The following is a 72,089-nucleotide window of genomic DNA, read 5'->3' on the forward strand; positions in this document are numbered from 1 at the left end:
CATGGCGCGTCGCTGCCGGCTTTCTCCCTCCGAGACAGAGAGTTCTTTGGTTCGTTCCGCTTGTTCAGGCGCAAGTTTCGTTGCCGCGCCGAACGCTGCGTTGCTCGGCGCTCACCGCGTGATTCGTGAGTGCAAAGTCCGACGCGGGGCGCCTCATCAGTGATTGCTGCGCCGTAGCGCATTGTCTTACACTCCTTGGCAGGTCGATGGGTGTTGTATTGCAGGGCCTTGCGCGCTCGCTCTTGAGACGCGTGTGATGGAAGCGGCGCCGCCTACCAGTGCCGGTAGCGCTGGGCGGTGCGAACGAGGTGCAGTAACGCTATCGCGTTCCACTCTTGAAGGCGAAGCTTAAGCGTCCTCCAATTTTCTTATACTCCGTTTCATACATCAAGTGCAACACTACCAAAGCTACAGCTCTTGTTTGCGCTCTCCGCATCCGCGATAAAAAATAGTGCCTGCTCTTGACGAGAGAAATTAATAGTTGCTTTGTCTGCAAGCTCAATACATTTTACATTTGCCATCAACTTCATAAAAAGCACCTCTTTTAGGGAGAAAAGGTCGGATTCGGCTAATTTGTATGTTTTTTTTTATGTCGTTTTTGTTCGTGCCGCGTTTTGCTGCCCCGCAACCTTGCCAGCTGTGCCACCAGATAGCGCTGGCTGTGCCCTCCGCGCTGCGCATCTCTTTATGAGAAAATGGTTCTTTGGTGCGCATTTTTTCTATAAGATCCGCTCTGTGAAGATGTCTAAGCATGCGAAGCATATTACTGCAAACGTGTATGCTCGGAATAGAGCCCGTTTCGGCAGGAACCACTCGCCTACAGAACGAGCGCGTAGTGATACGCCTCCTGTTTTTTTTTTTCTTGCGGACTATTTGCGTAGCTTTCGCTGCGTTGCACCTGATGTATGAAACGGAGTATAGTGTGGTCGAAATTACAGCGCAGCCCTCCACTATGGCATCCCCCTCTCTCTCCCACCTTTCCTTACATAGGCACAGGAGGTCACCTGGCGAAAATTACAAAATGGGATCAATATGCCCTAGCAAAACGGATTGCATCCAGGATAGGATACATACATCCTGTGCAAAATTAAAAATAAATGCTTGCACCACCTTATTTTTGTAATGTTCCGGTGAAGTGGCAATTGGGGTGTACATGAGATGTGCTATAGTTGATAGAACAGCATTATCCCTTTGCCTGTACCGCGCACAGAAAGATATTGCGTTCTTCGTTTGTTAGCACACAGCGCCTCCGAGAGACCGCTTTATCATTCTTTTTCCTACACAAGCAATATCACGCCAAAGAGAACACGGTATATGTCGATGCAGCCGACTGCAATGACCGCAGTGCCTTCACGGGTTGTCGCTGCAAATTACTATGGCCAGCAGCTCACGGCCGACTCGGTCGTTACCAATGGCGCGGTGGAAGCGGCAATCGTCCTCGCGATATAGGCTCAACCTAAACTCTAAATATGATTACCGACTCCAAAAACGCAGTAAAGAACTACAGCAAAGGCAGAACTACCGCTTGCCTCTCAAACGACAAACGGTCACAGCTAATCTGGGCACCGGCAAATCCCTTCCTTTATCGAAATGAGGCTGCCGACAATTTTGCCCGAGGACTCATCAGCCGGGCGATAGGACAACGAGGCATGAGGTCGGTGAAGGACCGCATGGTTTCCTATCAAGAAATCACACTCCACTACTGTCAAAAACATAACCTATTCCCCCAGGAAAGAAATAACTCAGTGCCACGGGATGAAATCATTGCGGAACTAGCCCTCCACTATGGCGTCGTTTTTTTTCTTTTACTCATATCTTCCTACTTTCGCACACAGTGCGCTCCGAGAAGCAAGACGGTTGCTGTGCATTTTACTTTTTTTTAAAACGAATTCTTACGAGGAAAGAAAGAACTTGTCCACCTTTCGAATCAGTGGGTGCACTTCAATCTTCTTGCAAGTTGAATTCCAGCACATTTCTACGAGTAATAGCACACACGAGGCAAACACAATTGTCCGACGCCATGCATTATCAGCCAAGAATGTTGAAGAGATTAGATTTCCGGTGCAAGAGACTACATGCTTCCAAGGTCTGACTGACTCACTTCACCACACTGGCTAGACCCAGCTGTGTGTACTTGGGCAAACACGTGCTTGTGGGGGTTCTTGCTTGTCAGTTCTAAGATGTCTGCTCTGAATAAATTTTGATGCAATATCCTTCCAAGCTGTATGCTAAACTTGTTACCTGCGAACACAGAAAGCACTGATGCAGCAATTAATTGGTGCACAGAGGTAGCACAAATACATTGCATCATGCAATGCACTTGCCCTGCTACTTGAGATTTTGCCTGTACTTATTGCACTGGATGGGGCCATATGACTTGGGTCTCTGTTTGAACAAATTTTAACAAAGTACCACAGCAGCCGTTTTGCAAACCTCTGCTGAGTAAAAAAAAAAGATTTTATTCACACACTTTGTAGTCTTCTATACAGGTCTCCCGAGCCAGGATACTAAATAACTTAGACAATAACAGGTTCAGCTGGCAGGTACTCCCTTTTGGATATGTAGATCCTCTGATTTGAGAGTGTCACAACGTAGTAGTATTTTCCAAGGTAAACTGGAAAAAAAAAAAATGTCCACTATCAGAGCTCACCCACGGCATGGACACCCCTCTTTCATATTAAATATTGGGCAGTTAAAAATGTGCAAGAACTATCTTATTAAGGCTGAAGGCATGGAGGTCATTACAGAAGCCCTAATTCCCATCTTCTATGCAGCTGCCTTATACCCCTGTCACATGGGCACTTTTAAGGCATTGGGAATCAAAGGTTCTTTGCTCCAAAGACAGTTGATGCACAGCTACACAGCAAAGCCTGGAGATCTTTTCAAAAAGGTCCGTAGTGAAAAAGATGGTCGTCAGCGGCCTCAAGTTGTGTAAAGGAGCAGCCCAAACCAGAGTGCCAGAGAACGAGCTCAAAAACAAAAACATTGATGCAAATATAATTTTTAATATTATATTTAAGCCTACTTAATTCTGTTTAGCGGTTAATGCTGCATTAAAATGAACTTTAAAAATATAAAGTGTTTGGAGAAAACTTAGAATGTTTTCAGCCACATACACACGCTTTCTTTGCTCCTTGTGAGGAGCTCTTTCTTTGTTGCCTCTTTGTCCTGCATGCATTTTTAGTTTGGAAGTACTTGCTCACTAAATACTATTTATTTCGTATTGCCACGCTTCAGTGGGACTGTTTTATATATTTAGAGTGATTTTGCTGGTCGACAGATGCCGCTCACGAAGGTCGCCTGAACCATCATCATAGTCGCCTATCTCCTTTGCACTTGCCGTATAGCTGCGCCGCTGCTCCTTTAGAGGAATAAACTTCCTCTGCAGTAAAGACATTGGAAAAGTGCTGTGTGACAGGTAGAGTAGATGCTTGTGCAGCAACATATATGGTACCTTTCATTTCATTCCATTTGCCACAAATACCTCATTAGAGTATTAAATAAAAGATGGAATAATATAAAGAGAGCAACAAGTTGACTGCTATCCAAGATCAGCAGTTACACACTTGTGGAATGCACATTTGCAAGTGTAAACATTATACACACCTTGTATTACATTAACTTGCATTAACACCATTGTACAGGGTGTCCCTGCTAACCAAGAATGAATTAAAAAAGAAAAACCCTAAGCATTCCTTTCTACTGAAACCATGTGAGTGTTGTTAGGAGCCAAAGTACCCACTGGTATTTCTTTTTGCTATGCCTACTTGAATAATTAGTTTAAATTAACTAATTAACATTTTAAAGATTGCTCTAAACACTCAAGTGTGAATAGGAAAGTTGTCATGAACCGTGAAAATGGTTCATGACCATGAAAAAAACCATGAAAATGTCACCTTAGCGCAGCACTAAGGCTGCCTTATTGAAAACACCTGGGTTGGATTAATTTTGTGGCGCTCGACAACTTTCCAATACACACTTAAGCATTTAGAGCAATATTTAAACAGTCAATTGGTTAATGTGAACTGATTATTGAAGGAGGCAGAACGAAAAAATACCAGCAAGTACTTTACACAGCTCCTAACAACGCTCATTGGAGGGTCAAAGTCTAAAGTTAAAGCTCAGCTACTTTGGTCATCTGATGAGAAGAGAGGAGTCGCTGGAGAAAGATTTGATGTTGGGAAAGGTTGAGGGTCGCCGGAGAAGGGGTAGGCAGCGAACGCAATGGTTAGATTGCATCCTCGAGGCACTGCAGATGAAGCTATGTGATGTTAGGAAGATAGTGAGAGACCAGAAAGCGTGGCGTGACATGGTCCATAGGGTCACGAAGAGTCGGACACGACTGAACGACTAAACTGAACTGAACAACGCTCACATGATTGCTATTGGGCAGAACGCTTAGATTCTTGTTTTAATCTCTGTCTACCTTATCTGGAACACCCTGTATAATGATTTAGTACAACAATTTTAAAAAAGCAGCGACATCAAATTTTAGTTGTCTATTTCTGACTATAGAACAATGTGCAGTGGAATTGGAGACATTTACAGCTGTGTGGATTGTGTTAAAAAAACAGTAAATAACTTACAATCCAATTTGTTCTCACATATATATTTGGGTGTCAACCACACAGATGGCCTGAAATCATGTTAGGCAAACAAAAACTGAAGTATGTTTGCTGCTTTGTTCTTTTTAACTTTTACTCACTCAAGCCTGCCCATGAGTCGGAATCACAAAAATATGAAAAAGCAGCGATCATGTCACAGCTTTTCATAATTCATCTGCGACATCACAGCTGTTGAATGACGCTTGAAACCAAAACAGAAATAGTGCAAGAAAAAAATTCAGTAAAAAATTATTCAGCTGAAACAAGTGAATTCCATGACATCTAGAGCACTGTTAGACACATAAAAAGCATGCACCCAAAACTTCGGTGCGTGTTTCCATACATCAAAAGTGAGTGATGCATCCCTCCTTGTCTATTCGCTTTTTAAAAAGCCCTACAGACACATGCAACTCAAGAATGAAATGGCAAATACAAATGCTCCTTAAAGACGGCCCTCTGCTCAATGGTGCCGGACGATTGCCATGATGTTGCAACCAATCCCCTTAGCTACAAGTGTGACTGACTCTACAGGATGCTGCTGGCAGGTGCAAGGAGATTAACCATGATATTGTGACAACCGATCAACACAACTGGCTGGAGGGCTTTCTTCGAAGAGAATCTGCCATTTCTTTTCAGAGTTGTATATGGCCACATACATATGTAGTTAAGGAAGAAGCTTAAAAAGTAAAGTTTGTCTTGGTATACTCTTTCTTAAATATGTGGCAAATTGATTAAATGGACCAGAGTTTTCTTTTATGCTGTGTTACTTCCAGCCAAATGCTGCATAGAAGCACCACCTGTCTAATTGAATAATGCATGCATTACTTGGATGCCACTATTGAACGTGAAAGCTGAGAGGGTCCTGATAGCAAGGTAGGCTCTTCCACATCGAATGCTGGTTCCGCCTTTTGAGGAATAAGGTATTTAAAATGCGTAAATTATTTCATTCTGACTCTACCAATAAATCGTTTCATTTCGGTTGTGGGGTTTAACGTCCCAAAGCAACTCGGGCTATGAGAGACGCCGTAGTGGAGGACTCTGGAAATTTCAACCACCTGGGGTGCTTTAACGTGCACTGACAATAAATCTGCACTGCTATTCCTAGAACGTATGCCTAAGCCTCCCGCTGCTTGGTCCCCTGCATGCGTCTGGCCTACTTTGGCATCAAGTTAACGTCCGTACAGTGTACTGAATTTTTACTTTCCTCACTGCAAATTACATATCTTTGGTAAATTAAGCCCAAGTTTAAAAACAAACAACCATACCCTCCACTCAAACTTCCAATTGCTGGAATATTCGAATTGAAGTGGCTTGTGCTTTTACATTCGGCATATTTTCGGCCTTAGCCCAGACATAGGCTAACACTAGAAACGTTTGCTGTCCTGTCACATGCTGGACAGCCATTGATGTGGTAGCTTCTGGCACGTGCTGTCTTGTCATTAGAAGGGTTGACAAGAAGCAGTGTACTCGTAAGTTTCAGCCTAGGCATGTGCAAGTATGACAGCTATTTCAGCCAAACTTCTACTCTATCCTACATTCTGAAGTTTTGAGACGCAGACAAAAGTGAAACATCAAATGTGGCAGTGCCTTGTGTAACTACCTGAAGGGAAAGTGCTATCGATATCTGTCATTGTAGGATGCGTTTCTCACTTCCACAAATTATTAAAGAACTGCATCAGGACCCGTATTCCAAGTTTGCGTCGTTATCGAAAGTGTCGCTATTTCCCCGACCTCAAGTGGTGTGATTGGTGGAGGTCACGTGAGAGAGCGACAATAACGACGCAAACTCGGAATGCGGGCCTAGATCTACGAACAGGCAGGCCTGCTAAGAAAATAAGTACATTAACGTAAACAAATGTCTTTTTTCCTTATTAGATAGAAAAGGGACGCTTCTGTGTGAAATAACTGCAGTGCTCATGCCAAGAAAAATATGGTTTATGAATCTGTTTTGATTTCCTACAGCAACTTAAGAAAGCTACACCAAAGCACTTACTTGACATGCGATTAATAGAGTCACTGTTGTCTGCAGGCAGCAAGTCACGTTTGTCGGCACAGTAGACCATTTTGCGGATGATCTCGCCAATGCGTTCTTCGTTTTCAAGCTCGCCACCCGACTGCATACAAGGATGCGAAGAACATGCATGTAAAGCGGTGGATAACATTCAACTCGAGCTATATGTTTCTTCGCACATTTGGAAGAGTGACATGCCGTACTGTGAACTAATTCACTATGCTAAATCAACGCCCATGCAATGAAGCGACGTTACGACCGGCTCATGTTTAAATGCCACAGTTCTGACATAAACACAAAACATTTGCAGATGAATACAACTTAGAATGCATGATGTGTGCTTGTTTGATTTGACTTAAGTGACGCATGCTTGCGATAAGAAAGGCAGAACAGAACTACCAGCGAGAAGGGGCGTGGAATGGAGTAAACAAACGGCACACTCACGCTCACAACACCACCATCCACGTTTAGCACCAAGAAGCCGACTTGGTCCGGAACTTTTTCCATCCACGACAGCATCATTTCAACTTTATGCCAGAATACAGCGAAAACCAACACTTAATTCTTCAGAAACCTCAGCAGAAACGCTTTCCGCGTACACGATGCGCAACCGAAATCAACAACAATGCTCGCACATATGACAACAACCGGAACCAGCATGACAGGAAGTGCTTTGCAGTTTCGTTATCATCAACGTTGTTAGCCTAGCCATTGTCTATCAAAAATACAAACAAACAAACGAAGTCATAAAAGTTTTTAAAAGTTAAATGTAAACAACTAAACTGAAATTTCCAATGCAACTTATTTAAAAAAAAAAACGTGCTAAAGGTTTGTTGCTGCCATGTTGCTGCAGCTATAGTGTTCTAGAATTGAGAAGTGTGCCGTCTGCCGCCGGCGAGCTGGTCGTTTCAGCGATGACAGGAGAGAGGGCGCTGTGTGCAGGAGGAGCGCAGTGAGCGCGGAGCAGACAGCTGGGTGAACCGTCACCGCTAGTTCAATCGGACTCCGAAGGCGCGTAGCAATAAATTTTGTCGCTTTAGCTCCCACACGCTTGTCTAAATGTATTAAAACGGTTATGTTCATGAACAAAACAACTAGTTCCCTGTAAAATAAGCGGCCGTCGTCAGGGAACGGCAATACAAATAGAGGCAATGTAAGATACAGATTGCCGACGAACTGACAAGCAACGGCAAGATATATTTCCTGAACGTATTGGGTGCTTTATTTCTCGAACACTAGCGGGAGGTTCAGTGACGAATGTCTAAAGTATTTCTATGATCATGTAATTTTTTAATATTGAATGCACCGGTTATGCGGGCTAGACTGAAGTCTTCCATCGACGCTCGTACTGAAAACGCAGTGAATGGTGTTTTAGGCTAGGCTAGCATACTTTTTGCGCCACATGTAAATAGACGTATGCGAAGATTGCTTGAAGACAGAAATTATACCAGCGCTTACTGATGACTTTATTTAAATGTGGGCGAATACATATGAACTGGCAGTCAAAACGAAATGAATAAATGAGAGCACATAGCAATGAACGAAACCACATAATGGACGACGTGAAAAAAAAAAAAAAAATCGCGACTTAGTGCAAGAATATGGTACAAACGTATAAAACTGTACAGAACTATATGAGAATATTAATGAACTGTACTAGGCCGTGAATAAATTAGGCTGCTAAATTTGAAAACACACAAGAGAAAGGCAGAATGATTAAAATCCTCAAACACGATTACTTGCACCTCCTCATGCTTTAGGTGCTCTACCTGCTCTGCTTTAGAGGTCTGCTCTTGGTTTAGCGACTTGGCATAAAAACGCAATCGAACGAGGACGTAGAACTTCACTATGTTAAGTGTCATTTCTTTGTCATGAGTAGTGCAACCAAACTTGGAAACCTCTGCGCTTTGCAAAAACAAAGCAAATTCACGCATGCTATTTGCGTTAATCTTTCTTGAACTAAAAAAACAACCGTGAAAGACTCTTCCAGCGTGTGCACGAGCTTTGCAAGCTCCGAGACGAATAAAGAAGACCTCCGTGGTCGAAGTTTGAGATAAATTGATTTTCTTCTTTTTTTGCCGCGCGCGATTTGCTTGAAATGAGATAAGCGGAACAAGTACTGCATTTTGACTTCTTCATGAACTTTCTAGCGACATATCCTGAAATATAAGCTATGAGACGGCTAGAACTGTGCCTAGTCGGCATATCTGTGGTCATCTGAAGGAAGGGAATTCAAATTACCTTCGACGTCCTCGAGCCTTCCCTCGTCAACCACACGCTCAAGCTCATCAATAGGATTTGAAAGAAGCTGGGTAGGTTTCTCGCTTGTACGGCTAATTCCAAGTAAGGTATTTACAATTTCAGCATTACAATTTCTTGTCTTTGGGGGCTTCGCTAAGTTGTAAAATGCCAGGGCATTAACTGTCACTAAAAATTGAGCCGGCGTGGGATGATCGTTGCAGCCATTAAATTGCCTCACGATGCCGAAGAGGTTTTCTAGTTTGTCTTGGCTTAGTCTCGATGTGATAACGTATGTAAAACCGCATTTTTCAGATAAGTAATCAACGAGCTCGACTGTGGACTGCAAAGTTACCCGAAGGCCTTCCGCGGTGCTGTTGCTTAGGAAACCATATTTTGAGTCAACCATGCTTTGAGTGTATTTCGAGAAGGGAAGGGTTCGAATAGGGAAGGCAGCAGAAAGAGCGCGCAATGAGCAAGAAGAAAGAACGAAAGGAAGGAAAAGAGCATTCAGTAAAAGAAGGGGGGGGGGGGGGGGGGCGAAAGTCATACGAAACGGACGGAACTGTTACTGTGCTCTCTGCAAACATGTGTTTTCCTGCTTGACCGATCATCGCTCTTCGCTCAACAACGCGCCATAGTACAACAGCCAGAGAAGCAACGCGATGCAACAAAATTCACGCAGGAAACGAGCCGCAGAAGCAGACGCCCCAAGCGTTTCCTCAGCGGCGCGCGCCCTTGTGATGCGCTCCTACGGCTGACAGCGCCACCTACGCCTTTCATCGCTGCGGCGACCACGTCGCTCCCATTGCCGCGCGCCGAAGACGGCACACTTCCCAATTCTAGAACACTATACTGCAGCTGCTGCAGCTGTGTAATCCGGTTCCGGTCTTCATGGAGGTGTGCTGTGTTTGGCATCGTTGGTCTACGGGTACCCGATGGCACATTCAGAAATGGGTTTCAGAAAGATGAGTGATGCTTCTTTTATCACGCAAAGGCCAGGGAGCAGTGTGTGAAAGCAGGAGTCAACCTGTGATTTGAACAGCGGGCGCTGGCCTGGGACGCGTGGTCCATCGAGAGGCCAAGTGATCTTGCGCGCAACGGAAAGTGGCCGTGTACGCCCGCTGTTTACGTTTTCCTGTGATGTGTGGAGATGCGTAAGTGGAGCACCGTAAACGAAGCAAGATGGAACTGACGGACTATACGTTCGACACGCGTATACGGAGGAGGCACATTCCTTTGCTGAGCCACCAGGTAATGATAATGCGACGTTCACGTGTTTCCGTGTATATTTCGTTCTATAGTTTACGTTTGTATATTGGTTCTCAGTAGCGGCTCACGCGTCTGCAAAACCTTGCTTGCTTTTTTCTTTCGTTTTTTTTTTTGCCTGCCTTAGCTTTACCTCAGTGGACACTTGAGAGCGGGGTGGTTTTCGATTTTTCTACGTTTGTATAAAAATGAGCATCTGTATTTCCTTCCAGAGGCGACTGAGACACTTGACCGCAATATTCGCGCGGAATGTTGTCTCTCCTGAAATATCAGAGACAGAATATTTTGGCTTATTCTACACTATTCACCTTTCCCAAGATGAAGCTGGTGAGTGGAGCAGCCTGCTTTCTAAGCTTAGTGCTGTTGTTTCATAAACCTTATTGAGAAACCTTATTTTTGTCCGTGGCCTGACTAATGTTGCGGTGTTGTCCTTCCAGCAATTTACACAAGTGAAGTGTGCGAGAACAATTTGGTATGCACTCGATATATTTCAAGTGAAACAAAAAAGTGCTTCAAGTGTATGATGACTGCAAAACGGTGCTTGTCTTTTTCTCTTTCCTGCAGAATCCGATGTGGCAGCAGCTGCAGATGGCGAAGTTCAATAGCCTGAGGAACAATTCTTCCAAATGTATCCTTTTGACGGGTTCATTCGCTTCTGATAACTTATTTATTGTGTACTAGCTGATATTTCTCTGCACCCATCGCTTTTGGTCGTGGTTTAATAACATTCATATGACATCATGTGACAGTGGCAAAACATTGTGTAAATATGCAGTAACAAGGTGAATAAATTTTAGGAATAAAATTCGTTATGAGCAGTTCTGTTCATCAGCTACTTTTATGATAATTGAAAGGGTTGACAGTTGAAAGTATGTTGTTTTTGGCATATGTTGCCCGTTAATTTGGCCCAATCATATTTTCAGAACATAGCGAGTGGCCTGGGGGATAATTTTTAACATGTATGTATTCTTTCAGTTGGTCAGTTTTTCCTTTCTTTTGCTTCATGGATTCCTTGGCTATTATCAATCTTGGTTTTTCATGCCAATTAAGTTCTAGTGAATGCTGAATTTTTCAGAGCTTGCTGTTGTATAAGCCGACCAGAAAAATCTGAAGAATGCTTGGGCTCAGAAGCGTTATTGAAGCTGGTTTTGGACTGGTGGTTATTGGAGCATTAAATTTCAATTTTGTGTTCTTGTCATGGAAATTCTTTTTATGTCTTATCAAGCACATTCTATGTTTTTGAACAATTTATGTATTCATTGAATTGGTCGCCTGCATGTTTATGTGATTACAAACTCGTGCTACTGGCGAAAGAAAAAAGAATAGAGAGGCCAGTGGCGACTAGATATTTACAACTCAAAAATGAAGCAGCAAATGCCTCTTATGATGCCCTCTAACCAATGGTGTTGACCTCTTGCAATAACGTAGCTGACTATGATGCACTCAATATATTGGCATTGCAGGTGGTTAGCAGGTGCAGGGCAACTGATAGTGATGCTGCTTCTGAGTTCTGTGTCTTGCGCAGCAGCAGTAAGCAGTGACAGATGATTTGCTTTGGGTATGAGATGTGACGCATCATAATAGGGCAGGAGGAGGGCTTCATACTGGGTTGTCAGGGAAACTTCCATCGCCTCTGCAATTGATTGTTTTGTGTCTGAGAGCATGCAGGTCAGGAACAGTGATGGTTCTAATAATAATAATAATATTTTTAATAGTGATAATAATTGGTTAACAGGAAGGGGAAGGTGCAATATCTTTTACACTTGTTTCTGTAGACACCTGAACCACGCCATAAGGGAAGGGAGGAAGGTGGGAGTGAAAGTGAAAAGAGAAAGAGGAGCCGTAGTGGAGGGCTAAGGAGTAATTGCAACCACCTGGGGATCATTAATGTGCGCTGACATCGCACAGCACACGGACGCCTCTTCGTTTCACCTCCAAAAAAACGCACCAATTCAGAGAAAACATGTTAGTGAATAAGCACCTGGGCAAGACATGAGACAACAGGACACATGCTTCATGTTAGGTTTCATTGTGACACATTAAACTATCATGGCTTCCATTTAAATATAAATAGCTCAGCAGGAAGCCCTCTTCGTCAGAGAAGGCATTTTAAGCTTGTATTTTTTTAGGAGTGATCCAATTTTGACTGAAAACAATGTGTTTAACCCTTGTCTGCCTTGGGTGCACTTTGAATATTATATGTCACATTGCAGTTATACTAATGATGGAAGTATGGAGGAATCAGCCCATATGGTGTGACAATTTCATATTTCGAATTTTTGTATTAGCTTGTGCTACATTCTATTTTATAAGTGCATAATTTGTGCTCCCAGTGTGCATTGCTTCTTTGACTTATGGGGCCCAGCATTGGTGGTGAGAGTCTGGCTGACAAAAAAGAATGACCTTTGTGCCACTGCCACCTGTGTAATAGAATGGGACGTCAACCTTCATGGGCTGTCATTTCTTGGAGAACAGGTAGTTATTTGTTTTTTATGTGTGGGGATTGTTTTAGTTTGATGCATTCTGAACTGTACACTGTATCTACGCTGCCATTCCACTTGTTGAATGTGCGATCAGATGCGCTGGTCACAGGTCTGGTAAGTTTGCTGACCCGAGATGGGCTGAAGAAAGAAGACAAGACTTGCAGTGGCATGATTGATGACAGAAAAAGTTTATTTAGATGTGGGACTTGGGATTCACATGACATACATGGGATGATTGGTGTAAGAAAATATGTTATATATAGACAATGGAAACATGCAGTCTTAATTCATAGCGCAATCCAAAACTGGGACCAGACAGTACAGCAGTCAGCACTTGCACTGATATTGGCTTCACCATACAGATGACTTTGTGCTTCTATATCATGTGAAGGGCATTTTCAGAGTAGAGTACTGGTACATCATGCTGTAATGTACCAGTCAAAAATTTGAAAAGGAGTGAGAGCTTGTTTTGTGAATCATAAAAGGTAACGGTTATCAAAACATTGCAAAGCACAATTACCGAACTTTGTAAAATGTTCAGTTAAGAAAGTGCTGCACAGTAGTACTGCAGAGTGGCACATGCCACTTTTGACTATTAAATTTGCACCCCTCGCATGCTGCCGGTGCTGTGTTTTACATGTTAAGTCAATGTAATAGACACGTCACTGCCGATGCTGACATGCCTGAGCATGTTTACTGATGAAGGATGACTGATTTGTGCCCCATCGTAAGTTGGTGAAGGGTAATAAGGAAAAGTCTTTATTGAGTAGCAATGATTGCCTGCAACATTTGAACAAATTTTCTGGGGAGGGGTGGTAGGTGTTACGAGAGACAGGCCCCAGAAGAAGGTGTATGCGGTGTTTAAAAAGAAACCTAAAGAATAGCACAGGGATCATAAAATTTTTAATTCGATGTTTCAGGTTCTGATATACAGGCGGCAGTTTTTCAATAAGCAAGATGAATTTAGATCTGGATTCGTACACAAGTATTTTCTATGGGCTTTATGCGTTAACCTGCATTTACGACCAAAGTAGGGACACTCAGTCCCCTATGAAACAGAGTGAGGAACAAGTTGACGAAAGTCAGCATGAAAGACTGAACAAAGCAAAGAATAACAAAATATACTACGGCGCTTTTGGCTAGCGTTTTGTTAAAGAGCACATGAATGTGTATCACTAGCAGGGGGTTGAAAAATAACACTTTATCCCCCATACTCTGAAATGTTACTGATCGCCCACTCTTGGGAAGTGTCAGCTCTTTCTGGTGCAAACATGAGTAGAGCTTAGCTTACATATTTTTTTTTTCTCCTGCTTTAAAATATCAGTTGCATCTGCTGCTTCTCCAACAGTTTGTTCTTATGTGAGAACATCTAGTCTGTCACTCTGGGAGGGTTTAATCTTATATTTCTTGCTTTGGGGGGGGGGGGGGGGGGGGGGGAGTAGACAACGGGAAGCCTGATATTTCTTCAGAAAAAGGAGATGCTCTCTCAACTGTACATTCACACAGAAGCCAGTCTGTCCCATGTACAGGTGCAAACAAAAGTAAATGGCGCACACTGTTTCTTCCTAACATTTTTCAAATGTTGCCTAATTGAAACTGGCAGTTGTGGTATGTCAGGCTGATAGTAGATGCCAGTGCACTTCAATTTGAACAGGTAATGTTCTCTTATATTCAATACAGAAGGCATGATGTCAGTTGAAACGGAAAAGCATGCTCCATGAACTCATGTCCAAGCCTGTAATGCTGTAGCAGGACAGCAAGGTATTGTATGTAGCAATTTCTGTGCTTGGCACATTATAATTTGCTCTGCTGAGCCAAGCCCTGTTTATTCCCTTTCATATGCTCTTCAATAAAATGCCATTTGATTAGCTTAAAGTTGTTTTTTGTTTGCCATTTTCCTCGGTTTTCCATTTTTTGTGTAGGTTTCTTGCAAGCCTTTAGAAGTAATCAGTTTCGTTTCTGGGTACCATTTATTGCAGCTTATTGTATTTGCTAAAAACAGAAGTTATAGCACCACTCTAAAACTTACAATTATGTTCACAAATTCTGCCATGACTGATAAGAAGAGCAGAAGTTTAAAATGTAACTGCAAGACTGGTGCAATAATGCTAATTATTAGGCCAGTTGGTACATTGTGATAACTTCAAAAAAATACTAGCAAAACGCAAAAACACGCATTCAAGAAACATGCGTAATTGTTGACATGGTTGGCTGCTTTTCTACTGACTGAATGTCTTAAATTTTGGGTATTATTGCATGGTGCCTTTTGCTGTGCTTATTTAAATGGGGATATTTGAAACCAAAGCTACCATTCCTTCGTGTATGCTCGTAATTTTGTCTTGTTGCTTGATTTTTACCGCAGCCATGCTGCGCTTCTGTATGCCAATTCTTGTGGAGAAAATTCTGGAGCGGTATTAAATGAGCAACATATTGACATACACACACATATGACTGTTCACGCACACTTAATATTTTTTCACCTCTTAACTATATATATATATATATAGATCTCCCCTCTGTGATACCTTTTGGAAGAATAGCAAGTCTAATGTACTTGCATAAAACTTCTGGTCAGAATGAGCAAAACAGATTGAATTTTTAATAATGCAATTTTTTGCTTTCTTTTTAACTTTCGTAGAACAACTCCTCTACAGCCGTTTTATTTTTAGGTCACTGAACTGTCCTACTTTTGTTTTGTTGAAGACTTGAATGATTATTGTGCCAACCTCTTTTCCTTGACAGGTACCAAAAGATGGGCGGAAGTTCCTCCCAAACACACTTCTTTTTTCCATGTCAGAGGGAACTTATGGAGCTGCTGACAGCATTGTGCAGGTATGAAACATGCTGAACTAAAGAAAATATATGCATATATAGTAAGGGCTTTTAATTTATTGGTTGTCATAGCTTCATTCTGCCAGAGTGCTAATATGTGCCCTGGTCCTCTCTCTTATGGATGAAGAAAGTGGACTTTTCTTAGTTTCACTACATCCAGGTTTAACTGTATACTTGTTTGACACAAAGTGGCATGAAAGGGCTGGAACTGTGTTTTTGGAATCCAGATCGGTTAACTGCTTTAGGCTTATTAGTTGGGCTGAGCTGGCAGTGTCACTTTTCATAACATTTTCTAAACCTTTCTTAAATCATTACTGGCCAGCAAAAAAAAAATTTACCAGTTTTAGTAAGCCTGCAGCTCATTTTCTGAACTATATACACTTTGACATTATTCAGAGATACACTGGAAAATGACAAAAACAGTATACTGGTGTGTGCCCAGATGTAAGGGCTTCCAATCTCAGGCTGTCACTGAATCATCCTTGGCCACACAGAACTAGTACAATTATATGCAAAGAAGCCAAGGTGCCTGTACACAAGATTTTGTTTTATGAATTGAGCCTCATTCTGGATACATCTTTATTCAGTGGGACTATTTTATGATGAAGGAAAAATTTCATTCCTGAGCTATTAAAGGGACTTAGAAGGTGTTTTAAATTTAACTTCTTTTTTGCTTGGAGGATTGGATAGTGGCTTAAAAATAGTATGAGGTGTAATTTTTTAGCAGTTGATGAATAGCTAATTGTACTGCCATTTATAAAAACTGGTGTCTACTTTTGTTGTGATGCATCAAGAGTGCTAATAGGTGCCTCGGTAGGTATGACACATGGATCATGCAGTCTCGCAAACGTCGGTTGCGCTTGCTATGTGCTAGCAGCCTGCACAAACCGCTAGGGTTAGGTCTGTCTTCAATATTGCTACTGCTCGCCAAGCATCGCAGTAGCTTGCAGGTGGTATGCTGTGTTGAGCAAACTTCTTGTCATGCTGGCATCCCTATAATAGGCAGCTGCACTCACAAGGTGGTCATGCTCACAGCTATTAAAATTAGATTTGTGAACTTTATTTAAACTATACTATCATCACTTTGTGGAAATTATTTATGTATACCCCAGAAAATTTTACCAATGCAGCTGAATTAGACTGTGACCTGAGTAAATCTCAGGCTTATTAGCCTGGATCAGGGATATGCATTTGTACAAGCATTGTTAACCGGCTGAAGGATGACACATTATGACTGTGTGAGAACTGTAGTATATGTGTGCATGTTAGTCACTCTATTTCAGTGCTGCTAATTTTGGTTCAACACTATAGCCAAACGGGTGAGTTGGTGGAACATATTGGATGGAAAAACAGTGCAAAAGACAAACACCAGAGCAAAGTGCTTGTCTTGTGTGTCTTTGCTCTGGTGTTTGTATTTTGTGCTGTTTTTCCATCCAATAATTTTGGTTACTGCAATGCCATTTTCCCAGTCTTAAGAGGCAGGTGGGCTTTTTTTTTTTTTTTTTGTTATTTATTTATTTATTTTTTTCATTTGTTTAGAAAGGGGTAGTTCCTGAAGATATTTTGATCTTGCCCTGTGGTGAAGATGTTATATTATGCATAGAAAATAGATTGGCTACTGGAACAGCTAACGTTGCTTATGTAGACTGCATAAATTGTTGAAGCACACATTCACATTGTCATTGTTATTGGAGCCACTAATAGGTGGGGTCACTTGCACCCGTTTCCTATGTTACATTCCAGCAGGGACCAAAGGCTGACCATTCCGGGCTTAGTGTGTATGAAGTTCTTTATTCAGACTCAACAGTCGTCAGAAATTCTTGTTCGGTGAACAGCTTAAAGCGGTAAGTTGCTCTTATGTGTAGCCATTCTGAACTGCCGTTTCACAGCCAGTAAAGTAGCATACTACCATGAGTGGGTGTTTGCAGGGCAGGTGATCAAGCTCCGAGACGTATAAGGTGCAAGGCCTGCCATATATAAAACATTTCTGTCATCTTCTTTTCATTATTCATATGTACGCATGTTAGTGAGGTTTTTGAATGAAGCTTGCAGGGCTTTCTTGTGCTCATTTTCTTTGTTTTTCTTTTGTTTACTTCCTCCATGCTTTAAACTCTCTGAACGCTCTGCATTCAAGGGTTAACTTTGGGATTTCGTGGCTCCTAGTGTAATCTTGATAATGTGCAGTGTTATACAGGGAGGTGCAAAAAAATGAAGCAGAATGCAGAAAATTCTGCCATCCAAAGTTGCCCTTAAGCAGACAAAAAGAAAAAGTGATCAGGGTGATTACTCAGTGTCTTGAAGTAATATTGCAAAACTGAAGACTACTATGCCAGTAGTGATATTAGGGGGAGTGTTCGCACTAGGCCTGCCAGCCATTTCAGTCATATCGTTGCTATCAGCCATATACTACAATATATCGGATAATGTAAAAATTTTAGCATTTGCATGCACGCTTGAATACACTGCATTAATGTGGTAAAAGAAGAGGTAACACACAAGAATAAAAGTCATTCGAGGCTGTGGTTCTCTTCTATAGAGTTACATTAGACTCCTTTTAGGGCGAACTTGATGGGACTAGAAAATTTGTTCTGATGAAATATTTGTCTTAAGAAAAGTGCCCCTCAAGAAGAACTGTGAGCTTGTTAGATGTATCCAAGTACTGGGTGTTTCAACGAACACCTTCAAAAATTTCTGAATATAGGAAGTGCGGATAAGAATATAATATTTTTGTGAACAAAAACGAACCTTCTGCCACGGCATGTGTAATCTATTGTAAAAGCTCTTCTAAGAGCGTAATGTTAAGCTAAAAGACTTAACGTTAAACTAAAACTAACTTTAAATTAGCACAGTTGGGCCATTAGTGCAAATGGGGAGCTTAAATCCACAGACAAGACAATGCCATATCAGTTTTTGAAATGAAGAATTCATTATATAGTGCCCTGCAGCGTGAGGAAACCCTGCACGTTTTTCCACATGCCGACAGTCGCTTCTCTAAGGAAGCAGTAAGCTAAGTCATTTGCAAATGTCTCGATGTTTTGCTTCAGTCTGGGTCAACTAGAATTTTGTGATTTCTGAGTGTTAAAAAAAAAAAAAAAAGTTTCCAAACTGCCAACTGCAAACTATTCAAGAATACATAGTTTGTATAGTGAATGTCCATTGTGAATTGAGCCGAATAGCAAATAGTATTTGAAAACTATTTGAATTTTCAGATATTTGCACACTGATATTTATATATGCCCAGGCTTTTTTGTCTCGTGCTCATTGATGTCTATCCTTCCTCCTACCTGTTTTAGCTTAAGTGTAGTTCCCACAAGCTCTAAGAGGCCTGTGGTTTTAGAACTTTTTTTTTTTTCTAGTGGTCATGTTGCATACAGTACGGTAGGCTTCTCAGTTGTCGCAGGGGTAATGCTTTCACCTACATCACGGATTAAGTGCCATACTTAGTCGCACTTCACAATACTGATTAAATCACATGATTGGATTTGTCATTTATTTTCCACAATGTGTTGCTGCATGTTTACAAAACACAGCAAGAAATGTGCTTGATAAGATGAAAACAATGCTTAATAGCGCTTCAGTAGATGGCGTGTTTCGTGCAAATTGATGAACAGTGGCTACTTGTGGAAAAGGCATGTTTTTGTCAGGAAAAGGAAAACAATATAAACAGGAAATGATGGAAAGGCTCCAAGGTTGGACAACTCTCAAATGCACTAATCAGAGCATGCTCAAATTTATTTTAAATATACAGGAATTACATTTGGTCTCTCTATCTCTCTGCTGATGCTTATAGCTTGAGTGCTTATATCTTGAGTGCTTATATCTTGAGTAATCTGTTTTGATGATTCTTGCTCATGTTGAACTGACCAACTCGGCAGTGCTAGAGAATAGTAGAATAAACGAGGACAGCATCTGTCAGCACCACCAACTAATATTTTCATTGCCCCCGCAGGGGGCACCTGTTAAAGCAGGTGTTTGTGTGTTTTGTGCGACACCACGGACCCCGAGCACCCACGCTTAGCCGTGCGTGGCATCGTCGTGTCTGGGGAAAAGGGGATCCTGGTGGTTGAGCCGATGCCGAGTGTTTGGACCTTTAAGGCCCCTCGGCGGAGGCAACACACCACTTTGGCCCACGCTTCCCATAGACGGCACCTCCGGGCTGACCCACCCGGGGGAAATCGGCAGTCGCCTTTTCCTGTTCTCCCCTCCATCTTTCACTTTCCTATTTTCTTTCTTAGAACTGTCCTGTCCTCTCTTACCTTCTTCATTTCTTCCTACTTCCAGGCGGCGAGGGTTAACCTTGTGTGGCTAGCTACCCTGAGTTACGCCATATTGGGTTATAGTTGCGGTGTACAGCTGGCGTGGGCAGGAATAGACAATTTCTGTCCCGTCCCCTCGTTGGGCTCCATGGTGGGTGGCTGGCACTGCAGCCGAAAAATACACTTTTTATGGCATCTAAACACCTTAACCCCGATCGTCCTCCTTCTAAAAGGGGGCGCACCGAGACCACCATGTTCTTCTCAAAGAACATAAACAACTTTCCTCGTTTCCACGTGGTCCACAGTGACCACGAGGAAATCACTGCACGACTTGTGTCCCCATTTGTTGTTTCTCGAACGTTGACTGAGGCCATTGGCCAGGGCTATAAGATAAAGAAACTTGGAAACGGTGACCTGCTACTAGAATTAATATACAACCATCAGTATCAGAAGCTAAGTGCAGTCGAATCATTTGGAGAAATACCGGTACAGATTAGCCCGCACCGATCACTAAACACTGCCCGAGGAGTCATCTCTGATGATGACCTTAGGTACGTCAGTGAACAAGAACTTCTTGAAGGCCTGAAGGAACAAAATGTCACAGATGTTTACCGGATAAAGATCAGACGAGATAACAAAGAGATAGAAACAAAGCACATTGTACTCACCTTTGCTGCAAGCACTCTCCCAGAATCAGTCGAAGTAGGCTACACAAAGATAAAACTGAGGCCCTACATCCCTAACCCACGCCGCTGCTTCAAATGTCAGAAATATGGCCATGGCTCTCAGAGTTGCCGTGGCCAACTCACATGTGCAAAGTGTGCCTCGCACGAACACCCTACAGACAACTGCGAAGAACAGCTGCTTCTCTGCTCAAACTGTGAAGGTAACCACCCAGCTTATTCACGCTCATGCCCATACTGGAAAAAAGAAAAAGAAATAATTACACTGAAAGTCACCGAAAACATATCTTACGGAGAGGCACGAAAGCGGCTTTCTCTCCCTCAAAAGCCACACTACTCCGTTGTGACACAGCAGGGCGCGGCATCACAGTGGTCGTTGGCACCTGCCCAGGAAGCACACAGTTCTTCCAGGGCAGCGCCACCTGCGCCCTCGGTGGAGTCAGCTAGCGCTACTCCACCACCACCCGCAAAGCTGGCTGCGCGGACCCCCAGGTCAGCCGGCCCAAAGGCCTCGACCCATGAGTCGAGGCCTAAAACTGACAATCCTGTGCTTTCTGCACAGTCGTCCACCGCATCTAAAGATGCGATGGACACAACTTCTTCACCCCAGCTGCCTAGGCGGCAAAGCTCACTGGAGCGAAAAAGAAAGGGAAAAGTCCCAATAACAGGTCCCAAGGACCTACAAACCTAAATTTAAACTTGTCCCTTAAATAACTTTTAATTATGGCGCTCCTCATTTATTGGAACTGCCGAGGACTCTTTAAAAAGTTAGATGATATATATGAAATTCTTGCGGACTATCAGCCAAACATACTTTGTCTGCAAGAAACCCATTTAAAACCAGCAGACTCAAATTTCCTTAAGCAATATAATGTATTCAGGAACGACAGGCAAGGCAGCTCTCACTCCTCTGGTGGCGTTGCCATTGTAACACAAAAATCAATCCCCTCTCGAAACATCTCACTCAACACAGACTTAGAGGCAGTGGCAATCAGAAGCTTAGTTTATGGCAAAATAACAACCGTATGTTCCCTGTATATTGCTCCAACTTATAAGCTAAGTAGCGAAAGTTTTGAAAAATTGATTGATCAACTTCCGGAACCTTGGTTGCTGGTCGGAGACTTTAATGCTCACCACCCATTATGGGGATGTACAAGAACGGACTCCCGAGGTGTTCCAATCGAAAAATTCTTATTGTCCTCGGGATCATGCTTACTAAACACGAAACAGCCAACTTACTACAATATAGCTTATAACTCTTACACATCCATAGACCTAGCCATTGGCTCCTCGATGTTCCTGGCAGCTACAGAGTGGACTGTCATTAACAATCTATACGGAAGTGACCATTTTCCGATCTTAATAAAATATACTGGGAACGGAAATGAAAATGTGTCGAATCCCAGAAAATTCAAAGAAAATGCAGCCAACTGGAAGATGTTCAGGGAACAGTCATCATTGGCCAGTACATCAGTTACTGACTTAGGCGTTGATGAAACTCAACGCTTAATCACGCTGCACATCATAGAGGCAGCAGAAAAATACATTCCACAGACGTCAAGTAAGCCACGAAATAAACGAAGACCCTGGTGGAATGCAGAATGTAAGACTGCTCGTGAAACTCAAAACAGGGCATGGTCGAAACTACGCCGATACCCCACAGCCGAAAACCTAATAGCCTTTAAGCGTGCAAAGGCAAATGGCAGGCGTATTCGACGCATCTCCAAGCGAGAAAGCTGGTCATCATTCCTTTCTTCAGTGAACTCCTATTCTGACGCACACAAAGTTCACAACAGGATAAGAGCACTTAAAGGATATAGCACAGTCCCAACGCCCCTTGTCAGCACCAGTGGTGACTCTCTTGAACATCAAGCAGACACACTAGGGCAACACTTTGAATACATATTCAGCTCAGCACACTATACAGATTCCTTTTTGCGGCACAAGGCAAGAGAGGAGAGGAAGCACATACATGATAAAAGGCCATCCTCAGGAGGATACAGTAGCCCATTCACCATGCAGGAGCTGAAGATTGCACTAGACACATGTGGTAACACAGCTCCAGGTCCTGACAGGATCACATATGGAATGCTCAGGCATCTGCATGTGAACACTGTTGAAACCCTACTCTACCTGTATAACAAAGTATGGGCCACAGGACGCTTTCCTAAAGCATGGAAGGAAGCGATCATCATCCCAATATTAAAACCCGGAAAAGAACCCACACTTGCTGCTAGTTATCGGCCTATCGCACTAACCAGCTGTCTATGCAAGCTTTTTGAGAAAATGGTAAATCGTCGCCTTCTCCATTTCCTTGAATACAATGGTCTTCTTTATCAAAACCAAGCTGGTTTTAGAGCTGGGCAATCAACAGCTGATCAGCTCATTGCCTTTGAGTCTTATGCAAGGGATGCTTTTGCACATAAACAACATTGTTTATCTGTCTTTTTCGATCTTGAAAAAGCATATGATACCACTTGGCGCTATGGTATCATCCGCGACCTCTTCTCTCTTGGCATCACAGGAAACATGTTGAGCACAATTCGAAGTTACTTGTCTGAGCGGACCTTCAAAGTTCGTGTTGGCAATGCATATTCAAAGCAGTACATTCAAGAAAATGGTGTCCCTCAAGGTGGTGTTCTCAGTTGCACACTTTTTGTAGTCAAAATGAACTCTTTAAAAAGCGTGCTGCCAAAAACTATTTCTTGTTCTGTATATGTTGATGACGTCCAGATAAGCTTCAAATCTTGTATCTTGGCCATCTGTGAACGACAAATTCAGCTAGGTGTAAACAAATTGTCCAGGTGGGCTGATGACAATGGGTTTAAATTTACCGTAAAAACCCGCGTATAATACGAGTTTTTTTTCCAACTTTCAGCGTTCCAAATTTCCGCCTCGTATTATTTGCGGATCCCAACCAAAATGTCAAAGTTTTGCGAGAAGTTTTGGTTTCGTTGTTGCCGCGTGGCTACGGCTTGGCTTTGTTATCGATGTGCGGCTACGGCTTGGCTTCGTTGCCCTAACGTGGCCGCACCCCGCAGTGGCCACGACGTCGAGGTGTCGTCTCTTCGTTGTTGGGTCGTCGAGTGCGCACAGCATCAGCGCATGTGCTCTCGTGCAAACCACGGTTCGCGAAAAAGTGCACGCTTTTTTCTTTAAGTGAACGAGCAAGATGCCAGGGTCTCGGAAACAGTACTCGGCTGCTTTAAGAGAAAGGTGATTTTAGTTGCTGAAAACATCGGCAACAGTGCGGCCGGGAGGCAGTTTGGCGTCACCGAGGGAAGCATTCGCGGATGGCGACGACAGAAAGAAGCCCTTTTCGCGTGCAAGGGAATGCGAAGAAGCTTTCGCGGGCCAAAGAATGGCGCATTCCCGGAAATTGAACTCGCTCTGACGGAGTTCGTACGAGAACAGCGAGCATCGCATCTAGCTGTGAGCGTAGAGCTTATGCAGGCAAAAGCTAGGGAGCTTGCAAGGGAAAAGGGAATTCCGAGCTCCGCCTTCAAAGCAAGCAAGCACTGGATACATCGCTATATGTGCCGTGCTGGATTCTCGCTACGCCGGCGAACCTCGATTTCACAAAAGCTGCCCGAATCCTTCGAAGAGCTGCTGGTGGCTTTTCAGCGCCACGTGATTTCTTTGCGAAAGACCAAAAACTTTCAGCTGGGGCAAATAGGCAATGCTGACCAGACGCCGGTTTACCTGGACATGCCATCGCCCCTCACCGTCCATAAGAAGGGCTCTAAACAAGTTTGTATCCGGTCTACTGGAAACGAGAAGACGCGGGTTACAGTCATGCTATCGTGCACGGCAGACGGCCGCAAACTCCCGCCCTATGTCATCTTCAAGCGCAAGACAATGCCGAAAGGTGAGGAGCTGCCGAAGAATGTCATCGTGAGATGCCATGAAAAAGGTTGGATGAACGAGGATCTTGTCCTCGACTGGGTGAAGTCAGTGTGGTGCAAACGGCCCGGTGCACTGTTGTCCTTTCCATCCATCCTCGTGCTGGACGCGTTTCGTTGCCATTTGGCCGACTCGGTGAAGAGGCTGCTAAGCGACTGCCGCACAGAACTTGTTGTGATTCCGGGTGGGATGACCTCACAACTTCAGCCTCTCGACGTTTGTGTCAACAAACCCTTCAAGGACGCAGTCAAGCGATGCTACGCGGAATGGATGCGGTCAGGTGAGCCTGCAGTGACGCCGGCCGGGCGGCTGAAGCGAGCATCGCCAGCCACGCTGTGCAAATGGATTGTGGACGCGTGGGCAAGCATCCCAGAGGAGCTTGTGCGCCGTTCGTTTAAGAAGTGCGGCATCTCAAACGCCCTCGATGGCACAGAAGATGAGTACCTGTGGGATGATTTGTCCGACAAAGAAATTTCCGAGGAAAGCGCTGCTGAAGATGAAAGTGATTGAAGTGGGAGGTCCGATTTCAATAAATGTCTTGTTTTTTCTCTCTCGTATTATATGCGGTAAAAACTTTTTTTTCCATTTCGCGTCTCCAGAATTTCACCTCGTATTATATTCGGGTTCGTATTATACGCGGGTTTTTACGGTAACTCTGGAAAGAGTGTTTGTGTACTTTTCTCTAAGCAGCGTGGCATCAGGCCTGACCCCAACATTACACTGAATGGCCAGAGCCTTGCCTTTAAAAAAGAACATAAATTTCTTGGCGTAGTTGTTGACGAAAAACTTTCCTTCATTCCCCACATAAAACAGTTGCGACTGAAGTGTCTCAAAGCGATGAATTTGCTAAAAATTCTCTCTCACCGGTCATGGGGCACAGACCGCGACTGCCTTCTGAACCTTCTGAATAGTGTAGTTCTATCACGCATTGACTATTGCTCGGTGGTTTATGGGTCAGCATCATCCTCTGCGCTAAAATTGCTCGATCCCGTGCACCACCTCGGCCTTCGCCTCGCTACAGGCGCTTTCCGAACTAGCCCAATTGCTAGCCTCTATGTCGAGGCGAACCGATGGTCACTGCAACGAAGGAGACAATTTACTTCTCTAACTTATGCTATGAAGGTACTATGCCAACTGGACCATCCATGTCGTCGGCTCCTGCTTGACAAAACTGGCACAGCACTTTTCTCAAAAAAACCATCTCTAACACCACCATATCCAATCAGAGTTGCCACGCACATTGAATATCTGAATGTTTCGGTTACCAGTCTTCATACAACTTCCATAAAAGACCTAATTGCTCCTTGGGAAATGCACGGTGTTAATTGCGACCTGTCGTTTCTTGAAGTGGGCAAACATGCATCCCCTATTGCCATACAGCAGCATTTCATGTCACTTCAGGAGAAGTACACTTGTGATGAATATTACACTGATGCTTCGAAGTCTGCTCAAGTCTCCTGTGCAGCACATGGACCACAGTTTTCACAGTCAAAAACCCTGAACAGAAATACTAGTATATTTACCGCTGAATGCAATGGTATCCTTTTAGCTGTGAGACACATTATAGAAAATAAAATACAGACGTCGATCATCTACACAGACTCCCTCAGTGTTTTAAAGTCCCTATCCTTTTGGAAATGGCAAAATAAGAACCCAGTACTGAACTCTCTTTATAACACCCTTATGTTTGCCCATGAACAAGAAATTAAAATTACACTGTGTTGGGTGCCAGGCCACCGCTGTATACCTGGTAATGAGGCAGCTGATAGGCTAGCTGCTTCAGCTGCCCTTAGAAATGACACAGACATTGATAAGATAACTTATCATGACCTCAAACCACACATAAAAAACATGATTCGACAACAATGGCAAGAGGAATGGGACGCAGCATCAGAAAATAAACTACACACAATAAAGGCAAAAATAGGCAGGTACACCACAGAAAAACAACACAGATTTAAAGAAGTAGCCCTGTGCAGGCTGAGAATTGGCCACACATACATAACCCATACATATCTTTTAACCAACTCTCCTGCACCACACTGCTCGAGATGTGGTGATCGACTCACTGTCATACATGTTTTAATCATATGTGCACAACTGGAACCAGAAAGAAGACGTCATTTTCCCTCCTTGTTCACTCATCAAATACCTGCACACCCATCCATTTTTATTGGCGACAACCCAATGTTTCCTTTAAAACAGGTGCTTAAATTTTTATCACAAGTAGGCTTTTTACATGAAATTTTTTATCGACGTGGGTCTCAGCCCGCTCCTCCTTGAGAGGACGGATGAGATATTTTAATACATCTACTTATACATTGCGCATCCATTATATATCACAAATGAATTTTAGGCCCTATACACCATTGTTTTTAGCGATATCACAGAGCGAATACATTTTTAGGCCCTATACACCAGTTTTTTATCCCTTCATGAAAAATCACAACTATTCCATCATATAAACTTGAGTGCACCATTAACCTTGAGTTTGGCGCTCTTTGGCCTGAGTCGCCCTTGCGCCATTAAAATCCATCATCATCATCATTTTCATTGCCGGTTAATTGCAGGATGATGATGACTGAGCGAGCCATCAAGCAGACGCAGGCATCTGTGTCGCGTGTTCGCAGAGCCATTGAGAAGCGGCTTCAGCAGCGTTTGCAGCTTCACGAGTGTCTTGCAGAGCAGGAGAAGGTGCGGCTGCGCATTGGTCTCCTGAAGGAGGTCTTGGAAGAGAGAACAAGGCAGCTCGATAAAGAACGGCTGGCCTGCCAGACCAAGGCTCAGGAGCTAGCTGACAAAGGTATCCTTACCTCATTATTATTTTCCTTTTCTTTCTGCAAGTGTTTCACAGCAAGGCTGTGCAGTTTTATATACTTATGGGGCTGCTACTTTCTTGATTTTTTGTCTGATTTTCCTTTCTGGTATCTGCAGTAAAGCAGTTCTGCTGTGACCATTTTCTTATTTTACATCTGTCTCTGTTTTACTGTGCGATCACTATCTTTGCTAGCTCTTCAGTTGTAAGTTAGTAAGTAGGGAACCTACTAATGGATTGCAAGCTCAGTAAAATAATTAGTGAACAGCTACTTTCACCCTTTCAGGTGCTGTTGACTTCTGAAGCAGTCACATCTGTTTGGCTGCATAGTTATCACTGCTTGTATAGATAGCCAGTGTGGGACTGTTGGATTCAGTACTTTCTCATGGTACACTGCGTGTAACTTTGGAACAAGTGAAGAATAAGGAGGTTTAGCTTGAGTATATATAAGTACTTTGTTTGCAGTAGCGCTTTCACATGCAACAAGTGTTTTTTCTTTCTTGTATAGTGTGCATGCTGACTTTGCTCCTTTTTCATCTGGTTAAATCTGCATAATCCTTGTTTTTGCCTAAAAGCCTTGGCTTTGCACTTGGCTGTGGTACATCACCTGTGAGCAGAGCTGGAACTAGGCTAAACAGAAGTTCTTCATAGTCATGAACATATTCCATGCGAGGTTGTGGGCTTTGCTTGACCTGCTGGCAAGCTTTCATTTTGTGTAAGACAAGGAGCTGCCCATGTCATGCGATTTAGTGTAAAGTAGCTCGAATATAATTGGCTACAGGCAGCATTCTTGTTCTGACAGAGGAATGAGGGAAGCCGTTAAAGGGCTAAGGTATTATATGTCTCAGCTTTTTTTTTTTTTTTTTTTTTTTTTTGTTGTTTCTTTCTCAGCATGATAAAGTATCCTTGGCAACCGAAAAATTTGTTGCAGATTTCTCGGGTGTGATAAATATTTTCATTAAACATTATTTTGATGTTTATTGTATATCAGTGCAGAATATTGCTTTCCGTTTCTCATCATTTTCATGCATGAAATAAGCAATTTTCTAATGATTCTCTCTGTGGTTGCCCACACATATGTACGTATCGTGAAAATGGTGAAACATTCAGGTTTCGTTGGTTTGACTGCTTTTACCCTGATATGGTGTCTCAATGGCGGGGGCACTCGACTACTAAGCTTGTGCACCCGGCTTTAATTCCGGTTGCGACGGCTATCTTTCATAAAGGTGAAACGCAGGGCATCATAGCACTGTGCTGTGTTAGTGCACACATTAAAAACTCCAGGTGGTCAATTATCAGGAGTATTTTACTACAACATCCTTCATACCTTGAGTCGCTTTGAGACATTAAACTTGATAAACCTGAATTTAATGGACACTGGTGCTGAATCACAACAGAGTGAATAAAATGTGTGCCTAGTGGGACATGTGCTGGATTAATATATTAATATACTAATGTGATTGTATAAAGCTACTCACATGTCACTGAACATTTGTCTGCAGCTCTTTAAGTAACAAACAAAATGTGCATTGCTTGTTGGCTTTTGCATAATGCAGAGTTTGTTTCACCAACGGCCAATCTTGCAAAGTTGGATAGCTCCATAGCTACAGAAATTGGAGACTCTTAACTATATGATGACCATGTGTGAGGTTACTGCATGCGAAAAGCTCTCCAAGTTTTGTTACATTTGTGCTGTCTCCATTTTTCATCGGACTGGCATTGATTGCAGTGGGCCTTAACGTTTGGAAAAACCACCAACTTTCGTGGCTGTTTTGGTATCTAAACGTGAGAGGTGTTTGCTTTCTTCTCTCACTTTTTTGCTTCCAGCCTTGCTATTACACCAATGATTTTGTTAATCTGGACGATTTTGTTTTCCTTGCCATTTTTTCACCTTTTTACTCTCTCCTTTGTACCACAGTACATTACTGCAGCTATGTGTGGTTATCTCTGGATGTAACAACTTCTCTTTGAGGTCCTGTATAAGTGCTTTACACCAGCAAACAAACAAGCAAGCAAGATGAAGTGTCATTGTAGGCAAAAAACATTTTTAACTTACGCTGAAATTCCTAGCAATCACTACCACTCGTGAAAACGGCCCCCTTCTTTTCTAACTTCACTGCTAATTTCACATTTTCTTGCTTCCTCGGGAAAGCACCTTCCTCCCCCTAACCATCCAACTCTGTGCTCTTATTATGCACTACACTCGGGGAACATTGGCCTGCCACATCCATTCCAAGAATCAAATTCAATCCAATCCAATCTGTCTTTGCTGCCTAATCAGCTTGATTGCCACCCGCCATTTCTGGTTTTGTTTTGAGATTGACTGCACAGTGGTGACGAAAATTGAGGTCATTCAATGGCATTCAGAAATACGGGAAAAACGTACATCAGATGTCTGGACACTTCAAGCTCCTCTGGAAATGGGCGTGGGAATGGGACAAGAATTTTGTCAATTTGCTACAGAAAAAATAGGGGAAAGCCAGACTTTGAGAAAAGCTAAGTAACAGCTCAACAGTGTGCTGATGTGCAGTGAACACATAATATGTTGTTCAAGTTCTTGAAGTGCGAGAGGTGTTGGATGTGCCGTTTGCAACCAGCTGAAGAGGCTGTCAGAGTAACCAACTGTACTATAGAGTTGAGGACCTGAGGAATTTTTAGAGGCAGCAAGTGCCTTTCAATCTGCCATGAACTTGCTGCGATGGCACAATGGCTACACACTGGACATCACCACCAGACAATGGTCCGAATAGACAACTCGTCGAACATCAGAGTTGGTGAAAGCAGTGTATGGATTGCAAACACTTGATGTGCCCCGCACTGCTTAATGGTTTGCCTAGCTGCCCCCGCCATGTGCCACAAGCTTCCAGCCTTCATTATCTTCAGCGAACAAATCAAGAAAATTTCTGCCAAGGTTTTCGTTACCCTTCACATGTAAAGTGAGAATAATTTAATTTATTTTCATTAAGGCAAGGAGTCACAATGTTGCCGAGTTTATTTTGTCATAGCACATACTTTTTTTTGTTCACTTATAGTAAATGCTGAACTGATTGCCACTACAAGTGGGCGAAAGGCATCGGGAAAGATGCAAAGGTCCCTTATCAAGAGTATGGGGCACAATCATCGGTGACATGTGGCAGTTACTGGCTTTGCGCTAAATGCCCATCTACAAAACATAAGCTATCAAATATGTCATTGAGAAGCGCAATATCGACATGCTCTATGTGCCTGTGTGGTGCAGAAGGGCCCATCCTACAACATTTGTGGAATATATTCGCAAGAAAGCAAGGAAACTAACAGGAAACTTGAAGAACCCAATTTTGCTTCATTTTTTCGCCAAGGCATGGGCCACTGAGACTATGTCAAGCTCCTTCAAGAGGTGCGACAATACTAAAGTGCTCGATGGCTCGAAGGATGGTGACCTGTGCGGAGGACTGGCTGGCGTTGGAGCCACGACGCTAAAAGACAGGAGTGTATATTGCAGTTTGCTTCAGGCAGAATGCTGCAAACTTATTTAGCAACTGACTGGGAGGAATCAGTGGTTTTGAAAGGGCTTCACATAGCAGTGTCAAAACTTGGGCCTAATAACGACCAAGTTCCTTTGTATAATAAAGCTTGAATCCATTTGCACTGCACTATTTTTTTTTGTTTGTTTGTTTTTTGGCGGGAGAATTTTGTCGTCACCATCTTGGATTTCAGTGATGTTCTCGGATAACATCCCTTCTTACTTCCCCCACTTTGCCAGTAATTCCGACCTGCATGGGGGGAGGGAGTGCTTGCGCCGAATTTTACAGTAATCATCGCTTGTGAGAAGATTCTGTGTAGTGATGCATAATTGCCGATTTTCTACGCTTTGCTAACAAAAAGATGACGTTATACTAACGTTTATTTGTATTTCTCCTTGAACAAAGTCAAAATGTTCCTGATCTTCCGCGTAGAGCAACAGCTGGCAAGCATGGCAGCTGAACTGGTGGAGAAGCGGAACATGCTCGTGGAACGGCGGAGGCATTACTTCGAAGTTCGAGAGAATCTCCTTAAGACATCTTCGCGATTGCTGTTTAGGCAGAAGGAGCTTATTACTGAGTTGGCCTTTATCTACCCTGTGATGCCTGTAAGTGCTGCTTTCTCTCTCATGGTACTAGAGTGCACATTTAAGAATGGTGGGGATAAGCAGCTTGCTGGGTTATGTGTGGAAGAGTGGAAGAGGTTTTGAAGACTAGGAAAGTATATGGAAATATTGCTTTATTTTCTTTTTAGAAAAGGTAATTGAGTAATCACTTCTTTTACTTACTTCCCTCTTCAAACAAGAAAGCAAGCAATAACTCTCTTTATATCTCCAATAAATAAATATCTATACTTTGCTTCCAAGGCTGTTTTTATTTTTATTTCATGTGGTGCTTGAATTGTGCAACTTACACTGTCTAGTCACAGCTAGTGATAGCATCTGTAACACTGCTTTGTAAAGTTTAGTGCAAAACTATATTAGGACTGATTGAAACTGTATTGGTTAGCATCGTCTTTTATGTGCACTCTCTGGAGTCGGTAAAATTGGTGCCCACAGTAGAATACCACTTGAAAGAATGTTATGTCAACAAAGTATTCATAAGATTTTTCGTGAAGTCCCTCAATAATGATTCATTCAACATTATGCAAATGCCCTTCATTTTAATGAAATTGATTTATTGCTCATTTCAGTTCTACGAACATTTTCTGCAGTGTCATCCTGTGTCTCCTACATCATTCTGAGCAATTCAGCAAGCACAACCCACACTTTTTGTTGCATATTTTTGTGTTAGAACCACGTTTCATTGTCACATGACGAAAAGTGGCCGTCATTTAGCTTTAAACTGAATTGGCTATCTAAACAAGCTTGTAGCCAGCCGAATCCATAACTGGCTTTGCACGCTTAATTGGCCCCACAGTCATAGCCAGCCATAGCCAGAGCTTGAGTCTTACTAGGCATTTTGGCACCAAGAAAGGCATATGTATGCATGCTCGGCCGAAGTAATGATCTGCTTGTAGAACCTGAAGGCCTTTGCTGCCCAACAGAACATTATGCCAGACGAGGTTCACGAGAGCTTGGACACAGTGACTGAGTTCAAGACCACTGCAGTCCTAAATTCAAAAGTGCTGTAAAAGGTTACTGCAATCTTCGCTTGAAAGTGAGCGTTTTGACGAATAAATGGAATGAGATATGACTTGAACACCCAATGTTTCTTGGAGCTAATGGAAACAAGCTTTCACGCATGTATTTCAGTTCAGCGAATTTTCACTTTAGCTTTTTTTTCTTAGGTCTCTTGGAAGTTCGTTCAAGTGAAGTTTCACTGTACCTACCTCTGTTCTGGCTAAAACCCTTGGGATACTTACCATGTTACAATGTGCTGTCACTTGAGGATTGTGCCATTGTTTCGGTGTTCTTAATTGCCTAGATTCAAAGAATCTATAACATAATTGAGGTTACTATGTATAAATCTATTAGAGGGGGTCCTAATTATTTCGAAAAGCAGATTTCAAGGTTACTTGCAAAAGGCCCTGATTGCTTTTAAAGCAGGTTTCATTATTTGTGGAAACCAGGGAACATAAATTCACTGCAACCGGGTTTGATAGGAAATTTCCGAGGCCTGCTTTGTCACCTCTATGGAATCCTTTCTCCATTCTCTCCTACAGGCTGCTACAGGCAAAAAGAGTTGTTTGTTTTTGTGGTAAATATCACTGGGTTTATTTAACTGCATTGTTTATTTTATACTATTTAAAACTACCTTACTACTCTCAGTTATAGTTTTAACAAAATCTGTGTATCTTAGTTTATGTCATGCTTTTCACACAACCTAGGTAGCACTACAGTCATCGTTCGTAGAGTTGCATAAAGTTACTGCACTAACCGTATGTCATGTTCACAATGTCAGTGTTTGCAGATGCTATATATATATATATATACCACAGAGAAAATGAGACCACTATATAATTAAGTTTTAAATTTTTATGCTCTGTTTCTCAGCTTCATAGCTGGGTAATCTTTCGAGTCACAGCTATCGAGTGATGCAAGAAAACAAACATCAATTTTAAAAAGTTTAGTAAACTGTCTCTTAAACGCATCCATTTTCAGCATTAACATAGTGAATCAAGCCAAGCTGAATGTTGAATCTTGTAGCATAGTTAGCTACACTTACATTTAAATTTCACAGTTTTATTGAATACTCTGTTTTCTAGCTTCCAGAGAAGAAAGGCTACACAATTTGCCTTGTTCATCTCCCGAACAGTGAGGACTTCAATGGTAAGTGTGCTTATTGGGTAGCATTGTTTCCGTGAGTAAAATAAAATAGAGGCAAATAAAACGGGTTTTGTGAAACCTGTTGTGTGTATTTGTAGAGATTGAATGCAAGTTACTGTTGGTATATTGAATTCTCCTTAGCCCTAGCACATTGCTGAGTAAGTGACGACTTTATTTATCCCAAAAAAGGAAAGGGGTAGCGGGCAAGGGAGGGAAATGATAGAGGGAGATTTATGCTAGTTAAGCCTTCACTACCTTCCGAGTTCAATATAAGCACTTGTCCTGTTAGGCGACAGGAAGGCAGATCCAGGCAACAAAAGACAACCTGGTTCACTCGTCAGCATGGCTGAATGTGTGTACCAGTAAGGCAAACATTATGCAGCTTCTATACTGTTTGCTACAGCACTACAACATCACGGACGAAATAAGATTACAGACTTGCACAAATGAAGTGCGAACACACTATTGTTTTTAGGCGTGCATTTTATGCATGATGTACATCTTTTAATGTATGCTTTATATAGTTTTACTATAATATTTCTATTGTCTAAGTATGACATCATCCACAGAAAGAAATATGTAGAATACGACATATCCTAATTTTGTGGCAAGAAATACATTGGCCAGCCAGGAATACATCTAAATAAAAGAACAAGCGAGCATTTGAGGAATGCTAAGCAGACTGCATGCCCAGGGACTTTGGCAATGCACTATACTCGGCACGAATCACTTACTCTGTCAGTGTGTTGTGCTTAGCACAAAAGTCATCTAACATTTGATGATACTTGTATAATAGTATGTGGCAGTGCAGAAGCATAAAGAGAGATTACGGAGGCATGTGCACTTTTCGAAGCAGGATCTTAAAACTGTGTTGGCGATCCTTCTACTGGATTGATGAACGCTAAGTGAAATAATCAAAAATGCAATGAACTGATAGTGGTGCTGCCACACGTACATCATTGACAAAATAATAATGAAACTGGACAGAGCATGCAATGAGGAATGCATATTCTCACACATAGTTTTGAATGAAAGTCACAGTCCTCCGAGAGGAATGGTCCAATACCTGGATCCAGGCAAGCAGCCAGCAAGCGCGGCTGCAGAACGCTAGCACGAGTCCGACGTCATCGTCTTTTTTTCGGAGAGCCGTGCGCCATCTGGCTATGTTAGGTGGCATTATTCCCCCTTCGAGGAAAAAAAGCAACATCGCAGTGGTGGCACCAGCATAGGAACGCTAGGTTTCAAAAAAGAAAAAAAAAATCAAAGGGAGAAAAACGAGCCACTCACAACGGAGACCGGCGAACCTGTTACCACGTATAGTACGGTTTAAGCTGCACAACATGTACAATATCAGAGCTTGGACGTCGCGATTGCTTGACACCGTTAGTAAGCACTTCATAGTTAACAGCACTAACGCATCGCAGCGCTTTGTAGAGAACAAAGTAATGGCAAAGTAGTTTCTTGGACACGCCCTGGCGACGGACAGGTGTCTACACCCAGACTTGATCCCCGGGATTGTAGTCGACCTGTCGGTGGCGAAGGTTGTAGCGGCGGGCATCAGTGCCCTGCTGTTGGCCAATGTGCAAGCGGGCAACTGATGGGCTTCTTCAGCACGTTGGGCGATCTCTTCGGCGTCTGGTGAGAGCTGGTTGTCCTGAACGGGGCACGGCAGCTTGGCATCAAGCATGGTCTGGACTTCATGTTCATACACGAGGCGAAACGGACTGAAGAGCATAGTTTCCTGGAGGGCCGTGTTGTGTTGTACGCAAATGTTACGTACGCAAATGTCACCTCATCCCAGGTCTTGTGCTGGACATCCATACACATTGAGAGCATGTCCACAATGGTCTTGTTTAATCGTTCAGTTAGTTCGTTGCTCTGTGGATGGTGCGCTGTGGTCATGCGGTGGCCCAGTGCAGCTCGGCTGAAATATCTGGTCAAGTAACTGAGCTGTAAACGCCATCCCTTTGTCAGTAATAATGTACGAAGGGGCGCCGTGTCGGAAGACAACTTCTGCATGAAGAACTGAGCAACTTCTGAAGCTGTGCCACGGGGAATTGCTTTGGTCTCAGCGTAGCGAGTCAAATAGTCAGTAGTGACTATGATCCACTTGTTGCCTGCCAGCGACAGAGGGAAAGGACCGAAGAAGTCCATCCCTATTTGGTCTAATGGAGCGCGGGGTACCGAAACGGGCTGGCTTACACGGTGGCGTCTTCCGGCGCATGGCATTCATGGCAGCTTTTGACGTAGTGTTTGACATCGGCAGATAGCCCGGGCCAGTAGTATATGTTTTGTACCCTGACAAGCGTCCGGGAAAAACCCAAGTGGCCAGAAGTGGGCTCATCGTGGCATGCTAGGAGAATGTCGGCGCAAAGATCGTCTGGAATCACCAGAAGATGAGGTCTGTCCTGGTCCCTCGAGTTCTTCTTATAAACGATACCCTGGTGCAAACAGAAAGAGCCAAGACGGCGAGAGAAGTGTCGAGGTAGAAGTATGGTGCGACCTTCAAGGTGATCAATCGGAGGTCGGATGTTCGTGTAAGCCCGCTGCCGAGCCATTATGTCTGATGTGTGCAGGGTACTGAGAAAGCCGCTGTCGTCATCAAGTTCTGGTCCTGTAGTGTGAAGTGGTGAGCACGACAGCATGTCGGCGCTTTCGTGTTAACGGCCCAACTTATACACGACAGTAATGTCGTATTCCTGGAGTCGCAAGTTCCAACGGGCCAAGCGTCCAGGCGGGTCTTGTAAATTAGCCAGCCAGCAAAGGCAGTGATGATCCGTTACAAATTTGAAGGGGCGGCCGTAGAGGTAAGTGCGAAACTTCATGGTGGCCCACACAACAGCAAAGCATTCCTTTTCGGTCGTCGAGTAATTGCGTTCCGCAGTGTGGCTATCATAGGCTATAACTCTCTTAATGCCCTCTTGGTGTTGCACAAGGATAGCGCCAAGACCGATGTGGCTGGCGTCGATGTGATCTCAGTATCAGCCTGTTCGTCAAAGTGTGCAAGAACGGGAGAAGTCTGAAGGCGCTGGGGGAGCAATGAGAAAGCCGCCTCTTGTTTTTGAGTCCAAACAAAGGAGGTGTCATTTCTCATGAGGCACGTCAATGGTTAAGCAACGTGGGAGAAGTCAGAAATAAACCGTCGATAATAAGCACATAGACCCAGAAAATGCTGGACAGCTTTCTTACCAGTAGGAGTAGGAAAACGCAATGGCTGCGGTCTTGTCGGGGTCGGAACGAACGCCGTCAGCGCTTACGGGACCCAGAATCTTCAGCTCTTTGTAACCAAAGTGGCATTTCTGGGGCTTCAGCGTAAGGTCAGCCGAATGGAGCGCTCTGAGGACAGCCTGCAGGCGCAGGAGATGTTCAAATGTTTCGAAAAAGACTACATCATCATCATCCAGGTACACAAGGCAACATTGCCACTTGAGGTCAGTGAAGACAGTGTCCATCAGCTGTTGGAACGTTGCCGGCGCTGAGCACACGCCGAAAGGGAGCACTTTGAATTCATATAGGCTGTCGGGCGTAACGAAGGCGGTTCTTTTGCGGTCCCGTTCGTCCACTTCAATTTGCCAATAACCGCTCTTCAAGTCAATTGATGAAAAGTACTTAGCGTGCCGTAGTCTGTCCAGAGAGTCATCAATTCTCAGCAACGGGTAAACATCGTTTTTGGTGACATTGTTCAGTTTGCGATAATCGACACAGAATCGAAGTGTGCCGTCCTCCTTCTTGACTAGAACGACAGAAGAAGACCATGGGCTTTGGGAAGATTGAACAATACCATCTTTAAGCATCTCCTGCACTTGCGAATTGATAACTTCCCGTTCTTTGGTAGAAACGCGGTAAGGCTGCTGGCGGATTGGGCGAGCGTCGTCATAAGTAATGATCCGATGTTGCATTGGGGCGTTTGACGCACTTTCAATGAAGACGTAAAGCACTGTTTAAACTGCAGTAGCAGTTGCTCTAGAGCCCGGCACTTCCCTTCGGACAGATTGCAGTTGATGTCTACGCCCGCAGGAAGTTGGTTTTCGGGGACGCTCGGTGAATGGTTGTCAGTGGCAGCTGCCGCGGATGCAAAACAGAGTGGAAACATTGAGTACAGCATCAGCGGAAGCGATGGCAGTTCCAGAAACCCATCACCAGAAAAAAACTGGTGATGAGGATTGCAGACCGGCCACCGCGAATCGTAAGCAAGCTACGAGCGACACAAATGCCTTGAGTGAGAAGGAGCAACCAAATAGTTTCAGCGACTGCGTCACCGTCGGGATATTTGGCACAAACGACGTCAACGAAAACACTACTTTGTAGCAGAAGCATGACACAGTCTGCAGAAATGCGAAGAGCGGCACTGCGGTGGTTGGAGTTTGGCAGGTGGTTCTGTTGAAAACGTCACAATTTGGTTCCGGAGGTCGATAAGTGCACCAAATTCCTGCAGAAGGTCGATGCCCATGATGAGATCCCGAGAGCAGTCGCACAGCACGATGAAACTAACGACGAACATGGACTGGCTTATCTCAACGCGAGCAGTGCACATACCTTTGGGCGTAACGAGATGACCACCGGCAGTTCCGAGGTGCACTCCAGGCCAAGAGGTAATCACTTTTTTCAGGGCAGTCGCTAACTGTTCACTTAAAGTATTTGGCACCTGTGTCCACTAACGCACTGACTCTGCAACCGTCGATTACCACAGGAATATCCAAAGAACCACGGTTATTTAATTCGAGTGCGGGTGTCGTCGGATTGTAGCTACGGCAACAGGAGGACTAGGGAAGTCGATTCCCGAATGTCGCTGGTTTCAGTTTGCCCGGCGAGGACTAGGGAATCGACTTTGTGCTTCTCGCCAGAGGTCGTTAGAGGTCGGGAAAGAGCGCCTCAGTGGCAGTGAGCGCAACTGTCTCTGCGGATGGGCACGAGCGTGTTGGTGGAAGTTCTCGATTTCCGGAGGGTGCTGACCAACACGGGGCCTCGGAGAGTCTATGCGGAAGCCCTGCAGGCCGAAGCGTCAGTAAAAACAATCTCGATAAAGATGGCCCGCAGTGAAAGCAGAGTGGCCGCCGGTTAGGTGTGCGCCATATGTCAGCCTTCCGAAAAGGCGTCATAATACTGCACGGGCTGCACTGATGGGAGCGAGGCTAGAGGCGCGGCGTGAATGGGTGGCGGCGAAATGGGAGCGGGTGGCGGCGAAGCGGGAGCAGGATGCTGTGTAACGTCTGCGTACGTGGGACGGTGGTAGGCATCAGACAGATGTGGCGTGTCAATCGCAGGAGTAGGGCCCTGGAATGCCTGTTGCGCCTCCTCGCGGACAAGAGCTGACATGGAGCTGAGCGCCGGCTGCGACGAGATGCACACTTTTTGCAGCTCTTCATGCACAATCACACGGATCAGTTCACGCAGTTCATCAGGGTGGTGTCTGACAGGAGTAAATGATGCTGTGACAGCAGCAGCATGCACGGGCCGGTCGTAGGGGGTGGAACGCTGTTGAAGAACCTTTTCTATCGTTGTGGCCTCGGTGAGGAAGGCAGCCACGGTTGTTGGTGGGTTGAGCGCGAAGCTCGCGAAGAGCTGCTCCTTAACTCCACACATTAAGTGATGCAGTTTCTTTTTCTCGGGCATGGTTGGATCAGCTCGTCTAAAGAGGCGCATCATGTCCTCGACGTACATCTGTACGCTTTCGTTCAGAAGCTGGATACGGGAGTGGATGGCGCGCTCCGCTCGTTCGCGGCGATCAACGCTGGTGTAGGCCTCCAGCAGGCGACGGCAGAACTCCCGCCATGATGTTAAAACGTCTTCGCAGTTTTCAAACCAGGTGCGTGCTCCATCCTCAAGGCTGAAATACACATTTCGCAGTTTCGCGCAGTTTGGAGCCTTTTGGCTGAAGCGGTGTACCGGGGTGTCAATCTGTGCAGGGCTCACGAAACGGCTGCCTGGAGAGGTTTCCTGCAGGTTCTAGTCGTACCCAGCACACGCTTTACCAAACTGTCACATAGTTCTAAAAGAAAGTCACATAGTCCTCAAGAATATCATACACGAAATGTGCATTCAATAAACAATTGTGAGTTTGTGCTTCATTTGTACGAGTCTGTTTTCTTTTTTTTTTTCCTCAGTAGTGCTGTAGCATGCAGTAAACAGGGTGTGTATGGGTGATTCTTTTTCTATAAATGGCTCTGTATGCCCTTTTCTTCCCTAAAAGGAACAATTTTGAGGAGTTAAAGCGATGCAAGTGAATGGCTGACCTTCTGTTCTCTTTTATAATAGTTCAACATGCTTGCAGGAGCCCTCTAAGATAACGTAATCTTCCAGCAGTGGATTGTTTTTTTGTGATGAAGTTATTCTGCATTAAGAAATTGTCAAAACATAGTGGACAGATGTAGACGCTGCTTTGAATTTTTAGTAAATCCAGCACTATATCACAGTGATGCAATTGCTGTGCCAGTAAATCAGTTCCACTAAGTCCGCTGCGCATGCGTGCATTTACCGGAGAAGCCAAGCAGCCATTACGCCTGTCACTGTATCACCTGTGCGGCAGCCTGCTTTCCTTCCTGCTTCAAGTGGCACTGATTTGCTGGCAGCATTTTTTCTTACACCATTTATAGCATTCAGTGAAAGAAACTGACATGATTGCTGGATGACAGAAAACTGACATGACTGCTGGGTGACAGAGGAAGGAGGCCATAGGGTGCAGATTGTTGCGAAATTATGTGATTCTACCCGTCGGATTACGGTTTTAACATAGTTTTAGCATTGTGCGACCAGTGTTTTGCTGCCCTGAACTGCTTCTGCAGGAAGCTATCTGCACTTGCACACGTGGACCCCAAGGAGTGTACACCTGCCAATGTGCAGCTGGGTCTCACAGAAGCAGATCACAGTAACGGATTGTGCTGTGCTAAAATTCTCCAATAGCTTGATTCTTCTTCACTTTTGCTCATCATTCTCTTTTCAAACATATTTATTGGGAATGTCAGAAGATGGCACGGGATGGTGTGTTTTTCACTGTATATAAGTAGCACTGGCAAGAAACCCCCAAAAAATGCAGCTTAATTATACACTGAAAAATATGCTATATGGGGTACCTGTGCCTAACACTCACTTCTTTGTACCAAAAGGAACTTTGGGCTGCTCCAAAGTGACTTCAGCCAATCACATCTCTGGTTTTGTTGCCTGGGCAAGGGCTACTCTTGTCTGTCAACGTCTTTAAGCTTGCTTGTGCTTAATCCCAAAGTTGGACGACAGTTTTCGTTCTGCCACAAAGGTTTCAAAAAAGCTGTGCAGCTTTTGTTTTAGCCTTTGGTGAGGGCTCAAGTGTGTACTAGTTGTAATTATTCCCTTTCCTTGTCTCATTACTGAAAGACCCTATGCCGGTACAGGGCATGCCGAATTGAATGAAAGAATGAGTGAAGGCAAGTCGCACTGGTTTTGCACACATCTCTGTCTTTTTATTTCTCCTGGCCCAGATCGAGAAGACCAGATGATTTCTGTTGCCCTTGGCTATGTCACGCACACACTGTTGATGATGTCCCACTTCTTGGATGTACCTCTACGCTATCCCCTGATTCACCTTGGATCAACGTCTTCTGTGCGAGACAACCTGATAGAACACTTCTCGGATAAAGAGCGCGAGTGAGCTTGTGTTGTTATAATCCTACTTTGTTAACAGTCATTATGAAGTGGTGTGACAATTCTAGGATTTTGTCTATGTTGGTACTATTCTGTAGAGTGAGGTAATGGTTCAACTCCAAGATTTAAGGGCACAAGTCGGAGCCAAGTTCGGAGAAATCCATTAAGTAGGGTGAGAAGCCCTGCCGCACACTACTCGTATAAGGCAGTTTCATCTACCATAGGCAGCAGTAAGCCGAAAGAAAGAAGTTGATTGTAGGCAGTAGCATCTGCGGGTGTGCCATATTTTGTAACCAAGGTGTCCCTGCCTCGATCAAAGAAAGAGCAATGTCATATTAGATGGAATAGGTCTGGCTTGCAATTAAGGTGACAGCATGGGCATCTCAGTAATCTGCGGTCTTGAGAAATTGGTGGTAGCGATCGCGGGCGATGTGGTGCGAGCCGTTTGTGGAGGATGTGAGGAGTGTAGGCAGCATTAGCACAAAGCTTATTAATGAAAACTTCAGCCCGAAAGAGCTTGAGGGTGTCAGCGAGAAAACCCTAAGGGATGTGCATCAGCACAGTAAATGACAGCTGAAATAGCCAATGTGCTATAATGCGGGAAAATATGGCACTGTGTAGTAAAGGAAATCAAGTTGGCCAAGGATACGTGTTCTAGCAGGGTACTCTGCACCAATATGCAATTGCCATTCCTTTGAAATTTTTGTTGTAGTCTGTATAGAGCTTGAGCTTGGAAGTTATTGCTTGATTTGCGCTTTTACTGTCCTGTCTTTTTTGTGGAAATTGCAGGTTCCCATTATATATGAAAGGGAAGGAACGCATGATGTTCAACTACAGTGTCTACCTCCTCAACCGCAACATTGCTCAGGTATTTGATTTTGGTCCATGTCTTTTGTTAGCATTTAGTCTTATTCAAGAATTGTATTATGAAGCTACATAAAGTGATGCCAAAAGTTGAATATTGCTTGTTGTTATGCAACATTTCAATTCTTAGGCATGGCAGCAACTTTTGGCCAAACGAGCCCAGTACGCTACCGCATAATAGTGGTTCCTGCATCATTTTTGCTTTAATATTAATTAGCACTAAATGAGCGCAAGCATCCTGCTCTTGACAATATTTTTTATTGGTTTAATTCTAGGGACCCCACCCCCCACTAGTTATTTTATGTTGTTGATCTTTGAATATTAAACATTTCATTTGAGAGCTGGTCTGCCATTTAAAAAGTAGTAGAGCATATGACTGTATAAGTTATATTTCCTAATAAGGGAGTAATTACTCATTGACATCCACCCAAGTGCAGCCATACGGCTACAAAGGAAAGCTATACAACTTTGTTAGAAACTTCTTAGTTAAAGAAAAATTCAACTTGGTCTGTGGATCGAACCCGGGACCATCGCGTTTCCTGCCCTGCTGATTATACTTGGTGTTGACCAAGGGCATCTAGCATAAGAACAGGTATGCTGGACACTTGTTTTCATTTAATGCTATGCCATCAATGGTAGCAATTCTGTCCGGCTTTCTGTTCCCTGGTTAGTTGCAAAACGAGGTGTAAAACTGCTTGGTGCTGTTCATGCCTTACATTTGCCAAAACATGTTGTATTTTCCTTTCTGTTTCTGCTGAAGCTGAGGTGCCACTGCAGCATGGCCACCAAAGACCTTCGAGCTACCCTGCACAATCTTTATGGGCTTTACGAATATTACAGCATAAAGCAGTAAGTAATGAGATCTATTTCTATATTGATTGTTTGTGTCCGGTTTTCTTTGTGTGTCAGTCTTCTAATTTGTTGTTTATTCCTTGCTACCTGTTCTTGCTTCTGTTGCCTGTTTTAAGCTGCTAATCGCTTCAAGTGCCAACCTATTGCTTGATAAAGCTATATGAGCAAGAAAATTTGGTTCAAAATTTCATTTGTTCACAATAGTTAAAGGGGTACAGGCACGTAATTTTGGTTACATTTTCTTGTTAATAATACTTATGGCATAAATGTACATAGGCCACCGCGAGATGCTCACCTTCAGCTGCTAAAAAATAATTTATCATTAATCTTGTTCTCCCACTTGTTTCAGTTTCAACAGCTGAGCAATGTCTATTTCAAAGGGGCATATAGGTCGCTTGATGGATTAAGGAAACTTCAATTATAAGAACTGCAGTTTTGTTTTGGTCCTGTACAATAAATTTAGCCTGCAAAAGCTCTAATTACAAGTGAAGAAGCAGCGATTATAATGCAGTTTTTGTGTCCCTCACTTGACTTATAAGCTATTTGAAGTCATTGTAACCGCTCAGCCGTTGAAACCAAAACAGGTGAGAGAATGAATTCGATTATAAGCTATTTAGTGGTCATAGGCAAATGCCACATGATGATCTGTGCATAACAATGCATGCTATATCATTACAAATAATATAAATGTGTAACCAAAAATTTCTTGTCTATATTCCTTTAAAGGTATCCTTAGCTTGATATTACCCTCTTCTAGATGTAAGCTTAATGCTGAAGGCTTGCTTATGAATGCTCTCTTGTACTTCTTTTACTATGCCACCTTGGGCCAAGGTCAGCCTGAGCTAGCAATGGACCTTCAAGAAGCCAGAGGGCAGAGTGTAGCTATAAGAAAAACATTGATGGCGGCTCAACTCAGTTAAGCCTGGATATGCGTAATGAAAGCTACCAAACGGGTTGTTCACAAAATCCGGCTTGAACATTCTCGTCGCTAATGCATTAGCTGTGCACTGCGTGGTGTGATCAATGATTTGGCGTGTTTTCTTGCAGTCTTCCATATCTTATTGCCTCATTTGACCGGATTCTTCTTATTATCATTAGCGTCTTCAGAATCTTCTTGCGCCATTTGACCTATGGCGCATGCGCAGTAGTGATTAGCAACGCCTACCCGAAATGCGCTGCTGACTAGACTAGCGTTGCTTTCACTGGAAAAAAAAAAGAAAACTCTGTACCGGAAGTCGAACCACCATTCCAATCTCCAGGAGAGCGCGCAAACCATGACTACACACCGGGCTTGTGGGAAACAGATTGTAATTCTCCTTGTCTAGTGTACACTGTAAACAAAATCGCGCCCTTTCTGTGTCTAAAATTGACACCCTCCAGAAAAAATACTGATGCACCCTTTAAAGTGGTGCATCAGTACCTCAATGCACCCTTTTTGGAACTTTCTGGAGGATGTAAGTTGTAGACACGGAAACGCACCTTTAAGGGTGTGATTTTGCTTGCAGTGTAAGAATGGTAACAGTGATGACAATGCAGTTAGTGATAATTATAATGATAATACATGATAGCGATGGTAATGACATTGCAGTTAATGAAAACAGTCCTGTAAAGTGGCTTTTGTCATTTCTCCTGTTAAACATAGTTAAGCGCAGTCCACGCTTTTACTTCGCCTAACTAGGTTTAGCAGGGTTAAACCTCGGCCATTTTTGATGGAGTAAAGTTAATTACTGGAACCTGCATGTTGTAGTGATTATGAAGGAACACTGACAACAAGTTTTGTTTGTCCTGTATTGGTTGACCATAGCATTCTAGCAACAGACTACTCTCGCCAAAAACAGCTTTGATAAGGTAGGAAAGACCGAACGATTAAGTACAGGTGTTGCCATCATTGGCTGATTTCATAAGCAAACTGCATTCAGCGACACGAAATGTTGGGTACGGATCCCAGAGGTTGTGCTATGCTGCCATTTACTTCAATATAGTGGCCACTAGTGCTCCTTTGTGTAGACCCCGCAGGGGGCATCTGTTAAAGCAGATGTTTGCGTGTACTGTGCGACACCACGGACCCCGAGCACCCACGCTTAGCCGTGCGTGGCATCGCCGTGTCTGGGGAAAAGGGGATCCTGGTGGTTGAGCCGATGCCGAGTGTTTGGACCTTTAAGGCCCCTCGGCAGAGGCAACACACCACTTTGGCCCACGCTTCCCACAGACGGCACCTCCGGGCTGACCCACCCGGGGGAAATCGGCAGTCGCCTTTTCCTGTCCTCCCCTCCATCTTTCACTTTCCTATCCCCTCTCTTACAACTGTCCTGTCTTCTCTTACCTTCTTCGTTTCTTCCTACTTCCAGGCGGCGAGGGTTAACCTTGTGTGGCTAACCACCCTGCGTTATGCCATATTTGGTTATAGTCGGGGTGTATGGCTGGCGTGGGCAGGACTGCTTTGCGAGTTCCTGTCCCGTCCCCTCGTTGGGCTCCATGGTGGGTGGCCGCCACCCCGGCTGAACAAAAACTTACTGTATGGCTTCTTCTTTGCTCTCCAATGATCGTTCCCGAAAAAGGGGACGGACCGATGAAACAGCAAACTTCTTTCTAAAGAATGCAAACAGATTCCCACGCTTCCACGTGGTGCACAGTGAAGACCCTCAAAAAACAGCTAGGCAAATATCTCCTTTTGTCGTGACCAAGACATTGACTGAAGCAATAGGCCAAGGATACAATGTCAAAAAACTTCCAAATGGCGACCTTCTCTTGGAAATTATGTACCATCATCAGAATGAAAAACTCCCAACAGTAACCAGCTTTGGGGAATGCCCAGTTAATGTCACCAAACACCGCTCTCTAAACATGGTGAGGGGAGTCATTTCAGATGACGACCTAAAGTACCTAAGTGAAGAAGAACTCCTTGAAGGACTAAGAGAACAAAATGTCATCAATGTGTTCAGAATTAAAATCAGACGGGATAACAAAGAGATACCGACCAGGCACTTAGTCCTTACCTTCGAATCGAGCACACTGCCCGAGGCTGTGGAGGTAGGGTACACGAAGATAAAACTGAAACCATACATACCTAACCCGCGCCGCTGTTTCAAATGCCAAAGGTATGGCCACGGCTCACAGACTTGCCGAGGCCAACTTACATGTGCGAAGTGTGCCTCGCACGATCATCCCGCTGAGAACTGTGAATCCGAAACGCATCTTTGCATCAACTGTGAGGGCAGCCACGCTGCTTACTCACGAACCTGTCCAACATGGAAACAAGAGAAAGATGTCATCACACTAAAAGTCAAAGAAAACCTCACTTACAGGGAAGCACGTAAGAAACTCACGTCCACTCACACCCCAACTTATTCTGTTGTGACGCAAAAGGGGGCGGCGTCACAGCAGTCCTTGGAACCTGCCCCGGTGACACACGGTGCACCTAAGGCAGGGACCTCTACGTCCCCGGTGGAAGTAGCTGGGGCTGCTCCACCACCCCCAAAGCAGGCTGCGCGGGCCTCTAGGTCAGCTGGCCCCAAGGTCTCTCCAGTAACGGCGAGATCTACCACAAATGTGTCTGTGCAGTCTGCACAATCGTCCAGCACGTCCGAGGACGCAATGGACACAACAAACGACGACCGTCCGGGGCCGTCAACATCTGACAGGCGACGGAGCTCCTTGGAGCGAACTAGAAAAGAAAAGGCCCGAATCACCGGGCCAGAAAAAACTTAGTCTCTCTACCTTCCTCATATAAAATGGCGTTCTTAGTCCATTGGAACTGTAGAGGACTTTTAAGAAACTACAATGATATAACAGACCTTTTAAATTCACTGTCCCCTGTGGTCCTATGCCTACAAGAGACCAATCTGGGACCTCAACAAAAAAAAATTTTAAAAAAGCACAAAGTGTTTCGATGTGACAGAGAACAAGCAGGTCGCCTCTCCGGAGGCGTTGCTATTGTTGTGCAGAGCAGTATTGCAACGCGAGAAGTCCATCTCAAAACTAATTTCGAAGCTGTTGCAGTTACTGTTGTTCATTATAAAACAATCACAATATGTTCTGTCTACCTTCAACCTCATGTCATTGTTACCCTTCACGATTTAGAGGAACTTTTAAAACAGTTACCTGAACCATATATTTTAGTTGGAGATTTTAATGCACACTCCTCCTTTTGGGGGAGTGAGCAAACAGACAGTAGAGGACGTATTTTAGAAGATTTTTTGCTGTGCAACAACGTCTGCCTCCTGAATACAGGTAAACAAACATATTGCTCCCCAAACTCAGGAAAAATGAGCTGCTTAGATTTATCATTTTGTTCACCATCAATTTTCACCGATTTTAAATGGGACGTTCTCGACAACCCATATGGAAGTGATCATTTACCTGTCATAATAAGTCTAACATCCTCACCATCCATCACTCTAACCAAACCACGGCGATGGAAACTTCACTTGGCAGATTGGACACTTTTCCAGTCCAAAGCTGACCTCATAAAAGTATTTTCAGAAAATCTCAGCATAGATGAGCTGAATGAAGAGATTACAGCTTGTATTATTGCTGCAGCACACCTAGCTATTCCACAGTCCTCGGGAAATGTACAGCAAAACCATAAAGTGTGGTATACACAAGAGTGCAAAGAGGCAAAAAGAAAACAAAATAAAGCTTGGGGAATATTCCGGAGATATCCCACACATGAGCACCTTATAACTTTTAAAAAGGCCAGGGCTAAAGCACGGTGCATTCGCCGCGAAGCTGAAAAAGCCTCATGGCAAAATTATGTGTCATCTATAAATAGCTCAACCACATCTAAAAAAATGTGGGAGCAGGTTAATAAACTAGACGGCAAATACTATCCTTTCAAGATTCCCTTTTTAACAACTCCTGGTACACAAACGAGTGTAGAAGAACAAGCAAACATATTGGGGGAACATTTCGCTACAATCTCTAGTTCGGCACACTATACACATTCCTTTATAAAGTATAAAACAGCAGCCGAAAAACAAAGACTCCCAATAGCTGGAGGCACAAATGAACCGTTTAACTGTTTAATTACACTTGAAGAAATAACTAGAGTATTAAATGCCGGCAAAAAAACTGCACCAGGACCAGATGAAATACATTATGAAATGCTTGCTCATTTGACTCCATTGTCAGTAGATGCATTATTGAAATTTTTTAATAAAATATGGATATCTGGAACAATACCAGAAGCCTGGAAGACAGCCGTTATAGTACCTCTCTTAAAGCCTGGGAAGCCCCCGGACTCCCCAGGCAGTTATAGGCCAATAGCCCTGACGAGCTGCCTTGCAAAAGCTTTTGAAAGCATTGTAAATACAAGGCTCATGTTTGTTCTTGAATCCCGGAAACTTCTTGATACTCATCAGTGCGGCTACAAAAAAACATGTTCAACTATTGATCACCTTGTCCGACTGGAAAATACTATCCGAGAAGCCTTTATCCATAAACAGCATTGCCTTGCCATATTTTTTGACCTCGAAAAAGCCTATGACACCACGTGGAGGTTTGGGATCCTGCGTGATTTGGGAGAGCTTGGCATTCGCGGCAAGATGCTAAAATGTATAAGCGACTTTCTCTCTCAACGCTCATTTAAAGTACGTCTCGGTTCTACCCTTTCTAAAACCTTCATACAAGAAAATGGTGTGCCTCAAGGATGTATTTTAAGTACTACTCTGTTTATAGTAAAAATTAACAGTATAGCAAAAATAATCCCAAAATCCGTTATGTACTCTGTCTACGTAGACGACCTTCAGATTGCATGTACATCCTCCAATGTGTCAACATGTGAGAGGCAAATACAGCTCACAGTGTTGTAACTGATTCAAATCGTTACGGCTGTTGTAGTTTTAAGATAGCTTCGTTTATTTACAACAACAATTGAGAATCAAATACAACATCTTTAAGAGGGGAGCAAGAGCTCGGAAATACACATGCTTATCGATGGGGCTCCCCGTTCGTTCTGACCGCCCGCATTCTTTTCTCCCTCCGGTTGGAGGGGTCCGCGGTCCGCTTGTTCCGGCGTTGGCCCCTCTCCCATGGCATCCCGCAGAGGGTGGCCCGGGGAGGAGCTGTCGCCGGCCATAAATTGCTGAAGGCGTCTGTTTAGTGTCAGGCGAACACTTTACACAAAGGGAGCAAAAAAAGGAGAGAAAAACGCAAGTTTCAACACTGCCCCGCCGAATGAGCTTGCTCATTCTCCGTTTTCGAAAAGCTCTAATGGGTACAGTAGCTGAACGGGGCGTCGTATCGTTTTCCCCTGCGACATCCTGACTTCACACGAGCGAACTTTGCCGTCGCGCCCAGGATTTATTGCAGCGATGATCCCGCTCTTCCAGAGCAGTCGCGGCCGGTTCTCTCGGACCAAAACAACCTCCCCAACTCGAGGATTCGCGGAATTGGTCCGCTTAGAGGCGTACGCAGAGCGCAGCTGCCCCAAGTATTCTCTCTGCCATGCCTGCCAAAACAAGTTCAAGATCTGGCCTCTTTTCTTCCAGAGCGCACGCAGCGAAGCCGCGGACGTCTCGATGGCTCGTGTTTCGGGCGAAGGCAGAGCAGTTAAGCGTCTTTCGGTTAAGAAGCTAGCCGGTGTCAGCGGGGCGCCGTCCTTAGGGTCCTCGTAAGTGTACGTGAGGGGTCTGGAATTTATCACTGCCTCTACTTCAGCCAAAACGGTTGACAGCTCAATAGCGTCCAGGCAGTGAGGTCCGATCGTTTTCCTCAGCGCGGTTTTCACGCTACGGACTAGCCTCTCGTAGAACCCGCCCCACCACGGCGCCCGCTCAGCGATAAATTTCCATTCTATGCCTGAATTGGCGAAATGGTCCTGTGTGTCAGGGTGTCGCAGGAGCTTCCACAAAATGCCCATATCTTTCGCGGCTCGTTTAAACGAAAGAGCATTGTCGGAGTAAATGATTCGGCACAAGCCTCTTCGCGACACAAATCGTCGGAACGCCTGTATTAGACGCTCCGTACTCATGTCCACAACAAGTTCAAGATGCACGGCTCGCGTCACAGCACATGTAAATAGCACAATATATGACTTCAGCGTCCGACTGTTCTCCCTCACCATGAGGGGTCCGGCGAAATCCAGGCCCACGACCTGGAATGGGTCTGCTTGGGACGTTCGATCAGGTGGAAGGAGCCCAGTCGGTGCATCGAAATGAGAAGCACTATACCGCCTACACACCACACACGACCTCACCACACTTTTCACCAGCTGACGGCCGCGCACAATCCAGTACTTCTCTCGAAGCTGTACGAGTGTGTCCCTGGCGCCTGAGTGGAGCAGCTGTCGATGGGCTTGGTGCACCAACAGAGATGAGTATCTATGCTTCTTGGGAAGTACAATCGGGTGCCGCTCATCGTGCGTTGTATTCGCTGAGCAGATCCGCCCTCGAATTCTCAGTAGCCCGTTTCGATCTGTCCAGAGCGTGAAATCTTTCAAGGGAGAGTCGGTCGGGAGGCGGTTGCCTTTCTTTGAGCGCTCGAGTTCCTCAGAGAATGCACACCTCTGAGCCCTTTTCAGCCAAAATGTTTTTGCGTGTTCAATTTCTTCCGCGGTTAAAGGGCCTGATGTTTTGTCAGCAGTCCGCAAATTTCGCACAAATCGGAAAATCCAGCCTGTTACTCTGTTTACCCTCGACGCTGAGCTGAATTTCTTCAGATCCAGCAAGTCGTCTCCTTGATCGCAGGTGGAATTTAAAACACCGACCTCCCTTTTCTGCTCAAGCTCTTCAGTCGTGAAGTCGGCCGGTTTTGGTTCGGCTGGCCATTTTTCAGCTGCGCTTGTAATCCACGGTGGCCCGCTCCACCAGAGCTCGCTGGACTTCAGTTGTGCGCTTGTCAATCCCCTGGTCATGAGGTCAGCAGGATTCGTTTTCCCTGGGCAGTGCTTCCATGTCGTGCCTTCCGTGTTCTGCTGAATCTCAGTTACGCGGTTTCTGACAAACTCTTTCCACCTTGCCGCATCTCCACGGATCCAGCTCAGAGTAATCATGGAGTCCGTCCACAGATACACGTTGTCGATCTCGACTTCGAGATTGGCTTTCACAAATTGGTAAAGTCGTGACGCCAGCAATGCAGCCATCAGCTCCAGCCTTGCAAGTGTGACAGGTTTTACTGGAGCCACACGGCATTTAGACATTACCAAGGTGGATGTGCACTGCCCAGTGCTGTTTTCGGTGCAAAGGTAGGCTACGGCGCCGTAAGCCTTTGTGCTCGCGTCTGCAAATATATGCAGCGTCCTGCGCACCGGGTCTCCTGCGTTGTTTGCATCGTAGGTACGGGGGATCTTGAGATCGTTAAGTGACGAAAGGTCCTCACACCACTTGATCCACTTCTCCAATATGTGATCTGGCAGCGGTTGGTCCCACGAAAGGTTCTCTTTCCAAATCTCTTGAAATAGCGCCTTCGCCCTCATCGAGTATGGGGATAAAAATCCAAGAGGGTCGTACAATCGTGCTGTTGTTTGCAGTACAAAGCGCTTGGTGTTTATCCTTTCCTTGGAGAATTCAATGATCGGGTCCAGGGAAAAGGTGAGAATGTCTTCGTTTGCCTGCCAGGTGAGACCAAGCACCTTTAACAAGTCCGCTGGCTGACCTAGCGGCCTTTCGTTCGGGCAACTTTCCTGGAAAATTGACTTCATCCTCTCGCTGTTCGATCCCCATTTATGCAAACGCATTGAGGCTGTTTCAAAAATGCCGTTTGCCTGCTCGTAAATTTCTGCGGCTTCTTCATCGTTGGCAGCGCCACACAGCAAGTCGTCGACGTAAATGCTTCCCTTGAGAAGCTCAGCAGTATCGGGGTATTGGTCTTTGACACTGTCAAAGTGGTGTCGCAGCGTCGCCGCCAGCAGGAAGGGACTAGACGTAACTCCAAATGGCACACGTGCCATCCTTAACACTGCGGTTTTGGGGAGCGGTTTGTCCGTCTTGGGGCTGCTTTCATACCAGAAAAACCGCAATGAATCCCTGTCTTCAGGAGCCACCCTAACTTGTAGAAATGCCTTCTCCACATCGGCCACCAGCGCGATTCGATGGCGTCGGAAATTCAGCAGCAGCCGAAGAAGCTCTGGATTTAAATTTGGTCCGCATTCTAAATTCTCATTAAGAGATTTTGCTCCCAATCCATGAGCCGACGCGTCGAAGACAATTCTCAACTTTGTCGTGCTGCCGCTCTCACGAAGTACAGGCTGGTGGGGCATATAGTAAATATGTTGACCGTCGCTACAAGCCTCATCGGGCACGATCTCCGCTATGCCTTCGGTCATCAAGCGTCGCACCTCGGCATCGTACTCACTCATTAGAGCAGGCGTCCTGCTCAGTCTTTTCCCCAGCTGGCGGAATCGTTTTTCTGCTACTGCTCGATTGTCTTGAAGATTGACTTGCTCCTTCCAAGGAAGCTTCACCTCATACCGCTGATCAACAACCTTTACGGTCTTGGTAAAGCCTTCCCAGAGACACTTGTCGGTGGTATCTTCCTGTGTGTCCGAGACTCCAATGCTTTCCAACTCCCAGAAACATCTCAAAACAGGTTCAACTTGTTTGTCTGCAACCGTCGTCCTTAGCACGACTGCATGGGCGCAAGTGACATCTTTGCAGGGGAAAGACGTTTGCCCCTGCACTGCCCAGCCAAACACTGTTTCGAGTGCCGTTAGCCTGTCGCCCAGTTTTTTAACCTTGCCAGTTAGAAACTCCCAAAAGTGATCTGAGCCCACCAGTACGTCGATCCCTGCTGTATTGGGATAACAGCATTCGTCACCCGGTGGCAAAGAAAGCTCGTGGAGAGTCTCTATAATTCGCTTATCTGGACAAGGAATGGCCTGTTCGCATATTGTAGGCGTTTCTAAGGCTTCAAATTTGAATTGAGTTTTCGGATCGTCCTTTGCCAATAGACACACTTCAACGCGCCGGAATGTGCGCTGCTTTTGCTGTCCTCCGAAAACCCCAATCGATAGTATCTCTGTTCCGAGCAATTTGCAACCAAGTTTTTTAGAGCAGTCTTCTGTTATGAATGTTCTCTGACTGCCGCTGTCAAAGAGAACTCGAGAAACCTTTCTTGCTTTACTTCCCTTGTTCAGGGCTGTCACGGTAGGCATTAAGACGGTGCGGTGAGTGGGTCTTCTGATCCTGAAGCGTGCAGGTTTACTGGTTGCACCCCTTCGTTGACCGACCGTGCGTTCTCGGCTTCGTTTATTGCAGGGTCGCATAACGCTGTCGCGTGTCTGCGCTTGCACCTTTTGCAGCTGATATTGACTCTGCATTGCCTCGAACGGTGTCCATGCTTCGTGCACCGAAAGCATCCGCCTTTCGCTGTTAATATCGTTTTTCTTTCTTTGACTGACATCTTCGATTGGCACTCTTGGCTGTCATGACCTTCCGATTTGCAGAATACGCATTCCATGCAGGATTCTGCGCCATGCAGGGCTGAGGCGGAAGAAGGGTGAAAGTTCCCTCGCTGAATTCGTGCCTTGTGCCCATCAAAATGAGAAGGAGGCTTACCATGCATGTCGTCAGGCCTGTCCTCCATCGTCCTCTCGCGACTCTGCAGCTCGAAGCAGAAGAACCTCAGCAGAGATTGCAGAGGCGTCACCTGTGCGGGGTCTGATGGCGAGCTCGTTGACCCAGAATCATCGCTCATCGTTGACGCTGTTGCCTGGTGGGCCTCAGCATATGTGCGATGAAAGTCCAGGATCAACTCCTTCGGCATAGCACGGAGAATGACGGGATACAGCATCGCCTGGTAACCACATTCGTCGATGCCCAGCGCCCTGAGTCCCCGCATGTGAACCTGTACATCATCATATAGCCGCCGCAAGGCCGCCACGTTCTTCGCAGATAACACAGGTTTCACGTCAATCAGGCCTTGCATGTGATCTTGAATCAACGCTTCCCGATTCCCAAAGCGCTGCTGCAAAATGTCGACCGCGTCGTTGTAGCAATCACCTGATGCTTGCAGTCCGGCGATAGCTGTCTTGGCCTCCCCTGTCAGCAGCGTCTTTAGGTAATTTAGGCGATCTATGTTGGAAAGATCTGTGTTCTTGTGAACTGCCACCTCGAACTGTTCCCAGAATGGCTGCCAGTTTTTTTGTTTGCCGTCGAATTTGGCCAGTTCCAGCTTCGGAAGTCTAATTTTCTGAGCCGCGGGACTGGTACCAATTGAAGCTTGATTCCGGATATCTTGAGTCCTGATTGCGTGTTCAGCTTCATCTTTTCTCAATTTTAGACGGCAGATGCAGGTAGTCACTCTGTCGCTATATTCAATGACTTGTTCAAATTCAGCTTCTGCTTCATCTTCTTTAACGGTAGGTTCTATTGCCGCATCCACATCGTTAAGCTGTTGCTTCACCAATTGCAAACGTTCGATGAGAACGCTCACCTTTTCGATGGTGGGCGGTGGTTCGGCGCCCAAGATGTCGTCCGTTTCTTTGGTCAGCCGCGTCGCTTGGCTTCTGATGGTCTTTCTCTTTTTCCTCAGAACATCCATGTCGCTGCTGTCGTTGGTCGTTTAGTCGCTGGGTCCGGTCGATAGTCCTGATTTCCGTTCCCGGGTTTCGGCACCAAAAGTTTGTTTTACTGTTGTAACTGATTCAAATCGTTACGGCTGTTGTAGTTTTAAGATAGCTTCGTTTATTTACAACAACAATTGAGAATCAAATACAACATCTTTAAGAGGGGAGCAAGAGCTCGGAAATACACATGCTTATCGATGGGGCTCCCCGTTCGTTCTGACCGCCCGCATTCTTTTCTCCCTCCGGTTGGAGGGGTCCGCGGTCCGCTTGTCCCGGCGTTGGCCCCTCTCCCATGGCATCCCGCAGAGGGTGGCCCGGGGAGGAGCTGTCGCCGGCCATAAATTGCTGAAGGCGTCTGTTTAGTGTCAGGCGAACACTTTACACAAAGGGAGCAAAAAAAGGAGAGAAAAACGCAAGTTTCAACACACAGTAAATAGACTGGCAACGTGGGCAGATAAGAATGGCTTCAGGTTTTCTACTCAAAAGTCGGTAGTTGTTTTGTTCTCTCTCAGAAGAGGACTGCACATTGATCCCACCATCCACCTTAATGATGTTAAGCTACTTGTAAAGCACGAACATAAATTTCTAGGGCTAACTTTTGACAGAAAGCTTTCATTCCTTCCCCACATAAACAACCTAAAAAAGAAAGCTTCGAAATCTCTCAATATATTGAAAGTCCTTTCACGTAAACACTGGGGATCTGACAGAACATGTCTTTTAAAAATTTACCGCTCTGTGGTTCGCTCATGTTTAGATTATGGCTGCATAATATATGGATCTGCAAGGCCGTCATATTTAAAACGACTGGACTCTGTACACAATTCAGGCTTGCGTATTTCAACTGGTGCATACAGGACATCCCCCATAAACAGCTTATATGTAGAAACCAATGAACCATCTCTTACAAGCCGAAGAAACATACTCACATGCTCATACATTTTAAAGATCCGTTCACTGCCAAACCATATCTGTTACCCAATAGTTACAAAATGCCAGTCTCGAACACTGTTCATAAACAAACCTCAAAAAATAAAACCACTTCTGCTCCGCTTTGAAGAGAAATGTCAAGTTTTAGACCTAATGGACTCATTACCTAATATTACCCGAAAACCTGATCCACTTCCACCATGGTACTGCCTGCCGTCTGTATGTGACTTCACATTAAACCAATTCCAGAAAAACCAAACACCACATGAACACATATTGCAGGAATTTTTAGCCCTAAGTGAAAAGTACAGACAATGTGTGGCATTCTATACAGATGGTTCAAAATCTGCACAATACGTCGGAAGCGCAGTGGTCCAAAACAATTGGAATAGAACAGTACGGCTACCACAGTGTGCATCCATTTTCACTGCCGAGTGTTATGCAGTCCTCATGGCCCTAGAAAAAATTAAAATTGAAAACATAGAGAATAGTGTCATTTACACTGATTCTTTGAGCATACTAACAGCATACAATCATAAAAATGCAGGCAAATCGCTTATTGGTGACATCATACACAGCATAAAAACAGCCACAACCCAGGGACATACTGTAAAGCTTTGTTGGGTTCCAAGTCACATAGGAATTGATGGAAATTAAAGCGCTGATATATGCGCTGCACAAGCTCGACATATAGAAATGAAGAAAGTGCACGTTCCCTACAAAGAAGCAGTCAAGTTAATGCAGTCTAAGCTAAGAGATAGATGGCAGTCTAAATGGAATAATGAAGAAAATAATAAGCTACACCTAGTAAAACCTGTCATATCTGAATGGAAGTCATGCACACACCAAGAACGATTCACTGAGGTCATTTTATGTCGCCTCCGTATTGGACATACACACCTTACACATGGTTATATTCTTAGAAAAGAGGAAATACCAACATGCGACCTTTGCGGAGAAACTATCACAATTAATCACATTTTATATTCCTGTACAAAGCTAGAAGAACTAAGAAAGAAGCATTTTCCAATATTTTATTCAGAATATATTCCTCTTCACCCTAGCTTACTCATAGGAGAAAATGCTCTTGTTAATATATCATGCGTTTTTATGTTCTTAAAAGATGCCAACCTTCTTAACAAATTATGAGTTTTAATTACCATATTACCATCTGCTGCATGGACAGCAGATCTCATCATGTGTTTGGCGCATGATAGCCTTAGATGCTTATGTGCCATAAAACACAACACACAACACAACAACCTTTGTGTAGATGTCGCGGTTTTGAATGGAGTCTCAGAAACTTTTTTGAAATAAATTTTCTCACCATAAATGGGGCGTTTTATGCTGCAAAAATGTCAGCATACCCAGAAAGAGGCAGAAAATTAATTTTTTACCTAGAAATATAGCTCAGTGGACATGTCTTGAGTATGCCTTTTAACCGTATTGCAGCAGACGAAAATGTTGGTGCTGTTTGCTGTGGCCGTCAGTGGTTTCTATGCCTGTCTTCTTTGTTACTGTTTGCTAGTCATTGTATGTGTGCCCAGGCTCCTAGATTTATACAGTGAGTTGATTTGTAGCTGCTTATTTTTTGTTTGTGTTTGCTCAAAGGAACAACCAGCCGATCAGTGCACCAGTTCCTGTGCCAGCTTCTTCTTTACCCGTGCCAATAAAAAACAACAACAACATTGGCTCTGGTCTGGAGCACCCATCGTCGGAAGAGGTGCTCTCACCGCCCACATTGAAAGGCCCTGACATGGAGCACATTTTCAAGTGCGAGGAAGAGCCAGCAGTCGAGGAAGAGCTGAACGCTGCTGTTGCGCCACAGAAGATGAGCAGCTCTCTGGACAAAGGACTGGACAGCCTGCAGAGTGTGAGCTCTGAATCTGAAGATAAGAGGAGTGCCGCACTTTCTGTCAAGTTCCCAAGCCTACAAAGCAGCTACCGCCTCAGTGAGCCAAACTTGAGGGCATTCGAGGCACGCTCGACACTCAAGGAGAGGCAGGTGGCACCTGATGACCTGCTACCCGTGCCACCAATTGTGTACGATGCAACAGAGGAGAGTGGGTCACTTAACAGTGGTGACGGCACTGTGGAGGTTGCCGTGGACACGTTGTTTGACGCAGACCTTACGGCAAGGACGGAGCAACTAGCCAGTGTGGTGCGCAGCTTTCGGACATACTCATCTGTGTCGTCATCTAATGGACCAAGCCCCAAGCCTTAGCATATTATGACTGATTTAAAAACAAACTGTTTATAGTTTGAGTTGTGAAAGCCATCACACATAATTTGCATTTCATTTGGAGCAGTGCATTTTTGGCTGTGCTGGTACAAAAGAAATATCATTTGCTGCTGTAGGCCATCTGGCAGCTTCTTTATCTGTTTCCAGTTGAGCTCTTAGGCCAGGCGCAAGTATTTTGAGTGCAGCAAGCTATTTGTTATATATGCCAACCCTGTGACTTTAAGTCAAGAAACTGTGCGGTGTAATCTGCCTTGCTTTCTTGCCTTCTCATGAGCATAGGCACTGTGGAACAGTGTCCTGTGCCCCCAAATCATACAAGTAGTGACACCAAATGTGCCTGTCACTTGCAAATATCAAGAGTACAGTCTGTTCACACTCATTGTAAATTAACATGTAAATGCGCCAGTTATATGTGGTTAGTTTGAGGAATTTGTGATACAAGCTCTTACTAGCATATTCTGCAGATGTGTTATTTCGATATGAATATGGGCCCTTCCGCAAGATGTTTATTGGTTGAGCCCTTGTTAATTTTGCACTAATTAGCGAGACATGTGCAGCCACACTAGATTCAACTGTGATGCTATTGATGGAAGTGTTTTGTGAACTGCCATGTCGTTGCCAGGCATCGTAATGGTGCACGGTGCAGCAACGTTTTTTCGCTAGTTATGGGCTTTTGGTCCTATACGAGGTAGATTTATTGTGATATCAAATTTTTTTTTATTACTTGAGTGCTTAGGCACAAGAATTCTGTAGGTAATCTGAAACAAAGTAATCGTTCTTGCTAGTCATAAAAATAAGCCTACATGTATTGACTTTGGTTGCTTGTGAAGTTGAAATTAAAAGTGGACAAACTATGCAGCACGTGCCTGATTTGTTATTACTCATGCTCACAAGTGCGGGCCATTCAGCAGCCAAGAAATTTGCTATTATGATGCCTCGTAGCATTTGAATCTTTTAGCACGACACCAATGAATTGACTGACAATCTTGGAACATAGGGGCATTATATGAAAAAAAAAAAAAAAAAGAGTACTTCCACAAAGCCACCAAAATATCAGAGAATCCATCCTGCCACCGAATTCTTATCTGTTGTAGGCCGTCATTGCACCCACCACTGCTTCGGTGGTGGACGACGGCTGTTGTTGTGGTGCGCGTCTTTCTCTCCCTCTTATTTTTCTTTCTGCACTATTTTCTCAGTTCTGTCCGCACGAGGCAGTGGAGGTGGCTCAGCTACAAAGCCAGGAGTAGGCCCGTGCATTTGCTTTTCCTTCTTCCTACAGCCACAACAACAACCCCATGGAACTGCTGCCGCGTGACTTCTGTTGGACTCCCTCGCCGAGAGCACATCACATGCCGATCTTTGAGTACTCGACATGCTTCCGTTCTTGTGGCCAAATTCCTGCTTTACCACGATGCCATATCAAAGTTCCAAGCTCACTTCTGTCTACGTGGAGGTGTACTCTGAATCCCAGCCTGCTGCGCCTCTGACCCTAGCTCTCTCACTGTTCGTCAAAAATTGTCTGCTACTTTCTAGGCTCATGGAACGAAATCCCGTGCACGAGAACTGTCATATTCCGCGAGATGTGTTGTTGTCTAGCGTTCCTGACATCTGCAATCCCACAGTTGAACGCGCGCCATGGAATGCCACGCTACAGGAGCGATGGTGTATTGTCCAAACTTACACTTGCCGGAGGTAGTGTGACAGACACTGCGCCTTTCCTTTCCTGTAAACCAAATTATATCTAGCGCTACAACGAACGCTGATAAGAGGCAAATGATGAGACAATCTTAAGAGACATATATACGTAAGAGATCCACTAATTTTTTTACTGTTCGACACTGTAGCCTCAGGCTCTTTCTCACTTTTCGACAGCGTCGCTTTCGCAACTACCGCCTTCACGACTAAAGAGCTTATTCATATGTAACATCATTGCAGCTTTACTGGCAACTATGGCACACACAACGTAACACTGGAGAGGGAGAAGAAAGAGAGAGAGGGCCTACGGCGAATCATGACACGGCGTCGGTGAAACCTTGAGATGTGGTTGGATGGCGTCGCAAACGACGTCTCAGGTGTTCCACAAATGAGCGGTGCGCAGCAGGGGAGGAGGCTGGTAGACCGGCGCTATACCGGTGCCGACGCGTCGGGAACATTTCTTTGTGTGCTTTTAGTTTCGAGACGCCCTACGGTATTATAGTGCTCTAGAATATTGGGCAGTGTGACGACCGCGCGCGAAATGCATGGGAGCGGGGGGCCGCTTTTGCGATGACGGAGGCGCCGCAGCGCAGAGGGCGCCACCAGCAACTGGTGTGTCAGCCGTCCGAGCGCCCGCGTATGCGCGCTGCGCGGCGGGGCGGATCAGTACGTTCTTTTTCGCTTGTGCCTCGTCTCGATCTGCTAGTGTCAACATTTTACAAATATGCCGACTAACGGGGCTCAGTACTGTTAGCGCTCATCTAATATATTTTCCATTTTGGCCGTCGGCAACACCTCGGGGAAGCAACATGACAGTAGTTGGGCTATAGTGCTCTTGGGCTCCGAAGAAAACAGTTTGGAGAGGGGCGCGCGCACGAATTCAGACTCGCACAGGACGGTTCATTCGCCGTACAGCTTGAGTTAGCATTCCTAAAGCATCTAATTCGCGTTTGGAATGTAGTCGTTTTGAGAAGAGGGCGGTGTGGAGCCAGGATGTGTGAAGAAGTCAAAACGTGCAACACATATGCGTTCGAGCGCTGAATAAATACAGCTGGTCATCGATAGTAACCAATTATTAAGTCCAAAATGGTATATTCCGTTGATTTACATGCAAACCATGCCGACTACATTGCGTCACCTGAAAACACTAGAAAACTCGGCATTGCAGATCGATTGAATTAAATATATAGTATCCCGCTGAAGGTAGATGATAGCAAGGAGATGAAAAACGAACGACAAGCAGGTAAACAGGCTATTGAATAACAGAACACAGTGGGTCTGGAAACGTGGAAGAAGTAGGAGGTAAAGACTGCAAAAAAAAAAAAAAAAAAAAGTGTCGCCTAACAGTGAGAGAGAAAGGGTTGTTTGGGAGGCATGCGGCATATCGTGAAGGCCGAGGCTAGAGACACGCCCGTGGCAGCAGCCGACACCACACACGTTTCTCCTGCTGCCACGCACGGAAATACGTCACACTCACGTGACCCGCGCATGATGACGTCAATGGATGCGCGCTTCCGTTTAAAATGGCGCTCTGCAAGTGTTCAGCCGAGTAGCGTTTCATCTGTGTGATATTTGCTCGTCATAGCTTTAAAGGTGTTAATTTTGTTGCGGCGGTGTTAATTATTGCATGAGCTATTTTGTGTTGTGAGTTGTGCGGTAAAGGCGAAGTGTTGCACGCGCGCAGCGAGAAGAACAGTCAATTGCTGCGTTCCTGTCTCTTTGGCGACGAGGATGTTAGTTTAAACCAGGACCTCGGCGTGGACTGCTGGCCGTCTATCATGCCCACTCCTGCCCACTTGGCGAACGACTCCACATGGCAAGCTCGCAAACGAAAGTGTCGTCGGTGCAGCGAAGTGGGCTATTTGGAATCTGTCTGCAAGTCGTCTGATCGTTCTAGTGAAGTGCAGAAAGTCGAAGATGATTCTTCCAGCAGTGCTGCTATTGTTCAGGTCTCTACTGTTCCTCTGCAACCTGTTGCTTTGCCAGGCAAGCTTTGGGATAAGCCTGCTATTGACATCGTGGGCCGTTTCGACCAAGCTCCTAGTAACTGTCGCTTTGCAATAACACTCATTGACTGTTACAGTAAATGGCCGGAGGCTTCTTTCACAACTGCCACAGTTCAAGAATTGCTTCTAGGTACATTTGTTCACGAGGATTACCCTGAAGAAATAGTGTCGGATCACGGACCACAATTTTCATCCTCGGGGTATACGTAACTGCTACTCCTCAGTTTATGACCCTTAAGCCAATAGACTTGTAGGACAGTTTAATAGGGTTTTCAGGGCATATGCTCAGATGGCTCTTTGCGAGCGACGTGACCTACGTACCGCTATTATAACTGTGTCTACAACTGTGCGCCACATTCCACGACAGGAATCGCACTAGCCATCCTAGTTCATGGCCAGATGCCTCGCATAAGACTTAACGTTGTGTGCCTGCCCGGATCAGTGCTTCTCGACTGATCGTACAAGAGCGCTGAAGCTCTATTGCCAGTGGCTAGAGCAGAAGCAAGCCACATATAAGCTTTATGCAGACCAGCGAAGTGGAACCAAGCACTATGACTTTCAGATTGGCGACTATGTGCGAGTTTGCAAGCCGATTGTGTGAGGCAAGCTGGCTGCTCGGTTTCAGAGCCTCGAAGAGTTGTTGAGCGAATTGGACCAGTCTCACACCTGCTGGATGATGGGCGAGTGTGGCACTCGTCCAAATTATGAGCTGTTAGAAAAGCAGTTGTTCAGCGCCAACCAGCCCTCAGCTCTGATGGCTCTCCCCGCTAACATTTTGTTGCCCACTGACTGCACCCGAGTGTCGACCAGTCCACTACCAGAAACGCAGACCAGAGTCCAACCTCGCATAACCCCAATAACGCAGATGTTAGCCCGGGAACTTCCTCATTCCTGGCCTTGCCCGACATAGAACCGACAGACCCCCCTCAACCAAAGTGTGCCTCAACAGCAGCAACTACTACTCCTCTTCCTTCTCCCCGCAGAAGTAAATGTGAAAAGAAGTTTCCCGGAAGGTTTAAAAGACTGTGATGTATTAGAGGATATTTAGCCATTTGCCAGCAAGGTTTTTTGTTTTTTTTAAGTGCGGTGGAAATGTGATGAAGACGGTGTTGTTGCACATGTGTACGCAAGAAAACTAGGAAGTGAAATACAGAATGGCTGGAGAGTAGTCAATTGCTGCATTGCTGTCTTGTCTACGCTACAAGTTGCATTATGTTTCTTTGGTTCGAACCGGGTGCTTCAGAACAGTAGTTGGTTATGTAAAGTGTTGCTCAATTCAGGTATAGGCATTTGGTAGGAATGAGCTAGTCTTTTGCATATATTACATAGCCCTTCTGGCCTTTTGTGCATATTGTCGTGCGCAAGATAAAGGGATGTTCCTTACTTTTGCTAACCTTCAAATAGTGTGTCGTGTGGTGGCTGCACGGTGACTAGGACAGTGAATTATGTTGACCAATATTTTTCATCATGTCGCAGTCACGACTTTGTATGAGCAGACAGAAATAGCTAAAGATGTTTGCACGGGGCAAATGACATCTATGTTCTCATTTACCAATTCACTTGACCGGTTAGCTTACGGCATTGTCGAGAGCGAGCCTTTGGCGTAAATCGATTTCTTTGCCATTCTCCTGTGAGACCAGAACAAGTACACAGCTAATGTAAGCCAGACCACTCAACTTCTACACACAAACGATCGTTATAGGCAGGCACTGCATTGTGTATCCAAGGTGGTGAGGGAACCATATCTGGTAGACTACCAGTAGGCCTGTTCCTTGGCTGGAGTTGCAGAGGCGCTCTATTCAGCGCACCTACTGGAGGAATAGTCGAGTCTCCCCATTTTGGGCTGGAACTGACCTGCGACGCTGTTTATTAGGACTACTTTCCACCAATAAGGTTATCTGCTTTTACTTCAGGTTTCCATGAAAATAAATAGTGCTCCTTTGTTAAGGCGCTACACTGATAAGCTCTCTTTTTAACAGTGATCGGACGTTCCAAGAGCCTAAATGGGGAATGTTGCATACACATGCAGTTAAATTACTTAGAATTTAGTAAACATGTTTATTCAGTCATATTTTTTTACCTACTATGTCTAAATATTAAAACATCCTTGCAGCCAGTGGAATTACATTTTTTAATCAATAGCTTTATGGGTTGAATTCATGATCGAACCGGACGAAAAGCACAACAGCTGTATACATTCCAGACCAACTTGGGCTATGAGCGACACTGTAGGGGAGGGCTCTGGATCATTTCGATCACCTTTAACTTCTTTAACAGGTACTGACTATGCACAGTACACGGGTGCTATGCTTTCTGCATCAATTCAAACACGGCTGCCACGGCTCAAACCACTGTACCCTGGTTCAGTGGTTGAGCATCTTAACCACCGAGCCACTGTGGCGGGGTAAAAGTAAAAAAATAGGTATATAAGCCTTGACTTTTTTCTTTGCACACACCATAGTTTATTTCATCCATGTCTCTGCTCTAACACCCTAAGTTTACTTCACTTGACAATAATGAATCAAAAGCCAAGACATTTGTGATAGCCACAGTTGCTTATGCGCCATAAAACCCCATATAGAATTCTGCGTATGGAGCCGCAACTTTAAACCCAAGCTCTAAGGCCATCTTAGCCCATGCAGTGCTGAGGGCACTGCTGCCACCCAGTCAAGTGATCTTGCAACTTTGGTGACAGGTTTCAAAGCTTGAACAGTTACTGTGCACTCCTAATGCACTGTATGCAATGACTATGGCGAAGGAAGGCGAGAGACGGTGGCAGGCGGGCACCATCTACAAAGCTATCCGATAGCCCCTTTCGGGCCCTGACAGAAAGAACACTTTCATATAATGCCTCCTTCCTGGTAAGCATGTGAAGCTCTCATTGTTACAATTGTTTTTTTTTTTGTTTTGTTTTTTTTTTGTTTTGTTTTTTTTTTTTTTTTTCTGTTGAATTATGTTTATGAAGAGCAGTACTCTCCCCCATTTTTTTCTTTGTGCCACTCCACCGAGAGTACTATAATGGCAGACCCTGATTCTCTGCCAGAACAAAGAGTAGAGTTGCCTGGCACTTCCTATGATTTTGTTACTCTTCAGAAATGCTTGCTTTTGTCGCAATGCCCCGTCTACTTACTCCCTTGGCTTTGGTATCTGTGACAGCACCTTTTGCATGACATTGTGGCCTATAAGGTTTGACAGCAGTAGTCAGTAAGCCAAGCACAGATTCCTCGTGAACTTTTACTAAAGCTTTCGTAGCACACTTGTTGCATGCAGGTTACCTGCATGGTTGGTCAAAGGACCCCATGCCTTGGGGTGTGCAGTCAAGCTGCACAATGGGGAACTTTTGAAGCTGCCAAAGTTTCTCAGGGAAGCAGACAAGACCATCCTCACCTCACATACATCTTGAGCTTTGGGCTATTTGTGCCTCATAAAAGAGTCAAAAGATTGTGACCTATTATATACATTCTGCTTCATAAAGTGCTTTTAAATGGCACCTTAGTTTCTTAACAAAGGTAGGACTTTTCAATAACCAAGATAAAGCAAAAAAATTATGCCGAATTCAAATTTACTGCAAAAGCATGGGGTAAATAAAGATGTGAGGTATGTCTGATGCCGTGGCCTTTGTCTTCAACTATTTGAGGATGCCTCTTGCAGTTGGCAGGTGACATGAACAGGTGACTCCTGTGACGTCACAAGACCGCACGTCACGGTGGAATCAGCAAGTGCTGCTAACTTTAGCTTCGCCATTGAGATGGGAGGGTGAGATCAGAATAGCCTTTTGAGTCCCAGGCTAGACATGCTACCCTAGGTCACACAAGCACATTCATACGGCTTGGTTAAAGTTGGGCTTTATATCTATGTCACTCCCGGCAGCTTGAGAAGCACACATCACGGCCCACCTCACAGCATGCCTTTGGCAGGTGGCATGGCTGGCCACTTTTCGGCTGTTTCTGTGACATCATCCGTCTTAAATTTACCTGCCTTTGTGTTTGCTTACATTAAATGTGCGTGTGACATCAGCAGCGACATATGTTCTCATGTGGTTTAACCATGTAAACTGTCCTGATCTTCAATCTGCTTTAAAATAGCAGGAATGGTCCTTTGTGGCAGTTGTCAAATGCCAAGAAACTTGCGCTAAGCGATACAAGGAACAGCAGGCAAGAAGATACAAAGTCATCTACATACACCTTATATCACGTATATCAAAATAAACTACGCCAAACTAGTGTTCTTGCTTGCTTTATTAAATTTCCCACATTAAAAATTTTTTTCAGGTGTATATAACAGCAAAAGAGCAGCATTTCTTCGTTACAGTACAGATCTAAGTATGATCATTTTTGCATTAACTACACTTACATTGAATACTTCGGCTCACAAAAAGACTGGGGTAGACCCTAAGTTCCATGCCGCGGCGACCCCTTTTGTGATGGGTAAACCAAGGCGCCCTTGGGTTGTGCGATGTCAGTGCACGTTATAAAACCCAGGTGGTTGAAATTTCTGGACCATTCTACTATGCTTTGAGACGTTAAACCCATTAACTAAAGAAGTAAACCCCAAGTGATCTTTCTTTACCCACACAGGAGTAGCACATTATACGGCTGAAAAGAAAGTTAACTGAATCACAGAAAATGTGAGCGCATACAGCTGTAGGTATAATAATCTGCTAGTAGTAAATTTACTGCCAGCTGGTTCTTAAAAGGACATGCATGTGTACACATACTGCTATGACAGGAAGCACACTTTTAAGCAGTAATAATTTTTTTTTAGTGCCTAAAGCTTTGAATAAACATGTGCATGTCTTTTGAGTGTGCTGCATATGCTGACGAGCGTGCATACTACGAACATAGCATAGAAAAGCTCTCCCCAGTGCCTTTAACAATGGGCATTGTTTTAGGTCTCTCAGCCTGCCCTAGGCGACAGAGACTCGCAACAAACTTTTTATTTACGTATTTGAAAGACATTGGACTTTTAGACAAACTAAGTTCACCTTGAATGTCACACTGTGGCATTTTTCACGCTGTGAACTCTATAAGCACATTTATCGGACTATGCATTTCATCATTTCATTTTATACCATGACTCCACGATGCACCTTAGAACGCACTTAATGGCTGCATTTTATCTCCCTCTTCATTTCTTTTAATCTCCTCAGGATTCTTTTTCCATCGTTACCTCCCAAATTCCCCTTCCTACACAGAGTAGCATGTCAGAGAAATTTAAACGACTAAAATCTCTGTTCTTCATTAAAGGGTCTCTCTCTCTCTGTGCATGTCTTTTGACCTTGTGGCCAGCAGGCACCACCACAACACTTTGAACTCGCACAGAGAACATACTTTTGTCGGCATAAAGGAATTTTTCAAGCTCACAAGACTTTTAGAATAAAAACAACCAAAGTAATATATATGTCTCTTTGTGTGCATTCTTGTGGCAATGTACCAGGCACATGGACTCTTGTGAAATTGCTGCACCTACTGTCCACTGCTGTACATTTAGACACCCAGCACACCAATCCTGTTTTGATCTGTATTTTTTCATGTTTTCGAAATAGCACAAGTGCACTGGTCCACAGTCAAAAGATGTGTAAGAATGCCCTTTCCGGTTGAATTGAGGCCTTTTGTAGTTACAGAGTCAGCACCTGTGACTCAAGTCCCAACATCAACTACAGTTGATGTCATGACACATAAGCCAAAGTGGGGCTCATTTCTAGAAGAGTCAGTATTTTAGTCCACATGGGCATGCCTGCTACGAGCAATGATGAATATGTTTTGAAAATGCCCAAATATTGCAGACAAGAAAAGCATGCTCTGCAAAATCTGCATTAACCGTGCCCATGACATGGACGAGCAGGGTCATGTTTTTCTAGTGAAAGTAGCAAAGGACAATTAAGCTCGGCTCAGTGACTACTTTTATTTCTTGAAGTACTGGGGAAGGTGGAGAGGTTCTGGGTGAAAACAGAACATATATGAGGCAACACAAGCAGAAGTGCTTTTAAACTGATGAAGAAAGTATACTGAAGTTCTTTTGGACAGCAATAGAAAATGAATTGACTGGTTCTGTTCAGAATTTGTGGTAGTAGCACAGCACAAAAGGGTAAACAAGGATCAATATATTTCTAGCATCATCCTGACATTTCAACAACTCATTTGGCATCCTAGACAGTATGACGAAATATTTACAGCTATATGAGAAAAGTTAACCTTTGTTTATATTTTACGAATTAATAGTTACTAAAATGTAAGCATGTACAACAAGGCAGTACATGAAGTCCCGGCAGCCCATGACATGAACTAAAATACAGTGATGATCATCTGCCCTGGTGCTTCTCTGCAGTGCACAGGTACAGAGGGGCGAAGCATACACAACAAACGGTGTGCTAGCATACAGGCAGGCTGTGCTTAAAACAGCTGAAAGCAACAACGATGCACTTACATATGAAGGCCAGTTCTCGGGGAAGCAACATAAAAAAAAAAAAAATACTGCAACAGCGAGTAGCTATAAGGGTAGCTACCGCACCAAATTAACATGTACTACGTACTACTTTAAGTACAGCACTGCACACTTGAAGAAGACGTGACCGAAGGGGCTGTAAGCAACTCGCACTGTACACAAACCTCGCAAGTACACACACTGTCCCGCTTGTATCCCAACGACGTGAAGGAACCGGGAGCACAAATGATTAAAGTATCTACGCGCAAATTTTACGATAAATGACTGATGCAATAAATCCACTGTGAATTCTTTTTATATAACTTTCAGTAATGCTAAGAGAGCCTTACCAAAACAGTCAATTCGGGAAGTGTTCTCAATGTGGTAATGGTCCCTGGAAAGAGACATGACACTATAGAGGCTAGCACATTTGACTAGCCTCTATATAGTGCCTAGAATATCCTCTATAACTAAAGTCAACGCCTGTTACAGTGCGCCGCCATTTGTAATACGTCCCGCAGTGAAAGTAGCTTGCAGCAGTGCCGCACTGTACCATTTGTTGACAAAAAAAGAAAAAGAAAGCAACCGCAAATGAAAATATTGCACTTAAAAATTAAATTTCAGGCTCTATAAAGGTCTGCATAGATGGTGTGTTTTAGTTTTTGCCTGCCGATTCTGTTATACCATCCATGGCTGCAGCTGAGATGGCAGACGACGCGGCCTGGGAGACACGAGAACACCATACACGAGATAGTATACAACTTCGAGTGTCTCAGAGAATTGCAGTGAACAGGACATCCGACCAAACGACGCCGAAGCGTAGCTATATATTATCCGTAGAGCTTCCGTGTAAGCAATTCTAGGTTATATGAAATGCGAATCACACTAGGGTCGCGGTAGTGCGCGCGGCATGTTATCATATGTGCCACATATATTACAAGTGAGACATATGTACTTACCACAGAAAGAACAGGGTGCTCGCATTTGGGCGTAACAGCTGGTTGAATATATTACGAAACGAGCTGTGGTGATCATGCAAAATAATAATAAAAAACTAAAATCTTTATTTAATACATGCGGGTTGAACTATAGTCACGCGGCACATATTATATCTGCCGAATTTTTCAGCGCTGGAAAATATTTACTTACTGCCCCATCTCAATGATTTTCCAGGTACGCTGTTTTTGAAAGAGAGAAAAAAAAAGGAACACTGTAGAATGATGGAATGCAAGGACGTCTTCAGTATACAAACAGGGGGCTTCTCTGCATGTCAACTTATGTTGCTGTAAAGCCCACCCATTATGATATTTTTTTTACAAAAAAGTACCCGATATCCTCTTCACTGCCTGTGATGCTGCATCGTGGGCGGAAGCCGGCAAAGCAGTGATAGGAATTGGTTAATGTAATAAAGAAGATCCATGTTGAAAATTTATAACTTTTGCTACAAATATATTCTACAATTTAGCTCAAAGGATGGGATTGCTGCACATATTTTGGTCATGTTAATGTTAATGTAAAGTGCTTGCTCCGCAGAGTGAACCGCATGCAAAGGTGATGACAAGATCTGTTTCCGCTCATAGATACATGCTTCATCTATGCCAATAAACAATGAACAAGAAGCAAATCAGCAATTGCCAAATAATTCTTCAGCTGGTAGCAACATTAGAATAATAAAACTATTGTGTAAGTTGTATTATTGTTTGTGTTACATAAGTAATTATCTGATCTTTTCAATGTTATAATTATTATGTTGTTATAAATTATCAAAGAATATCATTATGGTGTATTATAAACATTATTTAACATTACAAAGCAAAATCCCTTTGATATAGTCTTCTCTACATCATTATGCACTTTTTCAATAATAATTGTAAAACAACATAATAAAAATATACTTGAAGCAGTGGGTTGCAGAATTTTCTCCCTGTCTCTTACCGCGAAGACATTTTTAACTAACAGTACTTTGCAACTAAATCTCTTAAATTCTGCCTGCAACAGAGCGCATGCACAGATATAGTATTTTGTTAGAAAGGCTTGCTTACTACCCATTCATCACCCCGTGGGGCACCCTTTTTTTTTCTATTTACATAAACAATAAAGCAGAGGGCTCTGGCTACTCATTTTCACCCACTCATATGAATCACCTGGTCTGACATTAAGCATTACGTTAACATATCTACATAATATCACACAAACACAGTCAGTACACTAGCGTATAAAACCAAGTACTATATAGCACCTCTTAATTATGGCCTAGTTATTGTATGCTTGGCTCCATGCATGGTATCGACGCGAGTGCACCGATCAGTTGTATATGTTGTTTAGTGTTGTGCAGGATCATATATATGTCACTATATGACTTGTTGGAGTCACTCTAGCTAAAAATTGTTTAGCTGTTTGACTGGATATGTAAATTTTCCATCTGGAAACAAAAATACTTTTCAGATGGATAGGTAGTTCAATAATCCAGCCTGAAACTGTCATTCTGGCAGGAATATATATGGTTTCCAGCTGGAAAGAAGTGATTTCCCGTTCAAAAGCCCAGCTGTAACTCAAATTATTTTAATTCAATTCATCTAATTTATGCTGAACATTTCATTTATGAACTCTCGGACAAAAAACTGCAGAGACAGTTTAGGACGAGGTAAGGGAGGCTGCAGTGACAGAATTATCAAAAGTTCAAACAAGAAGTTTCTAATGAAGAAATTCAGCCTTTTCTGAGTGCATGCATTAAATGAAAGATAAACCAAAGTACCGACAATATGCAACATTACTATTCCTAAAATAACATAGCAAAATGCACACGAAATTCACATTTATAGGTTCAGTGAACAAGGTACCATGCAATGCACAGTAAAATAGAAAACACAGGCCCCTCTAGAAATATTAAACACAAAACTTTGTCACTCACAAGGTTGATATTGGAAAAATACAGTTTATTTAGTAGAACCAGCACTGTACAAGTTAAAAGACTGAAGGAGGTAATTAGTTTGGCAATGTCAAATCATCCCTTTTTCACAGGTAGAAAATATTAAAACAATGTTGCCCCTGATTGGGTTATTAAATTGCTGACATTTTTCATCATCAAAGTGCAAATGATAAAAAGATGGTAATAATAAATTATAAAGAAATAATATAGATAGACAATTTGATGCTGAATGGTTAGCTCTGTTGAAGCTTGACAGTAATTGTTTATGAAACAAACGGCTTTTTTTTTTTTTTTTTTCTAGAGGCAGAAGTGCACTGATGTCTTTTTTTTTAGTAGTTGCCTTCCATACCAGCATGCAATAGTTAAGGTGGGAACAGAATATGACATGGTAAACTTGATTCTTGGTCTGAAAGAGGGCATACCTACAACAGGAGTTTTTTGGATACCTGCTCAATATGACTATCCCATGTCAGCTGACTTGAGAATATACACCTAGGATTTTATGCTGTATCACAACGTTTATTTCATGACTTCTTAATTTTAAATTTAGGCTTGGGGAAACATGTTTGTTTTTCATCATCATCATCATCAGCCTGATTATACCCACTGCAGGGCGAAGGCCTCTCCCATATTTCTCCACTTAACCCGGTTGTTTGTTTTTAGGAGCAAATAAAATTCCTTCGATTTTAGTTTCATCAATTTTTAGGCTGTTTATTTGATAGGTCAAGTAGTTTTTACAGTGCACTAGCCGTTAGCCATTTCAAACATATCAAGTTTATTAGTTGAGCTAAAAAACAAACAAAAGTTGATGCATGAGATCATTTATGTATAAATTAGATTTAAGAACAGCCCAAGAATGCTGACTTGTGGAACATAGGTGCAAATCCCTCTAACTGGCTTAAGGAACAAATTTCTAGTTCATCCCAGTTGGATAACAATGGATCCCCAACTGTAATTCAACAGCGATTAACTGGAAATTTGTTCCTTAAACCAGTTAGACCAGTTAAGGTTTTCACCTGGCATAGCAAATTAGAATGATAGCCATTGATGTGAATGTACCGAGTTCAGCCGGTTAGATATGATTGCAAAAGAGCATGGACACTATAACAATCTAATTTATTAAGAGTCACATGGCATAATAAATAAAACAAAAAATGCCAAAAGTGAATATGTCAGCCTTAATGTTTTAACCATAGAAGGGTGGATCGACCTGCCCTTTCGAAAGCCATGCCAAGATTTTGATAAAATATTGTGCTTGACTATGTCGAGGTGGCTTAGAATAACCTTTTCAAGGCCCTTGGAAAATATTCTTTCATCTTTTATATATGACCAAAACTTTTCCTTATTTCATGTCATTTAGAAAACTTCCAGATGAAATAAGCAACTAGAGGTTGAAAATTCTGTAAACATGTAGTGCTAACAAATGTCAACGTCGAAGCTAGTGTACCGCAAGAAAGTATGATACACTTACGATTCATCTGTGCGATGGCAAAGAGGGAGTTAAAGTGGCCCCAGTAAAAAAAAAAAAAAACATTGGAACCCCTGGAATGTCACTCAACTGATGCACTCAATTTTTTTCCAATTGGAATTTTCCTTTCAAGTGGGCAGCCCAATTGGGCTCAATGGGTTCCAGTTGAAATTCATAGGAACCCACTGGAAAGTCTATTTGGAA

At 44.0% G+C, this 72,089-nt stretch overlaps 2 protein-coding genes across 3 annotated transcripts; one reads left to right on the plus strand and one right to left on the minus strand.

Moving 5' to 3' along the window:
• Positions 1-2,423: 2,423 nt before the first annotated feature.
• Positions 2,424-7,277, minus strand: Lamtor4 (Late endosomal/lysosomal adaptor, MAPK and MTOR activator 4). The gene is made up of 3 exons (XM_084593931.1): positions 7,060-7,277; positions 6,598-6,718; positions 2,424-2,614 (listed from the first exon to the last, which is right to left on the minus strand). Exons 1-3 carry the CDS (start codon positions 7,135-7,137, stop codon positions 2,517-2,519), a joined length of 297 nt encoding a protein of 98 aa, XP_084450057.1. The 5' UTR covers positions 7,138-7,277; the 3' UTR covers positions 2,424-2,516.
• Positions 7,278-9,721: 2,444 nt separating this feature from the next.
• Uvrag (UV-resistance associated gene) lies at positions 9,722-58,222 on the plus strand. Of its 2 annotated transcripts, none has more exons than XM_084593932.1 (14): positions 9,722-10,107; positions 10,335-10,449; positions 10,560-10,594; positions 10,687-10,750; positions 12,488-12,597; positions 15,348-15,437; positions 17,181-17,281; positions 26,850-27,082; positions 31,030-31,202; positions 33,302-33,365; positions 40,814-40,979; positions 41,766-41,844; positions 42,601-42,689; positions 56,734-58,222. In XM_084593932.1, exons 1-14 carry the CDS (start codon positions 10,039-10,041, stop codon positions 57,344-57,346), a joined length of 2,001 nt encoding a protein of 666 aa, XP_084450058.1. In that variant the 5' UTR covers positions 9,722-10,038; the 3' UTR covers positions 57,347-58,222. The 2 variants fall into 2 exon arrangements, with proteins under 2 accessions (XP_084450058.1, XP_084450059.1); XM_084593933.1 differs by having other exon boundaries at positions 17,184-17,281.
• The last annotated feature ends 13,867 nt before the right edge of the window (positions 58,223-72,089 follow it).

Source organism: Amblyomma maculatum, chromosome 2, assembly GCF_055883805.1.
Source record: "Amblyomma maculatum isolate TAMU_Amacu chromosome 2, ASM5588380v1, whole genome shotgun sequence".
In the NCBI taxonomy this organism is placed as follows: Eukaryota; Metazoa; Arthropoda; class Arachnida; order Ixodida; family Ixodidae; genus Amblyomma; species Amblyomma maculatum.

Bases quoted from the DNA above. Each gene is read 5' to 3' on its own strand.
- Lamtor4 (XM_084593931.1), bottom strand. From the start codon at position 7,137: ATGATGCTGTCGTGGATGGAAAAAGTTCCGGACCAAGTCGGCTTCTTG. The intron at 6,719-7,059 runs GTGAGTGTGCCG...CCTTGTATGCAG, and splicing joins TGGATGGTGGTGTTGTGAGC to TCGGGTGGCGAGCTTGAAAA. The intron at 2,615-6,597 runs GTAAGTGCTTTG...TTTTTTTTCCAG, and splicing joins CTCTATTAATCGCATGTCAA to TTTACCTTGGAAAATACTAC.
- Uvrag (XM_084593932.1), top strand. From the start codon at position 10,039: ATGGAACTGACGGACTATACGTTCGACACGCGTATACGGAGGAGGCAC. The intron at 10,595-10,686 runs GTATGCACTCGA...TCTTTCCTGCAG, and splicing joins AAGTGTGCGAGAACAATTTG to AATCCGATGTGGCAGCAGCT. The intron at 42,690-56,733 runs GTAAGTAATGAG...GTTTGCTCAAAG, and splicing joins GAATATTACAGCATAAAGCA to GAACAACCAGCCGATCAGTG.